The 71,742-nt window shown below is 40.4% G+C and overlaps 1 protein-coding gene across 1 annotated transcript; it reads left to right on the top strand.

Moving 5' to 3' along the window:
• Positions 1-42,803: 42,803 nt before the first annotated feature.
• Positions 42,804-71,003, top strand: tbx21 (T-box transcription factor 21). The gene is made up of 6 exons (XM_084740899.1): positions 42,804-43,669; positions 63,446-63,600; positions 66,419-66,540; positions 66,844-67,002; positions 68,110-68,171; positions 68,476-71,003. The coding sequence occupies exons 1-6, from the start codon at positions 43,119-43,121 to the stop codon at positions 69,290-69,292; spliced, it is 1,866 nt and encodes a 621-aa protein (XP_084597025.1). The 5' UTR covers positions 42,804-43,118; the 3' UTR covers positions 69,293-71,003.
• Positions 71,004-71,742: the final 739 nt, after the last annotated feature.

Below are 71,742 nucleotides of genomic sequence, written 5' to 3'. Positions count from 1 at the left end.
ATGTCTATGTACAACAGTTATTTCAGTTAAAACAGTATAAAGTATAAAATCACCATATTTTTCTGACAAGGCCCCATTCCATTTAGCACAGCAGAGTTCAGAGTTTGTCTTTTCCTGGAAAACTATTGAAAACTGTTGACGACTCATCCTGCGCTCAGAGGCGTACATTAAATTAGCACCCAATGAAACGTTGTCTCGCTTATGACACAGCGGCGCATAGAAGAAGAACGCACCCGTTCACCGGAAATGACTGGAGTGTTTCTTAACTTGACAACTTTATTCACTGTTTTAGGTGAAACTGGGTCAAAGAGATCAAAGGAGAAAATGTTTTCTAGTTTCCTCTCTGATGTCCTCCAACTGCTTCGCCTCAACTCTCAGTTATATAATTACAGAGTTTCCTCACTTTGGTAGGTAAAGTAGCAAACAATCGCCAGACTCAGCAGCCTCCCAGTGAACACAAGCAAATGGATGAACGCAGCCTTCAAAGCTGACAGGGAATAAAGCACCAAGGTCATTTATGGAGCTTCCAAATAGGACATTTTTACTTGTTTCTTAAGTAACTGCTCATTGGTGTTAGCTCTGTCAAAACCCTTTTACACTGGATAAAAAAAACACTAACATCTGACTTTTTTTCTTCAATGGGAAAGGACACAATCAGCACTCACTCCCAGGTCAAATGACTGTGCAATAGACATTAGTATTAATCATCTCCAGCTCTGATTGGCAGTGATGTAAACGCTCAGGTGAACAAGCCATCTTCATCCCTTTTCATCCACATGTGCCTCTTGTCTTGCTTTGACTCGATGCGTCAGCCCAGTACAGTGTCATTTGCACCTACTTGAAGGTGTGTATTTACTGATGATGCGCTCAACTTTAGTTGCCATAAAACAGTGCGAAAACATTTTATTCCCTTTAAATTCTTCCCCATTGTTTTGTTATCTAAAATCTATTATGATGCAGCAAAATTGGTTAAAGTTGGGTTTTCATCAGCAGTAAATTAACACGACTCCTATCATCTTAAAGTGAACATGAAACAGTGAAATAAAGCAGTTACCTGGAAGTACAAACAATGACACAGGAGAGAAACTAAAATTCAAAACACAGAGATTCAGTTAGGAGCTACAAAAGTACTTTAGTGAGAGCTGAGCCCACAGAGACTTTTAAAAACTCAGCTTCCCTGTGCACATAAAAAAATTAATAAGTAAGTAAATAAATAAAACAGAATGGGAAACTCCTCTACTTGAAATGTGAAAAGGGTCAATTTCCTACTTTTAGCAGATTTAACCACATTGAAAATATCCACATATACACACAGAACTGTATTATAGTGGACTATGAGTAGATTTTAAGTAACCGTCTATGGTCATGGTGTGTGGACACCCAGACAATACACCCTTATTGATTGTAGTCCGCAGTAATCTCCAGCCTCTACTCTTCCGGTCTCAGGCTTCCCACCAGATGTTGACATCTGGGTGCAGGGATTCACTCCCATTCAGGCACAAGAGCAGTAGTGAGGTCCAACACTGATGTTGAGTGATGAGGCCTGCCTCAGTTTAGTAGGTCCATATTGGATGAGTTGGATTCCCCATCTCACAATTTACTTCTAATGCCAACATTCAGTGTGACTGAATGCACTCAGTAGAGCGCAGATGTCCATCAGCCAACAGATGGTGAAGCACCTGCTGCAATCCACCACAACTGCCAGATTCAACCGGCCAAGTTTTCAATAAAGTGTTTTTGTGTGGTCTAGTCTCAGGTTTCTTTTTGATGCATAAAATAGTGAAACGGAATTGTAACTGAGAGTTCACGTAATGTTATAGACTTAAAGAGGAAACCATAAACCGGATGATCATTTCTTTTAAAATTTTTTGTTAGAACACACACACCACACAAAACAAAAAGTTGAATTTCACTCAGTTGTCCCTCCAGGCTTCCTTACAGTCAAGATGGCGGTGAAGATAACAAAAACAGGGATTTATTCATTTATTCTATGTAAACTTGGTTTTTAGCCAAGCAGTTGTTGATGACTTGCAGTCCGTACAGCCGTCAGCAGTCAGTATGAAACAGAAAAGTCAGTCAAAGAGGTTTTTCAAAAATATTGAATCAGCTGAATAATGAGAGGTCCTTTAGTGTACTGTGTAATCTCTATATTATATATTATAATTTCTCTTATAATGAACTCTTTCTAATTCTAAAAACATTGAATTAGACGTAATCAGCGTTTACAGAATGGTCCGATGTCAAAGTTCTTGTCTGATGATATTGTCTGGCTAACAGTCGGCATTTCAGTTCATCGCAAAGGTGTTGGATGATGTAGCAAAAACGCAAGCAAGGAGACGAAAACGAAGCAAAAACATAATAACGAGGTAGCAAGATAAAACAGAGAGGGACACACAAACGTGGAGGAAAGGTAAAGTTCTGTTTGCACAGAGACAGCCAGTAGAAATACTCTTAAGAGGACAACTTTTTACTTTTATACTTTCAGAGCCTGTACTTTTTCACTTTTACTCGAGTAAAGAAGTTGGATCAGCACTTCTACTTTTAGTCTTTTTCATGTAACTGTACTACACTTCTACTTGAGTAAAGAATGTGCATCCATACACCCTATCAATGATCTGATCTTGTTCAAAACAAAAAACAAAAACCCAGATGATGCAAACTGCCAATATTGTATTTTCTTGCTTGGTGAATAAAAGTAGTGGAGTGGTGTGTGTGTGTATAATGTTTATGGTAAGTAAACTGTACACATAAGTACATCCATTCTGCTGAGCACATGTGTGTCTGTATGTGTCCCCAGTTGTGTGGGATGTGTGAATAAATAAATAAATCTTAATTTTTTCATGTGACCTCTCCAGGACCACACAGATCGGCCTCCCCACTAACATCAGGGGTGACACAGAGGTGAGCCGCCATCTCCATGAATCATTCATTTCATTTTCATGTATAACTGTCTAATTTTGCATTAGTGTTGCACCGTAAAGCCAAAGACATCCTCTGGAATCCTGTATGAAAAATTTAACCTCATGCAATACAGTGCAAACATTCATATTAGCATGTTCTTATCCATAACACATTATCCATTATGGATGTTAGAAGGTAACTACAGTTGGTATTAGGATGGAGCTTTTCTAAGAGGTGCCGGTTTTCACTGTCGGCGCCGCCTTTTACTTTAATATTTGATCAAGAACAGGCAGTTGCTGACGTATCACAAGGGTCTTCAGCAGGGTATGGCTCTCAGATGCCTGACACACAGAACCTGTGAGTTCATCTTTGTCCCACTGACATGGAAGAAATGACCTTTCTGAAGGCAGGGTGGGTTAGTATCCTCCCCGCTGAGAGATCGTTCCGGCTAAAAGAAGAGATCTTCAGAGCTTTGTGATCATTTTTGTATTGTTGAAAAAAGGTTTTCCAGGTAAGTATCACTTAAATTACAATACCAGTGCCCTTAAAGTGATATGGATACCAATGGAGTACTTTATTTGATACCTTTTCCCAAAGGTTCTTGTTTTTGAGGAACGTTTGCAATGATTGTCTGCAAGAATAAACATATAAATAGTTTTTTGGGGTTTTTTTGGGTCTGGGTATTTAAAAGGAGCAAATTCAGGAATTGTTTAACTAGGGAAGTTTTGATACAACTTGGGTTAGTTTAATCAGTACCTTAAACATACTGAGTACTAATTCCAAGCCCCACTGGAGACTAAAAATATTTAGGTATTAATTCAATATATGGTCAAAAGTATGTGATTTGTCATTTTAAAACAGTTGAGCATCAACAAAGGGTGTTTCTTGGATTTGAGGACATTCAACCTCTCCGGTGGATCGTCCCCCAGAATTTTTTTTATTTTATTTATGCCCTCTGGCAAAGTACTGTACATGTTGTAATCACTGAAAAATTGTAATGTGTACCTTAGAAGTATCATTTACTTTCGAAACTAATTGCAACTACTATGTTAGATCCAACACCACTAGAGGAAGTTTTTAATACCACTGTATGATCTGACTGTTCTCCTTTTCTGTCTGGTACTGGTATTAATGATTATTAATTATAGAATCTCTGAGATCAATATGAGAATATCTCCAGAGCAGTCCGCTGGAAACAGATCACTCGTTCTCCTGTTCAGACACACTCGATACAAACGGTTCCAAATCATCTTTGAGGCAAACAAATGGAGGCAGGTGCTTGAGAATCTGCCAAATCAACCATATGGCCCCTAAGGTGGAAGTAACAGGAGTGAGTGCACAGAAGCTCTCATTTCCTTTGCACAGTGAAACATTCAGCTCAGCAGACTCCATCCAAGCTCTGGGTTCTGCTAACAGATGTGACAAAGGTGTTGTAGCCCGGAGCAGCCCACTTGACCTCGGCTGCTTTGGGTGAGAACGTCGACGTCTTCTTCGAAAAGTGTTGATCCTGTTTCAACACTTGCAGCTTTATTGTCAGTTACAATATGGAGCTGAGCATCACTGTGGCGAGGAGTGAGGCTGCACCGGCCTCCACTCTGTGACAGCAGAGAGATGGAGATATGTCGGTCTGTAAACGCATCAACTCACTGATTGGTGGGCATATTGCTCGACTCGGGGAGTTTTCATCATTAGGCTGCACTGCATGGCAAACGGGTGCTGTGGCCCCTTTTTTTTTTTCCTTACAGGCGGCAGTATCACAGCTCTGATCTGTCACCCTTCGCTTGCCTTAATGTGTGAAAGCAAGACGTGTTGCGCCTATTAGCACTTCTTGGCAAGGCTGGCATGCTGATCCCTCATCCCCGGGGAGCCCGGCAATATGGTGCCGCATGGTGACCGCCCGCCAGCCCCGGCTCCCGCTGTCACAACACATCACGCATCCCCAACAACCACCGCCTCCACCTCCTCCTCCACCACACCTCCATCACCGAGGCTGGATGAGTGACAGGAGGGCCCAGCAGCCAGAGCCAGGGGTCCTCTGGGTGGAATAACAACAAAAACTTTTACAGAGAGGCGGGTAGCTCGCTGTTTTTTAATTAAGAACGTAGCAGTCATGTTTGGTTCGATGGAGAGTCTGGCTAAAATTAAGTTAGATGAGGGACTGCTGCTGAGATCACACACACACACCAGATAAGTTTCTGCATATACATCCATCAACGCCTCCATTCACTTGTCTGCATCCACAGACTCACCGAGTTTGCAACAGAGCCTGACCGATACTTGTCACTTTTTCCTTTATTTTTATAAGAAATTGTTCAGATTTTATCAGCAGTGTGCAAAGCTGTCATCAAAGTAAACCATAGGTACAAAAAAAAGCAAAAAAAAAAAACTGTTGCACACCTGTGCGTAGGAGGAAACTGTGGGTCGACAATAAAAAGCAAAAATATTCTGGCACGCTGTCTTCTGCACTTGCAATCAAAGTTTAAAATTTAATAGAGACTTTTTGCCCTTTAAGAATCTGAAATGTAAAAGACATCTTGCCTTGTTTTCTCATGTTATGTTGACGACATAATTCATTATTTCAGTTTCAGTTTCAGTTTTGATGTCTGCAGTATTAATCTACAATGTTGAAAAAAAGCTTGTGACTTGTACTTTATATGCTGTTGAATTTGCACCATCAGGAAAACCTTTTTTACACTTAACACTTTTATAGAACATGATGGATAACAATTTTAGCTTTACATGCTGCATTTGATGTTCATTTGATCCTTTCTCTGGATTCATGTTCCATATATACCGATACACATTTTGTTCTATTTGTGTTTTTATATGTAGTCATTTATAATTATTTTATATCCTGGTGAAAGTTTACCGTTTCAGTGTCTGTATTACATAACACGTGTTTGATAAGCACATTATTAAGAGATTATTGCAAAAAAAAGGTGTATTCTGTATAAAGAAGATTTGCTGATATATCGATATTGGATTGTTTTTATTCCCTAATATCTGAAATATTTGAAAATGTGACTTTACTGAGTGTCTTTGAACTTCATGCAACAATTCCTCCAGTCTTTTTTTTTTACAGAGGAGGACAGAGGACTGATTGAGAACTGAACATTATGATGTCTTGGTGAAGTTGACCTTTGACCTTTTGGATATAAATTGTCATCACCTCATCGTTTTATCCTATTAGATATTCCCAGAGGAAAGGAAAAGTTCAAAATAAATCTCAACTTTGTCTAACATGTGTCTCCTTTAACTTTGACCATTTTCTCAGACTTTGCCTCGTGTCAGCCCGAGACTAATTTAAGCCCAAGTGAAGATCTTAAAGTGTTCTTTTTTCATTTCACTGCACTGATCTTAAGTGTTTTGTTTGCTGTTTTTGCTGTTAGGTTTATTTGTTTGTCCATTTGTTCCTGCCTTTCTTGTGAGCAATTTATTGATAGATTAATTGATTTAAAGACAAAAAATTTCCACCCAATGAAGCATTTTTTTCCATGAAAGGTCATGATAATGAATATGGTATTATATAATTCTTCATTTTAAGATTGTAATCTTGCTAAAATCTGATAATGTTCATCTGGAACTAATGGAATACCGTTATCTTTTTTTCTATCCCGATTACATTATCCCATCACATGTAATCTGTTACTCCCCAAACCCAGTGTTTTAGACTACATCTTTCAATGGATAAAAATGTTTTTGATGAAAAACATGTTCATGTTCCTCAAATTTAAAAGACAAAATGTGTGTATTAGCTCTTGTACTAAAACATTTCAGATGATGCTCTGTCATAAAGAGCAAAGACAGGAGAGGCAGAGGCAGAAGTTCAGCGGAGGATTAGTTTCAGATCTGTAAATGGTCAAAGAACTGCGTGCCTAGTCTGATGGCTGGTGCTAATGTGGTTAATATACATCCTCTGCACAACTACATGATTCACGCATCTGCCACTGTTTACTGTTCATCGCATGTTCATGGTTTCCATTTCAATCCCACTGAAAGGTTTAACTGCACAACAAATGTCAACAATTAACCTGGTTACAGGTGACTCAGATAAATGAATGCAGTGACATTAATTCTGTGTCATTATCAGACTAATTAACCACCAGAAAGAGACTTATTTCTCTGTTAGTATCCAACTAAAGACACCCCCTCACCAAGTGCACTCTTTGAAGACTGAGCCATTCATAACCAAATTACAGCAGAGGTGGACACCTACAGTATAATGAACCGAGAGGCCTGATTGTGGGATGATGGAAAAACTGTGAAGAATTAAACAGAGCAGCTGCAAATGGCCAAACTGGAAACATAGGAAACACATAACAGGATATTAATGATGTGCACATGTCATAGTTTCCAGTCTATGTTCATAACAACACGGATGTTGATGAGTATGCTGCCCTGATCTGGATCTGATGATGAAGAGCGATCTCTGTCTCGCAGTCGGTGAAGATATGGTCGACTCTGTGAGTCATCCGGCTTCCACTGACTAAGTTTGAGTATTGCAGACCACAAGCGCATACATGTGAGCTATGTGGTGGGTGGGATCCCCCCACAGTGACTGTGTTTTTGTGGTGACTAGATGCTTTACGGTAAAAGGAAATCAGCCTATATTTGATGCTGAACACTGGTAGCTTGTAATTATTTAATTTTGTCAGTGGAAGCGGGACTAACAAAATTTTATATACACCTATTTTATTACTGAATTTCATGCCAATTTATGTTGAGTGTGTAAATTGTAAAATATATTTCTTCTTTTTAACCTGGTGCATCTCATTTGTCATGACCCAAGAGCCAGGATGTGAGAAACTGGGGGCTCGTCTTTCCCAGATTTTTGTTAGTTTAATGGCTGATCAAGTTTTGTTTGGCACATGTCTGTTGTGACTGTTGCTTTGTTTGGTGTGCGCCAAATGTCTGATGATGCGCCTTGCGATTAGGATTTTGTTGCCAGTGTCTGTAGTTTTTCTCTGAAGAGAGTTTAAGTGATGTGTTTACACCAGGTCTATTCAATTACTTTTTTTTTTTTTAGAAGGGCCAGATTTGAGAAAGGTAAAGTGCCAAGAGGCTGGATATTTACATTTCCTGCATCTCACCTGTAAAGTTAGGGATTTAGATGTGTTTAGCAATGCTCCTTTTAATTTTTTTCCCACTTTCATTAGCTTTTACAGTTGGAAAATAAACATTTTGTCAAAAAGACAGGAAAAAACAGTGCACCTTTGTGCAATATTTCTTCGATTAGACACTTATTCAAATAGAGGCTTAGAGTCCATTTTGTTCAGATTTAAAGCTGTAATATGCAACATTTCTTCATTAAAATGTCTAAAAATACTAGACCAATGTTAGATATTTTCTTGTGCTGTATACTTACATTATCCTCACTGTTTCAAAATATGTTCAAAAGCAGATAAATCAGAGAATGAGAGAAGATTACTGTGCATTTCCTGCTGGTTGCTAAAACTTCCGGGAAAACACAGGATACGTCAGAGAGAGAGAGAGAGAGAGAGTCTATATGACCAGACAAAATATAAGTAAAAGTATGACCTCATTCATGACAGTGATTTCTGCCAAGTCAGATTTCCATCAGCTATATGGTGGTTGTTTTAAAGTGAAGATAACGTGATCTTACGCTACATCAAGACGCCATCAAGCTACGTCTTCTGGTATTGTTTTAATGTAATAGAGACCATTGTAGCTGAACTTGTGCTTTTAAGTCACACAAATCAAACATGATTAATATGATGTGATGGCTCCGGCTGGACTGAGGCCTAAAGAAAAGAAGAAGAAGACGGAGAAGTGGTAGTTTTGAACCCTTTACTGCTTCCACATGACAAGATTGCTGACATTCGTGGTGCCATATTTAGCTCAGTACAAGCTCTATCTATGAAATCTGTTATCATGACAAAATCTGAGGTCTGCATCGGCAACATTTTCACGCTTCAGCATCACAAGCAGCACTTCAGCGTCTCGGCCACAAAGCCACGATGTTTACTGTGTACGTGGTGCTTTGCACACAGCCATGTAATATAAAGGTCAGGTTAATGGAGGGGCTTGCTACAGAGCATGACAGCATCAACGCACACCTTTACATGCCTGTCTTAACCATACGTGCCCACATTAAATCTATATCCGCCACGCATATATGTGCCGTTGTATGAGTTAACGCCACAGGTTAAAGCTGCAGAGTGCTGATGTGACACTATAGCTTTCAGCCATGAGTGTGACGCCTGTGAGGTGCCTGTTGTACACAGCTATCACCGCTGATCCTCTCTGCCACCCCGCTGGTGCCCACTGGGCATCCTCCGGCGCCGTGATGCATCGTAGCCCGAGCACCAGCGACGGACGGGTTCTGACCTGAAATTAAATTAAAATTCCATATGCCAGAGGTGATGCCTGGACAGTAAAGGATATTTAATCCCTACACTGAAGGCAGGGAGGCGACTGAGGTTGTAGGGGGTGGGTGAGGGGGTCTAAGGGAGAAATCAGGGTAAGAGGAGGTGGAAGTGGGTGGGGTCACAGGGGTTTGTCTGCTGATCTGTCACAGCTCCACGCCTGGCTGGCCATGCTCACATTAACACTGACAAGACAAAGAGGTGACACATCCCGGCCTGCAGCGGCCCGGGTATATGGACACGTTCATGCACATGCACATGCAGGAATTTACTCACATTCACATGCGCCCACATGCATTTACACCGTCTCAATTCTCTGATTCCAGCATCTTAAATGTGAATATTTTCTGGTTTCTTTACTCCTCTCTGACAGTAAACTGAATATTTTGGGGCAGTGGACAAAACAAGACATCTGAGGACATCATGTTTGGCTCTGGGAAACACTGATCAACATCTTTCACCATTTTAATTGAAAAAATATCCAATCAATTAATTGACTATGAAAATAATCATTAGTTGCACTTAACAAGACAAACTTCAACAAAGGCTTATTGAATATTAATTAAAGCATCACAGCAGGTAATCCAAACCTTGTTTAAAACTTTTTGCACCTGCACACTAAACCTGCAAAAATCTTAGAAAGAGAAAGAGAAATTTAGATTGCAGTATTTATATAAAGTTTAGGTACATTTCACATGAGAACATGTAATAACAACAAATTTACCAAAATATAATATGTATTTAAACTGCTTGTACAAGTGTCGTGGACAGCAAAATGTGTTTTAGGCACCTGAAAGAAAGCCTAGCTAAACTAAAAAAAAAAAGAAAACAAAATCAATATCAGTGTATGTGTATGCTATATTTAGGTTTTCACTGCTTTACCTTCCAGTCAGACAGTCTATTCCAACGTGAAAAAGCTGTTATGTGAAAGCGCTCTCTCTCCAAACCAACCAAACTCCATTGGCAAAAACAGTAAATTCACCTCTCAGTATACAAGAGTTGCTGAGCTACCGCTGCCTTCAATTTTTAGTTTGTTTGTGTTATGGTGTGTCTTCTGTGAATCTGAGGTAACCTTTTAAAACACCAAGGTCACACAATAACACAAACAAACTAACCAATCAAGGCAGAAGTTCACAAGTAACTCCTGTGTTCTGCAAGGTAAAATTGGTGATTTCAGCAATGAAGTCTGGTCAAGTCAGATTTAGCTTGTATAATGGCAGTTACCATAAAAGGGCTGTCTGATGGCAAAATAAAGCAGTGAAAATACTCCAAATATAGTGTACAATTTAACTGATTTAGATTTTTTTTAATGTGGGCCTTTTTTTAGGTTGTTAAAATATGTTTTGCTGCTGATCCATCGTTTAGCATCTGTGGTACACCTCTCTGCTTCTCCAAACCAGAGCATGCTAACTGCCATCTCCTGAAAGAAAACACTCTATATTAATATTGAATTACATTATTTATTTATTTTTTTAACACACAATCCATTTGTCTGTTGAGTGAAGCCTTAAGCTACCTGAACTGCTGGTGTCCCCATGATTGAGACTATTATGCAAACATAACCACAAAAGAACACTCAAATTTACAAGCTCAAAAGCCTTTTTAAAAGGACCGTGCACAAACACACACATGTACCTATGAAGGGTGGATCACACACAAAGGCACACATTATGGTTCGCAAACAGTTTGGCTGACAGATGAGGGGTGGCAGAAAGCGATGCCAAAGCAGATTGAACTTTGGGACATCTCTGCTTTGGACAGCTTCAACAAGCAGAGGGCACGCGGCGGTCACCGGGGGCAAGGCTCCGGTCAATGGGGGCTGGCACAACATCCCGAGGAGGGTGTCGCGCAGGGAGGTGGAGGAGGGGAGGGGGAGGTGAGGATGGGTGTGGGTGGGGGGTGGGGTGTGCTGGGGTGCACGAGGCGTTGTGGTGTCACCGTAATGTCAGCCCGTGTCAAGTGCAATCATCGTTAGCTGTAATTTTCTGAGCAATTAGAGTGCTTATATTGAGAACGCTCGCCAGCTGACAAACACGCGGACTAGCTGAAGGAGTTCCTCACAGCTACACTGGACACACACACACACACACACACACACACACACACACACAGTCATTGAACAACAGCCAGCTCTCAACACTTTCCTGCACTTGGACTCACATGCTGTCTGTTTTTTTTCCCCCATTGACATCAACTGTATTCAAATTTAAAATCTGTCATAGAACACCTCAACTACATTTATATTGTAATTTTTGTGTAATTGACTCTTATGTCCCGCCCCTTTTTGGAACTTTAGTCAACTTTCTCCTTTCCTGTTTCCTGTCCTTTGATATAACGTGTTAGACTCATCTATGTTAAAAAAAAAATTAAAGTTAGTTAAAATATGTTGTTGGAGGACTTGTAAAAGTAAGAGTATATATATTTATACAAACTGTCACATCTTTACTTAGGTAATTTTTGCAAAACCCTAAGTAGCTAGCTAAACTACATCAATCCATAGCAAAATGCTAGTAAGCTTGTGTTTTGTTCTGTAACAACAGAAGAAGAAGAAGAAGAAGACTGCAGCTGCTTCCTCACCTGCCTGGGCCACCATGCTGACAAGTTTAGTTAAACTAAATTTGTTATAAATTAGAAAACATTATCAGTCCCCTTTAAATTTTGCTAAACTGTTTCAAACAACAGCCTCATTAATAAACTGATAAACCAACCAATTAACTAAAGGACAATGTGTTACTAAATAACATAACATACTGAAAAAAATTAGGTGTTACTTGTAAAAAAAAAAAAAAAGTAAAAAGAAAGAAAAAAATGGACATAAAGTGGACATGTATTACAGTTCAGTGCTGCTGGCGCGTGACAGGGACATGATTTGGAGAGGCCACCTCGATCTGACACAGATAAAAGAGGGGCATGTGGTCCCAGTCCTCTCACTCACAAACTGGGTGATGACTGACTGACCCCCCCATCATCACTCAACACACACACACACAAACACACACATGCACCTGCAGTACGTGTGAACAGACATATCAGCAGATGCAAACACAAAAGCATGTGCAGAATTTGTGCACAAAATGACAGTTAATACTCTCTGACCAAACATCGGATCAAAGAATTCATGGTGTAAATCAGCCTTTTGTAAAATGTTTCCCTCAGATTTAAGAATTTAAGCATGAAATAAAAGATGAACCTGAAAAAGTGACACAGCTACTAAAGATGAAATTTAAAAAGAATTACAGGGAAAGTATGATTATTTTTTTCCAGTGATTATTTGTTATAAAAGTCAGTTGACTGTACAACATAATGCTAAGTAACAACTAAATAATCAGTACACAGGCCTTCAGGGCAGGTGTAAATCAAAAAATGTCACTGATATCGGTCAGGTAACGCAGCTTCTGTAGCGTCATTATCTAGCAAACAACACACAAACAACAAATTGGGCTCTTTTCCTGCTCCTCTTTTCTCAGTTTTCTTCCTTAAGTGCCTGAGGCTTGGACCGTTTCATTGAGAAATAAATGTGAAAATAGAAATCTCTCTCTTGACATCTGTCAGTCAGTCTAACAATCTGGACAGGGGCTGTCTGTGATGCGCATTTACGCATCACTTGCCAGTGCGCACAGTGTGCACAGGTGCAGGTCAGGTGCACAAGTATATTTCTTTATTTCTTCTTCTCATTCTGTGCTGTGTGCAGTTACACACAACTAATCATCCTGGTGAATTGTGGGAACCTAAATTTGTATGCTGATGCATTATTTATACGTGTGCATGTGTGTGTGTGCATCACCAAAGGCTTCCTGTGGATTAAAACAGATACATTTCAGTCTCACTCTCTGTCTTGCTCTCACTTTCTCTCTGTCTCACTCTCACACACGCACACACACCACCTTCTTCTGAGACATTCAGAAAGCTTTAACATCTCCAACCACATGGACGTCCTCCCATGTCACCCACTGTTTTACTGACACATGTCTATCTGGGACGAGTCGCTGCCCACATCCTGTCTGCTCACGTTGGCTGGTCCCTCGTCACCAACAGCCACCCAAACACCAGCATCTGTCTCCACCGACCTCAGATAGCAAGGGAGATCAGGATATGACACCAGGAGAGCGAACTGTGATACAGTTGTGGTTTTACAACAACAGAGGCGGGCAGTACTCCAAAGAACAAGCAGCAGCTACAGACACAGTGGGTCAAACATCTATCGAGTGTGTGTGCATCAACAGCAAGAGCTTCTCATAAACTTAAATTTAGCAACAATTTTTAGGTTTCTCTACTGTCGGGCTGGGTATCTCACACAGAAAAGATCAGTCTGCCAAAAGTTGGCTTTGAACGTGCGGTGAGATTCATAACATTTAAACTTTGTTAAGTCTTCTGTCAAAAGTTGCATAATCTTGCATAGAAAGAAAATTCAAAATCAAATATTTAACAAGAATATTTTGTTTTGTTTTTCCGTCTTTACTGTTGCCCTTAAAAATTATATGCAAATTGTCGGGGGTGAGAGGTAGGCAGACAGAAGACAAGAGACAGAGAGAGACACACCGGACAAAGACAGGGGGAGATAAACACAGACAGAGAGGAAGATTCAGGGCTGCTCCTCTCCTCCTCCTCCTCCCCCCTACATCATGTTTAGGTGGCGGGTGTATAAATACCCCACTTCCCCCCAGGGCCAACTCAGCCCAGCAGGACCCTCTCTGCCCCCCTGCTCAGACCACCCCCTCTCTCCTCTCCTCCTTGTCCAGCTCCCCTCTTACCCCCCCACCCCACCCCCTCGCTCACCTCCCTCTTACATCGTCTAATTAGGATCTTGGGCCTCGTTAGGGCCGGCAGCCCCGGGGGCCCGCTGATACAAAAGCTGATTCTATCTGACGTAACAAGTCAATGCCAAGGGGACAGATGCTAATTTTAATTAATTAAATGGAAGGGTCAGCTCGTGACAAACAAGGGCCAGAGGGAGGGTCGCTCGCCGGTGTGTGCTTGGACCAACCAGACCCCCCCACCCCCTGCTCCTCTGGAGGGGCAGATCAGCCCGGTTGCTGGTTTTATCGCTGTTGTTCATCTCGCAACGCAGCTCAACCCCGCGCTCCCAGATGAGAACTTTACAGGCAAGTCATGGCTGGTAGGCAGGAGGTGATTGGAGGGGGGAAGAAACAAGTTGGCATACCACCTTGTTAGCACAAATTATCACTCACATACAGCAACCCTTATTTAAGGGCGGCATTTTTTAAAAGAACGATGCTTCACCTCGCTACAATCTGCCATCAGTGAAGCAAACCGATGCAGAAATCCAACACAAAGTACTGCAAAGTTACGCCAGAGCTGCTGACAAGATGGAATAAGTCAGTATTTTAGTCTAATATTACAGCAAAGGAAGCTGTGACTACTAAAGATCATCTGCTTAATCATTTAAGAGCCAGATGAGAACTTGTGATAGTGGTAATACTTAGCATATAGCCTACAAAATATAAAACAGAGTAAGAACTTAAACATATGACACAATCTGAGACTTCTTGAAAGGTCAGGATAAATTATATATCTAAATGGGTGAATAATTTTGTTCTCATACAAACAAAAGGTCTAATAGATGTTTGCTGTTGTCACACAATAGGCACCTGTAGCAGCATATCCACATTTAATTACTGTGTGTGCGTGTGTGTGTGTGTGTGTGTGTGCGCACGCAGTGTTCAGTACTCAGGGTCAGCCTGGGAAAAACATATCCTCAGTTAGCTCCATAACAAAAAGTAAATAGAATAAAATTCCACAATTTTTCACAAATTGGATTAGTGTTAGAGAGAGGTTCTATATTTTATTAGGCTACAATCATGATAAGAATAGTCAGATTAAATAACAACATGCTCATGAAGTGTTCTGCACAGAAACGTTGTTTTCATTCATTCATTCAATTAATTTTCATAAGGTTAAGTTTAAACTAATTATGTAATTTTCACAAGATGTAAACGATACTGCGACTGTCCATTTAAAAAGCATAACGTTGGCCTAATGAAGCTAAAACTGTGACAGGATGAACAGAGCGCATCATGAAGGGACGGCCTACAAGTGGTTCAGGCCGCCCCTCTAAAGGTGAACCTTGCAATTTACGATGCACATAGCGCTGAGGAGGCTCTGGGAAATGGATTTCTGAATGTTTGTGATGAATTTAGAGAGAATTTATACTGTTTATTTTATTTATACTGGGTACTACTACATTTTGAACTGCTTTAGGGAAGCCAACAGTTGTAAAACTCTATTTTATTCTATTGCATGCCAGGCAGCATGACCCAGTAAAAACAGGCCTGTTTGAGTCACAACCGTAAATCAGGAAAGGCTGCCTTTGAAAGTCGCTTTTTGTTTTTATTTTGTCTTGTTTTTTTGATTATTTGTTCAGGAAATCCACTTTACAACAACTGGATCTATTCTAGACACCAAGGTGATCTCAGAAACCCGAAAATATTTGATACACAGTTATTTAAAACACAGGAAAACAGAACATCCTCATATTAGAGAAGCTGGAGCCAATGATACACTGATTATCAGAAACACTGGCAATAAATATTATGGTTGACTGACTGCTGCTTTAAATCATCTCGCCTAACTGTTTCAGGTCTAGTTTTCATACGTCATTGTACAGGCTACAGCTGATACAGCTTTTATGATACTAGTGTTGCTATGATACCTAAGTTTCAGTACTGAAATGACAACTTACTTTGAGAAAAATAAACATGTTTTTCTGCGAAACATATTTCCTCATCTTAAAGAACCGGTGTGTAGGATTTAGCAGCATCTAAGCACCCTCTCTCGTAAGTGTGCAGGAGAAACTACGGTGGCTGCAAGACTCAGAAAGAATGTGAAAGGTCCTCTACAGACCCAGTGTTTGGTTTGTCTCCTACAACTCCCAAGTCCTGCAAGGTAAAATGACTGTTTTTGTCCATGGAGGTGGCTGTAAAGAACAAAACAGAACAAAAACAGGTAATTTTTGCCATTTAGACCAAGTTTTCTAATAGTTTTGAATGTTTATTTTCATCCAGATCTTAAACTTAATATCATACAAACTATAAACTTGATATCATATATACATTTTTACTATTTCAAGCCATGTTTTTGGAGGTTTTAAGAGGAAAACCAACTCCCAAATCAACGAATATGCAAGCTAAGAATCTGCTTCTGTTACCTGTCCAACAACATTAGATAGAAAGTGGAAAATATTTCCAGTAGTTGAATATTTTGGAACAAGAAGCATCTACATTAGAATACAATTAGAATTCAAGGCATTTTCTAAATGATAAAACATCCTATGCTTTGCTAAGGCTACATGCTACCTTTGTCACCATTAGTCGCCCTGAGTGTGAGGAGGATCTGCGGTAGCAACCACAGGTGACTTCTCATTAGTATGGACCAAACCAACATTGACAATAAAACCACAAGTCTGTCATTGTTCACTGGCTACTGATGTCTGATAAAACCATCAGCTTTGACTTCAGCAGAAGTGGTAGATGAGTGGATGATAATGGTTTATTTGACTGAGTGTGCAGAAGATTTTGCTGACGGTGATGAACACTGAAATAAACCGCTACAGTTTTCTCTAAATATTAAGAACCCCCCTCCTCCTCCCTTTTCTCTCTCTTTCTCTCTTCCCACTGACCTAGTTTTGGCATTTGATCCTGACTGGAAGATCAACCCCTAGAGGGTGCACAGTGTCAGCCTTGTACCATGTCAATTCCCACACAAAGGGCACCCTTTGTCACTTCATATTTTCAAGGCTCCAAAACCCTGGCTTTTTCATTGTTGTTTGTGGCAGGGGTCACTTCCTGGTGGTGGCCCTGCCTCCCTGTTGTTCTTCCCTGTGGTGCACCTGCTGCCGCTGTTGACCATCACACAACAGGGAGCCAAATGTCTCCGTTCACAGATTAGAGATCTGTATTTGATCCGAACCGTCTACAATGATTTTTATTTTAAAAAATATATAATATATGATTATATCATGACAAGAAATAAGAGAGAAAAGAGAGATGTCTGCCTTCTCTCCAGTATAAAAAGAATTTTAAGACACCGTTTTGCTAACATTCTCTTAAAATTTCACTTTGACTACGAATATAAATGATCGTGTAATGTTTTCAGCCGAAATAATGCTGTTGAAGTAAAGTCTAACTTCTTACTTTCCTAGCAGTATGACGTTTTAACAATTTAACGTAGCTTTGTTTTTATCAGAGTTGGTAAAAGGGTGCTGTCACAGGTGTTTTAGCTGTGTGATAACTATGTCCCCATTTGGACACCCGTGTCTCCTCCTTGTAAACAAGCAGCAACTGGTTTTGAGGTGGAAGTGTCTGACTATAGGTGATAGTAGCAAACAGCATCTGGATGAGCGTGTTATTCCTGTAATCCATTCATCCTTGAGTCCAAGTGGATTCCTGGGCACGATGCCATGGTGAACTTGACCTTTGACCGCCAAGTGATAACTGAGTCAATAGCTAAAACTACAAATATTAGATCCACGTTCTAATGAAGCAGAATTACCCTTTAACTCCCTCTAGAAAGTGTAGAAAGTTTTGTTATAACTACTTTCCCGACAATCCCTCCCTCTCATCCATCTCCTCATGGCCTATGACTCAGAGACACGGGGCATTTTAACAGGGTGTCCTTGATGAGGCCGAGCACAAATTACCCAAAGTGCCATCTTTGCCATCGCCACTTACTATTTGACAGCAGGAGAGTGAGGGCCGCTCCTGGCAGGAAGTGAGCCCAGAACCTGGCGTTATTGGTGCCCAACACCGGCCGACCGTCACGGCCAGCACTCCGCCGGGGGTCAGCAGCCATCACACACGGCGGCCTAATGCTGCTGATGAGAGAGAGCCCGCCTCGCAGGCCTGCACACCCCTGAGGTGTGGCCACTCAGCGTCAGGCTAACCTGAGCTGACAGACCGTCCACCACTCACACAGGCGTGCACGCACTCACACAAGCACCGATTCATAAAAATACACACATGAACACACACACACAAATTCATAAAAATACCCATGGCCACATAAAACATCTTCTTACACACAAGAACACACAGTCACACACACACACACACACACACACACACACACACACACACACACACACACACACACACAAGCTACAGTGCAATGTTTAAAAAGACTAAAGCGACATATTAATGATATCACTTTTATAAGGGACATGTTGATATACGTTGACAGGGCTGGAAGGGTTATTTTAAAAATGTGTTCCAATACAATTACTGGTTAAAAAAACGCTGTCAGTAACTTAATCCAAGTATCACAATATCAAAATAATGTAACTTGATTACTTTCCATTAATTTTAGATTGCCTCTACCATTAGAACCACAAATGGTAGGTGTCAGTGCAGCTAATGTTGGCAGCTAGTCTGTGTAGCTAATGGTAGCATTTGATCTGTGTGGCTAATGTTAGCAGTTGATCTGTGTAGATAACTTTGGCAGTTTGTTTATGTAACTGAAGTTGGCATTTGGTCTGTGTAACTAACGTTAGCATTTGGTCTGTGTAGCTAAAGTTAGCATTTGGTCTGTGTGGCTAATGTTAGCAGTTGGTCTGCTCCTCTATTGTTATATGTTATATGTCATGCTAATAATCCCTGTTTTTACTAAATGTAATTGTAACCTGATTGTGTCTTATTTTTTTGTAACTGTAACGGAATACAGTTAATACTTCTTTTTTAGTATCCTAATTACATGATCCCATTTCATGTAATCCAGTACTCCCTAAGCCTGTACATGCAGGTATGATGTTTACCATGTCCATCATCTTAATTTAGCCTGTTAGCATGCTAAAATTTGGAATCAAAGTTATTCTAAAGCAGAAGTCAGGGCATCACCAAAGTCAGGGGGTTTCAACCTCTTCCCTCCATATCACAACAATCCGAGATACTTCTGTCTCAAACAGGGCGGCAGACCAAATGACATTGCTATATCCCTGCAGCCACACCGCTAGCATGGCTATAAGCAGTTCTATAAAGTTGATAAATTAACAAAGAAATATCCAAAAATGTCAGATTTTTCATTTGCTTTCATCTGTTGTCTTACTCACTAATCACATCACCAATAAAATGCACTAGACATTGACACAAGTTATGAAAAGGACAAAAATCTGAAGGGATGTGACAGTTTTCACACCCAGCATGTTCATATGAGCATCATAGTGTGGTATGATACCAAATTAGAAACATAGAGCGGAAACTCTGTGGGTCAAATGTATCTCTAGTGAAGTGTATTTGTTGTGTGCAAATTACAGTGGATGATTTAGATACAGCAGTTGTCTTCTTTAGGATAAACTTCACCAGGAGAAACCTTTTTGTTTTATGAATTCCTGCTAAAATCCAAACAGATAATCCCTCATAAACCCCACAGCAGGCTGGGATTCACCCGCTTTGCTCAAGGGCACTTGCAGGCGGCGGTGGTGGTGGAGGGCCGAGATGTAACACCAGGCGCATAATGTTCTCTGAAGTTTAAAATGTCACTTCAAAATGTCACATCAGATCTCGCCATCTGACTCATTAGCAAGCATCCATGTTCCACATGAAAAAACTCAAGTCTGAAACTGAAATTTTGGCGGCGGCGACATCATTGGTGGCGTTTCCACCATGTTGCCTTCTCACATGCCCGAACAGCAGGTCATTTCAGTCAACCAGTTCAAGTAGAGTCAGTTTATTTAGGTGAAGTACAGAATCGTGTTTGGTTTCTAGGCTGAGATGTTGTCTCTCCCCACAAGCAAACACTAAAGATCATCAGATTAGGAGAAACCACATTAAATACAGAACTGTGAAATCTGCTGTGTGTGGGCTTACGGATAAAAGTAATATGGACACATCTAAACCAAACAATCCACCTGATAATCAGCAGCAAGTACAGACCTCACAGCAGCAGGCAATTATTTACTCACACATATTCAGCTCACAAGAATCCACAGCCTGAAAGTAGTGTTGATAAGCAGCAGATGACTGTCAGTATACAGTACTTGTTAATATGGTGTATATGAGTGTAATTTAAGTGTAACCCATTGAGCAGATGCTCAAGTTTACTACAGATGCAATCATACGAAGTGGAAAGTAAAGTAAGTTCACACAGCGTTTGAGAAGAAAAATAAATGCAACTTATCTTTTGTGTGACAACACCTATGATGTTTACATGTCAGACAGGAGAACACTACAGGAGAAGTCTGCAAGTCACCTGCCAAAGTCCCGCCTCTTTTTGGTACATAGTCCAATAAAAATTGAGCAAGCTTGGTATCCAGCAGAACCTCAGTAAAATGTCTCTTTTCCCATTTCCTGTTGTTAGATATGCCAGGTGCTAGACTCGTCTATGTCGAAAAGAAAAACAAATTCTGATGATGTTTAAAAGATGTTGCTGGGGGAGCGTCACTCGGGAATCACTTGCGTTTCACTGCTTCTGCTTATGTTTAACACAACTTTTTTTAAAATTTGAGTTGTATTAAAGGTATAAAAATGTTGCAGAGAGATGACAGAAAATGAGGGTTGTGGGCTGGAGGGCCAGTCAGGTCACAAGCAACAAAGATCCCTGGCCAGGCTCAGGCCAGGGATATTTCAATTACAGGGTCAGCGTCCCAAACCGCTAGACCATCAGGGCATCCTACACATGTCAGCAGTGGCTCGCGCCAGGGATGCCAGCCAAAAAGCGGGAAAAGTCTTGAAAATTTTCCAAGCCCTTCCAAAGTCCTTCTGACACTACTGTCAGCGACACAAATTACGTCAGTGTGATGATCAGCATCTTTCCATGACATGGGTTTGGATGAGTGACAATCATCTGTTGATGTATTGATATCAAACTCCTCTTTCAAGAAACTTATCTCTCTAATCACCCTACTGAAAACCTGATCTGTCAGCCAGCCAGCATTTCCAACTCACATGCACCAAATCTCTGCCCGTTGATTTAAGAGGCTTCATGGAGAGGCAACATCTGTCTTCTATGACCAAAATATTAGCTATGTCTCATTATTTTCATCATTGATTAATCGGTTATTTTCTCACTTAATTGATTGGTAGTTTGGTTCATAAAATGTCCAAGATGACGTCTTCAAATGTCTTATATTGTCCACAGCTTAAAAATGTTCAGTTTACTCTCAGAGTAAAATATTCACTTTTTTTTTTTTATATATATTTTTTTCTTTAAAAAATGACTAAAAATTATTAATTAATCTTGCCACAGTTTTGTTAGTTGAAAAATAAGTTTGGACGTTCGTGATCTGTCTGTGTGCCCCACATCTTTGGACCTATTTTTCCAAGTCTTTACAGTAACAATTATCTTATTTATTGATTAATATGTTGATCATTTTCTAGAAAATGTCAGACAATGGTGATAAATGTTAATCACTGTTGTAAAGAAGTAAAGAAACCAGAAAATATTTACATTCAAGAAGCTGAAAGAAGAAGAAGCTCATAGACTTTGGACATTTCTTTCTTAAAAAAAGGACTCAAAACACTAAAATTGATTATCGAAATAGATGCAGATTTATTTAATAGTAAATTATAATAGATTAATCATTGCAGCTGTAAGTGTTTTAGTTTGAGGCCATAATAATGAATTGACAGCTCTGTGTGCACTGTGCAGTATGGTGTATTATTCTTTAGTTTTAAATTGTAATTCTACTAATAATCCCCATTTTTACTAAAAGTATCTTTTTTGTAGCTGAAACTGTAATGGTGTACAGTTACCTTTTTTGTATGCAGAATATGTAATCTTGTTACATGTAATCTATTATGACCCGAGCCTGGCTGTGCAGATTATAACACGTTATTGGTTTATTTTTATTTTTCTATAAAGATTTATTGGGAAAAAATGGTGCTGGGGCTTTTGGGGTGGGCTGCAGGGTGGTGGATGTGGGTTGGGGGTGAAAGGAAACACCGTGGTGTTGATCTCCTGGAATGCGGCATGCCAGAAAGCTGGCTCGACTGGCACCAAACCAAATGCCTTCAGCCCTCCTCCCCTCCCAACACCACCACCAACACCACTCTCACTCTCCCTGTTTTCTCTCCCTCTCATGAGTGTCATGTCCCCAGTCCAACTCCCCCGTTTCTCTCCTCTCTTCACTCCCCCTCCCTCTCTCTCTCTCTTCCACAACCCATGAAACAGGAGAGCCGCCATCTCCGCTTCCTCCGACAGGATCAGCGATCACTCTGTCCAGGCCTCCGGACAGACGGCATTCCTTCCCCCTGCTGCTGCTGCTGTTGCTGGCCGGCTGTTGCAGCGGTCATCCAGAATAGATTTCTGACGTCTGCCCGGTTACTAGAATACACCGACATCCCGAGAATCAAAGGAACACAGAGGATAGACACATGCGCACTCACAGGAGCATCATTTAAACACTCAGAGACAAACGTCAATTTGAGAAATTCTGATACCTACGATATGTTGCTGTAACACCAAAACAGAGCTGACAAAGTTCAAACCATCATGACAACATCACATTGAGTGGAAGCCATCAAACAGTCATGTCAGGCGTGCAAACTGAGTGCCAGGGAGGGGGGACTGTGGTCCAAATTGTGACCACAAATTGACCTCATATGCTAATTGCACATCAATACCATCAATAAAACAGCAACACAAACATTGAACCTGCAAAACTGAGGTCCTCCACAGCTGATACATGGATTGTTGTAAACTACACTGTACAAGAAAAGGATACCAAAATCCATGTTTCAGTTCGTTCAATTTTTGAGAAACACAATTGGTCAGACATTTGGTTGATCAATCCACCACTTCAGCTCAAGCTGAAATATCTCAACAACTATTGGATGGATTGTTATGAAATTTGGTACAAGTATCCATGGTGCCCAGGGTGTAAATCCTCACCCTTTGACATTTAGCGCCACTTGCAGGCCATAAATTTTGTACAAATATTTAGGGTTTCCAGATAAAGTAGCTGACTTTTCTTGTCGCAGCATCTTGTCTGTGGCATTTGTGGTTTTGAATTAAATATCTTGACAAACACTGGACAAATTCATGATCCCCAGAGGATGAATCCAACTGACTTTGTAATTGCTCAACTTTCATTCAAAGAATGTGTACTTTATTTATCCCTCCTGCACACAGGGGCCTAAGCATACAAATGCACAAGCCAGACATACATGTGCATCAGTGAAGAGATGTCAGAGACGGGGCTGCTGCATGAAATATCGGGCAGAATCAGGTACTCCAAGGAGTTAAAGGTTTGGTGCTTTGCTCAAAGGTACCTCAGCAGTGCCCAGGAGGTTAACTGGCACCTCAAGCTACCAATCCGTCTGCACAAGATAGCAAATGGTACATCTTCATTCACCTTTCATTTATGTTAACAAGTGTGTGCATGTTTCTCTAACATTTTTCTCACCAATAACGAATAAGGAATCATAATAATTATAAAGCCTAATAAATCTCAATAAACCTGCAAAATTCAAATGTGACGGGATCAGTGCTGTCATTAACAGATCAATCAGCAGCACAGCTGGAGCAGCTGAAGTGTTTGTGTCTGCATGTTTATTAGGATCCAGAAAAAACAAGGATTTAACAACAATAATCCACAGTAGTGTTAGCAGGACAGAGGAGCTAGGGTGGGAGGAGGAGGTGAGGATGAAGAGAAAAAGGAGAAGGAGATGGAAGGACTCGACTGCATCCATGAGGTTTCCCAGACTGCCCTTGAAGCTGCACCTCAATCCAGCTCAAGTGGGTGCTGGAGCTTCGCAGCAGGATGGGTCAGCTTGTCTCTCTTCTCAGCGGCACCATCTCTCTGCCCAGCTCCTCACTCCTCTTCTTTACTCCTGCCAATCAGCTCCATCTTCAGGAGCTTCAGACAGTGGAGCTGCATAATAATGTTGATTGTGAAATAAATGATAAAACACAAGTAATTTCAAGGTGCTTTGGCGTAAAATATAACCAGTTACATGCTATATCTGCATGACTTTTACAGTTTATTTATTTTATTACTGTTTGCAGGTGTTAACATAATATAAAAAATTTTTTACACATGAAACCTGCGCTTTCATTTCTAGAACCAGGAGATCTGTCTATACCTATTTCTTAAAGGTGATGAGAACTGACATTCTGATTGGTTTATTGTGCATTTGGCCTAAACTCACCCATGATTTAATCAAGGCACTTGTGCACAGCTGATAGGGGTATCCTGCTGTGCACCAGGAGGGCAGGGGGCAGGACATGGCATGATACCCCTGTGCAAGATGCCACAAGACTGCAAAGGTGGATTTGGACTCTCCTTGAATGAATTAGAACCACTGCACCATGTGCTTTGAACCTGCACTTCAATTTCTGCCCTATTCTTCCAATAGAACCCCATAAATCTAACATACTGGACCTTTAAATGTGTCACATTGCATTGTGGGATTGTTAGAAACCGGTGTGTATGTAGACACTACTTTTTAATTCCAACGTGGGAATCTTTAAGGGCAAAACTATATATTGTGCATAAAGTTCCCACTCAGAATTTGGTCATTCAGATGAAATGATGCGGGGTCAATATAGTGAACTATATAGTAAATATAGACAGTCTTTGCAAAGAAGAAGAGATGCATGAAAAGAAGAAAAGATGTTCTTGTTTTTATGAACAAACTTTTAAATGGCTCTGGAGGAAACGGGGGAGGGGTTTGGCGGCGGATGGCACGGTTGTCACTTTTGCTGCCGTCCATGTGCATGATTCATGTTGACTGAAGCCCTGCGTTTGTCAGGGGAGGTGTCTGCAGTAAAAGTGCCACAGCCCTCCAGATTGACACTCATTAGTGCGGGGCTCCAAGGCAGAGGGGGGCCCGCAGGGGGCAAGAGGGCAGCAAGGAGGGCGAGAGGCCACATCCCACTAAAAATAAATGATTTCTAATGATTGATACAGATAGCAGTGGACTGATAGGGCCAGATGAATCAGAGGACTGAGGTGGTGGCGGTGGCAGGCAAGACCTCTGGTTGGCAAGTTGTTGTCAGCTGAAACGCCGCTTAAAGCCAGAATGTCCAGCTAAACGTGTCTGATCTGGACCCCAACACACACATACATATAGGCTACACCACCTCAGTACCACTACACCTCCTCCTCCTCCTCCTCCTCCTCCTCCTCCTCCTCCTCCTCCTCCTCTTCCTCCTGCACTTGTTGTGTTTGACCACCCCTAGCAGTGCCCCTCTGCCTCCTGCCACTCAAATACACACACTCGCATTACACACATTGCACACAAATGCCAGTGCTCGCCCAGGAGCGAGTGAAACAAACAGGGGCTACCCACACACACACACACACACACACACACACACACATCGGTCTTAGCTTCTTGTTCTTTAACCCCTCTGCACTTTCCGTGGCTTCACATACCCCAGAACATCGTGTCCATCACTGTGTTTGTGCATTAAATCCGCGGCTCAGGTCATTCATCGCACATGTCTCGAGCTGCCAATCATTCAATCAATCCCGGCTTCATTACAGTGATTGTAATATCGAGGCCCCCAGCATCAAGCTCGCAGGATGTTAAGGAGCAAGGGGGCAGGATTATTTTAACACAACGTTCAGATCAGATTTTCTTCAAAAGTAATTTTCTGCTGCACCTTCTCAGGCGGTGTTCTTCAAAGACCGAGTTAGGATGCAAGAATGGTCAAAAGTTTGAAGTGCACCTTGGACTGGGAGATAATAAATATATAAGTCTCTGATTTTATCTGTTTTCTCGATTAATTGATAGCGTTGGCGTGACCCGCTGTCATCTGAGTGTTTTTGAATTCCAATACCCAGATGACCATGTAAATGCATTTTTCTCTACAGTTTTGAGACTGTTTGTGTCTGTACACAAATGAAAATCAAAGGGCTTAGAAATGACAGTGGAATAAGTGTGGGAGAGGAACAAAGGCCATGAAGGCCACATTCATTACCATGACCCAAATAACAGAGGGGACTTTAGACTTGAATTGAATTAAACTAAATAGACTTCCAACTTGGATTTTAACACCAATGACTCATGACTTACTTGGACTTGAGCCTTTTGACTTGAAATTACTTGATACCTTCCCTTAAGCCCCCAATATTTAAAAGACTGTAATTTAAAAAGTGCAAATCCATGAATTTCCCTTCAGGTCCTGAATCAGCTAACATCAACACGTTCTTTCAACACATTCTCAGTAAGTCAATCAAGGAAAAACCTGCCATATATTTACTGAAATAAATCCTAAAATGACCATGAAATGTTATCAGAGAAGCTGAAATACTCGTTTTTCTGAAAATGTTTCACCCCCCCTGTGAAATTTCTATTCTAGGCTTGAGCAACTGTTTTTGTTCGCCCATTTCACGTTTATTAGAATTCAAATTAATGCTGATTATTTGCTGAATAAGTAAGTATCTGTTTTTGAGTCATAAAAAAATCCCCAGTTATATTTATAACAGTTAAATTGAGCAATATGCTAATGGAGTCTGTCTGAACTCCAACTCCAGAGTGTGTATTTTCAGAGCAGTGGGGCTTTTGTTTTCAATATAACTAACTTAGCTTTACATCAACAATTACAAACAGCTGATTCAGCTTTCGGTGCAGGACTCGTGGTCACTTGTTAATGTCAACTTACAATGTTGCACCTGCCTTGCACTCTTGCAATGTTCCTGCAGCCTGCCTGAGCTTCCTCAAGTTTGGGGAAACAACTTGGATTTCAACCTATCTAATGTACAGTCTATGGCTCCAACTCGCTATTTGGACTGCAGGACTCATTTTGCAGACAAAATTGCTGCATATTGCTTTTTTTTTTTTTGCTACCAGGATTACTGAAGGAAATTTTAGTAGGTCTGCTAAAGTGTCATTCAGCTACTTTGGTCCAGAATGAAATTGATGTCCACAAAGTTTTCTACAGACATCCATCCACAAAGTAGAGAATGAAGCTGTTGCTGTGACACACTAGTGAGATGTAGAAGAGGACCGCCTGGTTGAGTGAGAGTGGGTCAGTGAAAACTCATCAGGTCTCCCTCTCTGACAGACCACTGTCAGCTCTTTCAGCAGGGTTGGATCGCAGTGACCCCGGCCCCTCCAGTCCCCCCTGAGCCAAACTCAGCTGTCCACAAGAGGAAAACAAAAATGATGATGGAGGTTTAAGAACACTGGGTGCATCGTTACGTCATCTTTTCTCTGCTTCTCCCCTCTTGGGTGAAGCACTCTCTTCCAGCAGTGTTTCTTCGTGGCAGTGACTAAATATAACAAGGACCTGGCAGAGGTGTCAGAGGTAGAGAGTGGAAAAATGGGCCAAGGCAAGGAAATATGTGGGTCAATGTGACTGCAAGGACGACAAGTGGCCACTTTGATAATCTGAAGCTAAAATGTGGCAGCTCACCCTTTTAATCAGGGTCAGGTTGACAGAGGTACGGCAAAAAGCTTTTGGCTGCAGAAAAAGCACTTTTTTCCTTTCAGGAAATGTGAATTCACCTAATATTTCACTGCCAGAGTTTAGCATCTCATATTTCTGCTGGTTTCTCATGAACATCCTCCAAATTCCAACAGTTCAGTTACAGTAACTTCAAGGATGATAAAGCCATTTCTCAAGCGTCAGTAAGGGATTAGGAGGGCAGAGTGATACAACAGAAACCATGTGGGTGCCCTGAACCTGTATAAGAGTCGATCGATGATTAAACAAACAGACGGTGCCTTTGACTGGATAGGTGACACGAACCCACGGAAATCCTTGGCTGAGTCGACAGCACCTGACACCTGGTCCAGCGGGATTTATTGTCTGATAATTAGGCATTAGAAGAAGTGTCTATTCAGAGAGGCAGCTGATGTACAGCTGGATAAACAAAGACAACAGAGCTTGTTACTGAAGGGAAAACACACTGTACTTCTCCGTGCTCTAAATAACTTAATTAAGTTAGCTGAGCATCATAAAATAAACAACATTACCTGCTTTGGATGGTGGTCAGCATGCCACCGGTTTGGAGACCACAGCTAAGCAATGTACTGCTGTGGACAGGGTCAGCAGCAAAACATCTTTTACCCACCTAAAAACAGTTGAAGTGTACACTATAGTCAAATTATTTTCACCACTTTACCTTGCCTTTACTTTGTCTGCAACCATTACTCTAAAAAGAGGCATTTTTGGCTAAAAAATGAAAGAACAAAAGAAGAAGAAGCTGCTATTAAACTATTAAAGTATCTCTATTTTCATTTGAGACTTTAGCATCCATAGCTAGTCAAGGGAGTCTCAAGACACTGACAAAATTTAGAGGAAAAGGCCCTGAATATGGGAAATGGTAAAATGGACTGCATTTGTGTAGCCCCTGAAAATTAAAATGTTTCAAAATGAACTAATGTTATTCAGTACCATATCATTTTTTGTCGAAGCCCACAGCAAACCAATGGAGAGGGGCGAAAGAGCTGCAGGTTGTAGACCTCTGCTCCAAACCAACCAGACTCCATTTGCAAAATCAGCTATTCTACCTCGCAGAACACAAGACCAGCTGATCTACAGTTTCCTCATTCGGTTAGTTCGTTTTTGTAATTGGTGAATTCAAACTAACACTTTAAAAGACAGAAGTCACACAAAGTCACACAACAACACAAACAAACATCAGCTCCTGTGTTCTGCAAGGTAAAATACCGCTTTCGCAAAAGGAGTCATGATTGTGCCAGAGAGAGTGATATTCTATACTCTTGTATAATGGCAGTTGCCCACTGGAAAAGGCTGTTTGATGGCAATGTAAAGCAGTGAAAGTATCCTAAGAAAACTTAAACTACACTTTAAAAAGGAAGAAAGGTCCATCTAAATTACTTAAAAAGAGAAGAAAGGTCCATTAAGTGGCTAAAACACATTTTGCTACTGACCCTGTCCAGTGCAGGACATCGCTCAGCTTCCATGCTGGTAATCCTGTCTGCTTCCCCAAATTCGGGGCGTGTCACCCAGAATCTACTGTAGGTAATACTACCCATAAATTCTTCAAATAACCCTACTTCAAATAATCTGAACTACCCCTCTAACCTGCTTTCTTTCATAAACACACCACATTTACACTGATTCACCAAATGCTTACATTAGGTTGAGTTCTGCACAAAATCATGGACACAGTCGGTCCCGCCTCCATATTCTCTGTCTTACTCACATGAAAACATACGATCAGAACCTGGCAACAGGCCAAGTACATACTCTCAGCCACTGGCCAATCGAAACACAACTGCACAACCACAACCACTCATTCACAATTTCAGTCTTAATCACAAAATGTCTCCATGAGGCAAGTAACCCCGAGTTCCATAATGCTCTCTGTCCTTCTATAGGCTTCATACGTGTCTGTAATTAAATCCCCAACAGTAGCTGCAGGTCCCCCTGCACCAGCTGACCCTGACAGTAGCACTTAGTATAGCAGGGTCAGCTTGAACCTGACAAGGGCGATGATTTCTTAATGTAGTCAGAGGGCACGGCCAGCGGACGGCGGCTGAGGTGGGGCGTCTGTCTGCATATGAGGTGGGTGTAGGGTAGGGGCGAGGGGTGCTGGGAGGTATGGTGCCTGTAGGGGAAGCCTGGCGATGTTTTGGAGGGTGGGTGGGGGGGTTGATCTGCGTTCATGGAGCAGGGCAGTGGAATGTATGTAAGTGCACAGCTGCCCTGTTTTGTCATAGCTGTGCACTGTGCTGTCTGTCTGAGTAACATAAAGCTGCCAGTGTTGTGTGTTCATGTGCAGGACCTCCCATGGATCAGCGGGCCCCAGATGCACAGCCCAGCATGAATGTACCTACATTAGAGCACCAGTTAATACAGCTATGGCTGGGCTTGAAAGCAACACCGGCCATCAGTCAAATCCAAGTTTATTTAAGTTGTGGCTCACAAGTCAAATCTATTATGTGCTTACAGTGAAACCTATATATACTTTCCCTGTGCACCTCTTTTTTCTGTAATATAATTTAGTTTCAAATTATCACAGTAATGAAGGAAAACTTTACAGATTTTACACATAACGGTCCATTTTCTCATCATGGTGGGCTTTCAGACTACAGATTTACTACAGAAAGTGGTATTCACAACCTCCCAAAGTGGAGATTTTCTGAAAGCAAAAGAAAAAGAATGAGTTCTTGAGTTTTTACGTGTTTGTTTACCTATCCAGGATGCTCATTTTTTGGTGGGTGGTAGGTTAAAGACAACCTATGCCGGATTTTCCCGAGTAACAATGCGTAGAATCATGCAGAAATAATCCCTCTCAGTCAAAACCTGCGACCCACCAGAAGTGTGGAGTGGTGCTTGTATTCTGAAAGACCCTGCCCTCCACCCATACGTTATTTTGCTGTGCTCAGGACACTTTACCAACCCAAAATGCCAATATTTGACATCCTGTGAATGAAACTGAACAATCAACTATCTTTATGATGGCTTTACAAACAGCAACTAACAAATTCTACTTATTACAACTTTAATATATTCTGTTTTTAGTTGAGTTTTTCTTGGAATTTTCATAAAATGTCTAAGGAAAATGTTGATATTCCCAGTGGCCTCATCTTTTAATTATGTCTTTGCATTTAATGCATTACATTACCCACTCGCTCCATCCATTTTCTCCCACTTATCTGGGGTCGGGTCACGGTGGCAGCAAGCTAAGCAAGGTATTTGTATACCCAGAAATGCTTTCCAGCTCCTCCTGGGGATCCTGAGGCATTCCCAGGCCAGATTGGACATGTCGTTCCTCCAGGGTCTAACCCGGGTCTCCTCCCGATTGGACGTGCCTGGAAAACCTCCAGAGGAAATCTAATCAAATGCCCGAACCACCTCAGTTGGTTCCTCTCGGCACGAAGGAGCAGCAGATCTCCTCCGAGCTCCCTCCGGATATCTGAGCTCTAAGGCTAAGCCCAGCCACCCGTCACAGGAAACTCATTTTGGACACTTGTATCCATCTCATTCTGTCAGTCACTAACCAAAGATTGTGACCACGAGTGAGTCACTTATGAATGAGACCCTGAGATAGTTAAACTCCATCTCTTCACTTGACCACCAATTTACCAGGCAGGGAGGGTCTAATGAAAAGGTTGCATTATGCTAAGTGTAGGATCCTGTGTTTTTGGAGCTTGATCCATATCAGGAACTAACATTTAGGACACCTCCTCCTCTGCTGCTTTCACTTTGACCATTTATAGTTGTGAATTCTCCAACTTATCATTCTAAATCACTGGACAACCCCAAAACTTTAACATTATACCTCATCTATTACTAGAGGGAGCAAAAGTGCATACATTCTTTACTCAAGTAGAAGAACAAATACTTGTATAAAAGTATAAGAGTAAAAAGTAGCCCATTAAAGCACATTTCTACCACCTGTTTCTGTGCAAAATGAACTGAATCTCACCTTTTCTCTGCAGTCAGGACTCCCTTGACTGTTTAATCTTGTTACGTTTGTCGTGGCACTGATTGCAACACCAAGAAATTGGAAAAGGTCAAAATTCCCCTCAAAGGCATTAAAACTAAAGTTACAAGCCTGTTTTCAAAATGTAAGGAGTAGAAAGTGCAGATATTTGTGTTAAAATGTAGGGAGAAAAAGTAAAAATCTATTATTATATTTATTTTGCATTATGAATTTGCATCATGAAAGTACAGGTACTTTGGAAAACATTTGGAAAAGCTGATATACTCTAAATGGTTTTTCTGAGAAATTTGTGAGCTGACAGAAACATTATTGCTGGCTTCCTTTCAGTCAGTTTAAAATTAGCTAATCAGACTTTCAGGAAAACTTAGAGATTAACTTAAATGCCTGAAAGTCATAGTGAGAGTTCTGACACATGCCCCAGTCTGTGATCAGTGTGTTGCACCCACAGTCCCATGAGTCAGACGTGTGCAAACCCAGAAAATGTAGCTGATGTAACTCTGGGACAGTAGTGCATCAATCACAGATTAGTTTTCGCTTCAGCTTTAACGCTGAATATGGTTGACTGAACGATGACCTCGAGATGATATCACAAAAAAAACATTTTGCAGACTTGGAAAGTGACAGAAGTAACATTATACAAGAGAGAACTGCCTGTCTAACAGCTGCAAAGAGTTTCCTGTGAGACAATCAATCGAGATATGTCGATCACTGGTGTCAAAAACAGCATTAAAGGGAAAGTTCAGATGTTTCACTGAGGAACTACTTTATTTCTGCAGGAGAATCTACTGGAACTACTTTCTTTTCTACAAAAGAAAAAGTAGTTCCTACATTAAAAACTGCACACAACAAGGTCTGTGGAGTAACTGGGCCATGATTTTTGGAAAATTTATTTTTTTTGGTGCTTTGAACACCAAAAGCCATGTAGTCCTATTATACTAGAGAAAAGGTTGGCATCTCTGCAGAAAATATCTCCAAAACTATGCAACTCACACCAAAACAATCTAGATGGATAAATAGCACCACAGGCTAGGCGAAAAATATGTATTTTTGATTCTGGGGTGAACTCTCCCTTTAAGGAAGTCAGTTGAAACTAATTTGTTAGTCTCACAAGTCTGTATTTAGTTTAAAAATTGACCGTTTTGAGCAACAAAAATCAAGAACACTTGTGATACCTTGCAGAACACAGGAGTTTCTGGTCTACTGCTGCAAAATAAAGCAGTAAAAATATTCCAAATATAGTGTAGATTTATTTTTTAGATGTGCCCTTTTTGCTGCTGTCCCTGCCCACAGCTTTCATGCTCTTCTTCCTGTCTATTTCTCCAAAGTTTGGGACATGCTGATCGCCATCTACTGTAGGTAATACAGCGACAATCAATAAGTGCCTCCCATTTCTCTCCACAGAATCTGTTCTAGGAAACAAAGTGTTAACCTTGAAAACCAAGCTAATCAAAAGGATATCGGGTTGTGGCAGGTTTTAGGCGTTTGATATTTTCAGACTGAGAGGTCACGGTGGAGTGTCAGCGCCTGAGAGCTGCTGCTTGTTGCCTTAAGCCTACCCTCGCCCTCTCTGTGTTTATAGGGGTTAGCGAGGGTTCATAGGCCAACAAGAGAGTGCACACTGTCCCATTACTCTCCCACCACAACACTCCCCTCTCTTAAACAAGCTCAGAGAGAAAGTGGCAAATGTCTGGGGGTGTCACACCACAACATGTGCCAGTGGAGACGTCTATGACCTCCACTGAGGATCAGGGAGGTGGAGATTTTTATTCACATTTTACAAAATACTCCAGAGGGAAATAACCAAGTACAAGTACTTTGTTACCGACTTGACATAAAAGACATAACAAAGCATAACAAGACAAAAATGAGATAAAAGATGTAACTATACGAAGCAGACAGAGGGAGACTCAACCGTGGAGAAAAGGTGAGGTTCATTTAGCTTTGCACAGAAACATCTGGAAGAAATGTCCCTCAGAGGACAACTTTTTACTGTTATACACTGAGTACATTTCAGAGCCTACACTTTTTCACTTCTACTTGAGTAAAGAAGTTGAATCACTACTTCCACTTTCACTCTTCTTCTTTGTTTTTTACATATCTGTACTTGAAAGAATGTGTTTACCACCTCTGAAATACCCCCAAAAAGCTCACATATGAAAATAAAGCTGCAGAGCCTTACTTGAACTTGCATAAAAATCTAACACGTGCATCCTGTTTACATGTTTTTTTCAGTAAACGCCGATGAGCGAGGAACACTTTCCGAAAGCTTAATGTTCTTTACGTTGGATTGTCATCTGAGACCTGAGAGTACAGCTGCAGGTCTAGTGTTGCCCCTCGTTGGCTGGGGACGTCTGACAGGACAGAAACCCACCCAGCATTGATTACCAGCTAATTATAGGCTAAGGAAGTGGCAGCTTGTTTGTTTCTGGGTTGCTGAGGAATACATTTGCACTTCGCAGAGGGTTCAGGAGCTATCGAGTGTGAATTCCGCTGAGCAATAAGTGCTATCTTCTCTATCTCGCTCTCACAACATATCTCCATTCTCTCTTTCCTCACTTAATTCCACCACCCTCTGTTTTCACAGCCTCGGTGGGTGGTGCCTCCTGAAGCCCTCTTTCACACCCCGTGCGGAGATTTGAATAAACATATGTTGCGTTAATTATGAACCGGTGCCACGGAGCGCCTCAGACAGGAAGGCGTTCGTCAGGAGCCACTTTGGAGAGTCTTGAGCTCCGGTTAAGTCGGGCTAATGAGAAACGTTTACACGGTGATTATGAGGGACGTCCTCACTCCTGCTCCGTTCTCACAGCGTCCAAACACCTGCTCCCAGCGCTGCTTTCGCACACACGAACCAGAGCCAGGCTTCATCACATTTTTACCATCGTCTTCAATAAACTTGTCAACACCTCAGCACAGGGTAGAGGCAGAAGTACCCCTCATGATTTAGTCTTTATAGCATATGTTGGGTTTACAGTGTAACAGAACAAGACTGTGGAGAACAAGGGAGCAACAACTGGGTATTTTAGACAAAACAAGGAATAAATTATACTTTTAAGTATTTCTGTAACATTACCTCCCTTCTAAATCCTCTTCCATGACAGTATGGACCCATTTTTGTCTTTTTTTTTTTTTTTTTTTTTTTTTTTGAGGGGGACAAGGGTCTTTAGGGGACGATAGCAGGTCAACATTAATCAAATTGTTTTTATCATCTGAAAGCTGGGAAGTTGATGATTAATTTGATTTTCCAGTCAAAAATCCAAAAAAAAAAGGTGTAACAGTATTGTGTTTTCCATTAAAGTTTTGAAAGTTTAGAGCAGTAGTTTTCAAACTGGTTTCTGGGGACCAACAGAATGCCTTTTAGGAGCTCCTCAGCAAAAGGAGGAATCTAAGAATATTTTAACATTTCTTATTTTTTATGCAAGTTGTAACAACAAGGGAAGAAATAGGGTCAACCATTTTGATTGATTAGTAATTTATAGAGATCCTAGTTTTATCATTGACTGATCATTGACTTTATCATCCTCAAACAAAAATTAAATGAATAAAAACTACTAAGAGTCAATTCTTTAAGACAAAATGCTCTCAAATGGGGGGACGATGGTCTTATGTAGGACTATTCATGAGGTTCCTGATATGGAAACATTTGGTAACCCCTGGTTTAGAGGGTATAAGGGATTAGGACATTATGATTGAAGTATATGATGGGGAATCCGATGCTCATTGCAGCAGGTTTTGGGCTGATACCATTTATTGCACAGATGTTGCACTGCACACAGAATTCCACTTTTCAGCAGCTGAACAGCGAGCACTTCTGTTCTTGGAATGGCTCAGAGACCCCGTTATTGTCAATACATAGGAAAGCCATCTGTCCTCTGAATGTCCCGGGTCTCTAGTTTGTGGTTGTGAAGTTTCATTAAGCTGTGATTATCCAAGAGGTCACTACAGGTCATTTCATACAGTGAGGTTGAGCTTCAAAGCTTCAAATTCTTCAGAAAATGGTCTAACTACAATGAAATGGCTACATTACATATGAATACAGTTGGGGTCACTGAATCTATACAAGAATCTCAGCTTTCTAGTCAAATGTGACAGTAAGGTTCACAAGATAAAATAATTGAGAACATCTGCATGATGACATCAGATTTTTAAGTCCTTGTGCATCACAGTTGGGAGCAACTTCTTCAACTATGATCTCAGGACTGCTGAGTCTTTTCCCCTCGTAAGCAAGTGATAAACCTCTCGTTCAGCGCGACGGTAACGTCATATCTTTTAATTAGTCTGCTTGCTACAAGCGCCAAACTGGTGTTCAAGTGTAATGAATGCCACAGCTCAGCCTGTGCATTGGGTTTGATTTGTGAACTCAGTGTCAGGCATGCCATGCCCACCCACATCGGCGCAATGTCAAGACACAGATATTTATGGCCGTGGGGTTATGCACCCAAAAGGCACGGTTGACTTAAAACATCAGCAGGGAAGATAGCAGAAAAAATGCACAAAAACACTGCAGGAATTAATATTATTTTGAAGTTAGAAAGTGGTTTCATCTCAGACACTTGTGGCTGAAATACAGTATATAGGAAGTGCATATTAACAACAGGCATATATGAGTTTGACATAGTGAACATTGTGGTCATGAGTTAGAGCAACATGTAGCCTCCTCAGGTTTCACATGGGGGTTGGTGGGCCTTTCCAGTGCAGATTCAGCGCGAACAAGCTGTAAACTAAGTGGTGTCAACCTCAAAACTTTAAACCTGCCTTAAAGGTCCAGTCCTCAGACAAACTCATGTGCACAAAGTCTCATCCAAACACACCTGAAGGAGAAAGTCTTCGTGCAGAACTGTGAGCCCAAGAAAAACGAGAGCTAGAGTCGTTTCAGAAAGTCTCCAAAAACAACATTTGGTTATGTTCCCATGACTAAGACCTCTAGCGGCTGTAGAACGATGACTCTTGTCCATGATGTCCACAGGGGCATAGGTTTTGTTTCAGCACTGAGGGGGCACCTATTAGGCAGGGCTTCCCTCAGGAAATTCTGAGAATTAAACACTTTATTTCCTGCATTTCTGAGATTTTTTTATGCACTATTTGTGCCTTTTCTGCATCAATTTATAGCAGGAATGTTTGTATTCATGTAAAGGAAAACACAAAACAGGCACCATGGTACTCGCAGAATGCAGACCTCCACAGAGGCAAAATGCCCTATTTTGCAATGCTAACGAAAGTGAAAAATAATTTGTTTATCCGCTCCGTGTTTTGGATATGCTCCAAGATTCCTCCTTGGCCCATGCTGCACAGTTCCATGAACATCAGGCCAGTAGTTTTTCCTTAATCCTGCTGACGAACAGATAGCACTGAAGAGCTAACCTCCTTAGCACTCTGGGAAAAGGTTCTTCAAAGTCCTATGCTACTTTCATTTTTTACTGGTGGGGGATCAAATGCATTAGTTCTAAATATCGAATAATACCGAAAGAGCTATGCCTATGGATGGATCAACAAAAATTTGAGGTTTAACTCTGTAGACTGTTGTTTCTTTACCGTTTCCAACCAACACTCAGTGCTGGTTTGAATTGGTCATCATTGTAATCATGATGACAAAGTTCCCGTAGCCTTAAACCTGCAATAACATGGTTTTATTTGGTCTTTGGGCTACTTTGGGCAAAAACAAATTGTAAACACAGCATTCACATATTTTAAGTTGATTTGTGAGCAAACACTTGCTTATTTGCACATCCAATAGACTTGGACCAACATTCAACAAGTCCAGTATTCACTCTCTTTTAGCTCCATTTTTGGTCTCCACCAACTCCTGAGGGAAATATCTGGCTCTTTAGCTGCTACATGTTCCACTGTGTTCATCAGCTAGTATCTAACTGTGTCTGTCTGCTGTTTGTACTGAGCGAGTAGCGCACAGTGGGTTAAAGCAGTTATGTGAAATCGGAGAAATTCTACATCTATTTACACTCATTTTTATTTGAAGTGAATTGAGCGCTGCATTTATATGACACTGGAGTAATTTGACTCTGGAGTTTAAGACAGAATTGCTTGATGGTTGCTTGGAGATACAGGCAGAGGGCTGCAGGGTCTCTGCAGATAGAGCCACCACCTCACACATCTAGTGAGTCACAAGTGATTATTGTCCATACATTCTTTTTTGTTTTTAGCAAAATGTCGCATATTATGCCTTTAAGGATTCACATGAAGGCTTTAGGGAACCAAAGCACTTTGGTCACAGTCAGGGAAAGATTGTGGCTTTAATTATGTTATGTTGTAAATCACTGCTGACTTTTTCTGTATTAAACTACATCATGATCTTTCCCTGATCTTAACCAAGTGCTACCAGTGCTTAAATAAAGAAAAAGATGTTTAATAATTTTGCAGTATTCCATGTAGTGTGCAAGACTTTTTTTTTAAATTAAATACGGTTGGTTTGATATCCTCCATTATGTTTACATTTCTTTTCTAATTTGGTGCATATAAACTTAATTTGGTGGGGACAGTGTTGTGGGTGTGCACACAAAAAGTGTCTGAGGTGGTATTAAAAAAATGCAAAAAGCAGCAGGCTCGAGAGAGAAGTTTGAACTCTGCCCTTTCTCTCACATCCACACCTGGACACCACTTCCTGAATTGGGGCGATCTTGTGTAATTTTAGGCTTCTGAAAGTGACAAAAAAAAATGTCCCCAGTTTGAGGAGGTTTCAGATATTGTTTGACCATCTGACATTCTCTTCATCTGAAGCATGCCGAACCCTTTAAAGTCTGCCAGGAATTCATTACAGACCAAATAAACTCATTTTTGGATTCCAGTTACATTTTACACCAGCTAATGATTTCAAGGTGTAATTCCCACAATCTGATACTCATCACCACCTCTTCCGTTTGACAAAGTATCATCTATTTTAATTGAGTGGTCGGGGTGATACTGTTAATGAAGACATGTTAAGACATCCGCTGATGTGCCCGTCTATCACGTCTAAATCTGTCGGCCCACAGACGCTGTGCACGAGCCAACCGCACTGGCTTTTACTACATTCTTTTGCAGCCGTCAAGATTTTACATCAGTGTCCAGTTGCAGCTCAGCTCTGCCTCTCATGTCTGCGAGTTGAATTCACTCTTCATAACTTCTGCTCACCCAGAGTGACTTATGTGCAACTCAGGCAGCAGCAGAACAGTTTGACATGTGAGAAATCACAAGATAATCACAAATGTGTCAGGTAGGGAAGCACAATATCAAATTTTTTGATGGATTGCTGATGCTGATATATGCATTTATTATTTTCACATACTTGCAGAGAACATCAAGTCTCTCTTGAAGTGGAATTAACATATTATTATGCTTGCTCTGGTCCACAAATAAAGTCCTACAAGTTTTATAGAGTTTTTAGTCCTTTTCTTCCTCTCCATGCACCTTGGAAACCCCCATTTGCTTCTGCAGTATTCATGTGTGTTTTTGCCCTGCCTTTAAAAGAAAACTGGCGTTGCAAGTTTTGCAGAAATGCATGCCCCTTTCCTTTAAAACTTTCCTTAAAAAATGGAATTCTTCTTATGGTTTGGTCTGCTACACACTGTAAAGTGCTAGAAACAGGCTGTGATAATGAGAAGGGAAAAAAAATGTGAAAATTTGACAGAAATCGGAGCAATACAGGATAGTGGGAAAACTAAGTATGGATTATTGTAGAGTCTTGTAGGGGGGCCAGAGGGGAGGTCCAAACTCCCCTCTTGCCCCTGCCACTACTGCCCCTGGATGCTTCACAAGGGTGCATTTATATCAAGCTTCATCCTAGTCAGAAGCACCGCATTTCCTGCGTGTTTTGGCCTCATGCATACGAGCGCCAGCTGACCTGCTAATAACACATTCAGGAGCAAATGAAAGCTGATTGTGCTTCACAAGGTGATGGCCTGAGGTCCCCCGCCGGAAGCAGGAGGGTGAAAGAGGGAGGTGGGGTGGCAGGGGTTAGAGGAAGTGGTGGCTCCAGCCGGAGGGGGGAGGTGGGGGGTGGAGTGGACACGCCTGGCTGGCTGTGGCGTCCATGTTGTCGCTCACACTGAGGCCCTCTCGCCGCCCGTGTCAACACTGATGACTTCAGCATGTGCCCTTATGAGCTCACCTTGCTAGGAGAGACGCAAGAAGTGGGATTAGAGTAGTGACAGTGTCAGGGGGGATAACTGTGTCATATCTGCACCCGGGGGGGGGTTCATCTATTAATGTGTGTGTGGTCACACACATGCAGCTGCTAATACCTCAGGGTCATCTCTTTCACCTGTGTTTATGAAGCAGGTTCTCAGTCCAGGCCGGCTGACCTGTGACGGCCAAACGAGCCACTAAAAGGTCTTAAAGAGCGGAGGACGCCGCTGTATGACGAACGACTTTCTGTTTCATCCAGGGTGGAATGAAATGATGTGTGTGCGACAGCAACGGGGCACTCTGACAACCACAGGAGACGTTTGTGAAAGTTAATTTTGCATATTTGACTGGTACTGAAACAATATACCTGAGGGTTTCAGAGATGCTCTGCTGCTACAAATGCGACATTTTAACATTAAAACCTATCAAAACACGTTAATATTAAAGGCCTGTTTCAGACATGAGCTGGGAGTAAAAACCTTTCAAGCCTTAAAGGAAATTTCTGGTGTTTTTTGGTCTTTTCATGTCTGTTACTTATGACCTCCGATAAAGAAACAGTCCTTCACTTAAAGAGACACTTCACCCCAAAATAAAAAAAGAAATACACATTTTTTGTCTGTAACTTTATTTGTCCATCTAGAAGGTTTTTGGTGTGAGCTGCAGAGTTTGGCCTTCTGAGATGTGTCCCTCCTCTCCAATGTCAAAGCACCAAAAGATAAATTTAAAAAAACTCAACAGCAATGTCTCTTTCCAGAAATTATGACACATTTACTCAAAATAATCGAGAGACCTTGTTGTGAGCAGTTTCATTGTAGGAACTACTTTCTTTCTACCAAACTACACCCACCAACAGTATCACAGTGCAGAAGGAAGCGTGCATCTACTCATAAATGCAAGGCTCGTGCTCTCAGTGGCTGGAAACGTTGGCACCACCTGCTAGCTAGTGTGGTGGTACAGTTGGCAAGTGTAGTTCAGTAGAGAGAAAATAGTTCCTGCATAAAACTGCCAACTACAAGGTCTGCGGATAAGCTTGAATAACTGGGTCATGATTTATGGAAAGAGACACTACTGTTAAGTTTTTCAAATGTATTTTTGGTGCTTTGAGCATCACAAGCTGAGTGGCATCATATTGGAGAGAAAGGAGACATCTCTACGGCCTGTATCTCCAAAATGCTGCCACTCAGAACTCACTCTAGATGGATAAATGGCACTGCAGGTAAGAGGAATAATATGTGTTTTTCATTTCAGGGTGAACTGTTCCTTTAACTAAGCAGCTGCAGTCCATTTAAAAATACTAGATTTTTATTTTAAGCACTTTTATAAGATTAAAAGAAGTACTAGATGTCAACGTTTGCAAATGTAGAAATTTAAAACTCCCCATATATGTTTAATGTTATCATGATAAGTATTTTTGATTTGAGGGTGAACTGTCCTTTAAATATTTTTTTGTTTAGATGCCTTTACTGAATTCTTGTACTTACAGTACAAACTGGTATGAATATCTGCATAACTTCTTAAAAGCTGGTTGACATTACTAAGTAAAAGAAGGAAAAGAAAATTTAATTTTCATCATTTTAGAAAACTTAATTTGAGTTCCGTTTCCCAAAGAGATATTGTTGAATCACATGTATTCTATTTTGGATTAATTTTCATTTTTTATGTGCTAACAACTGAAATAGCCTGTAATATTGAGTGGCTTTATTGGAACAGGGTTCCCAAACTTCTTCATGTCAAAGATCCTCCGCCATAGATGCACATTTGACCACAAGCCCCTTATTTGAGAAGATTTTGTCTGAGGAATCTCTTCCAAGTATTCTTTGTTTTTTTCAATTTTTTCTCTGACATTAAAAAAATCTTCATGATCAATCAGTGATCAAACTATGATCATTATAAATTACAATCAATAAAGGCAGTCAACTCTGTTTGTATTTCCTCTACTCCTTTTTGTTCCAACTTCCAAAACTGTGATGAAAGTTAAAATATTTTATTCCTCTTTCTGCCAGGGACCCCCTAAAAGCACTGAAGGACTCTTGTTGGTCTCTGGACCCCAGTTTGAAAACCATTATGCTACTCGGTCAAAGGCTTATTAAGAAACTCAAAAATACGAAAAACAAAACCAAGAAAGAAAGAAAGAAGTTTGTTCAAGCGTTTCATGATTCGAATAGAAAATGAAAAACAATCGGTTTGATGATTCAACCAGGAAACTGGTTGTGAGCAGAGAAACTGATTGATTTAAAAAAAAAAAAAAAGCTCTGAAAGGAAACCCGACCTTTGATTTTATTTTATTTTATTTTATTGACTAAATGACAATAAATTGCTCTTGAATAAGCTTTAATTTGAGAAAAAAGTGTTTTTAAGTCGGGTTATAAATTACAGCCAATTACCGACAAAAAACAGTCGAAATTAATCAATCGTCTTAAAATTTACGGTAGGACGCAAAAATAAGAAAAAGAAAACTATTAACCCAACGCGCAGTAGTATTATTCTTATTGTTAAATTAATATACAATGAATCTAAAATGAATTATTGATGCTTTTTCATAATTACATTATTATTCGTTGTTTTTTACCTAATTAATGATGTTTTAATGAACTGATTTATCTTCAGTGTTAATTCAGTTGCAGCTCACTTCACTATTCATGAAAAAAAAACGTTTTTCTATCGCCTATAGAAAATATATAATAATAACATTAATTATTCATGGTCGCTGATTCACGAAAATGCACAAAATATTCCTAATTACGCGTTTGTGGTATTCAAGTAAAATTTTACAGCAGTTATTTTGTATTTTTAAATTTAAAACATTTCTGTAATCTAAATATTTTCCTTCTAAAACGTATTAAAGTGATTACAGTGCTGTATTTCCTTTTCTTCTCAAAGGGCAGTGTGTGTGTGTGTGTGTGTGTGTGTGTGTGTGTGTGTGTGTGTGTGTGTGTAATTTGTGTTGAGTTACTCCGTGGTGATGAGGGGACGTCTCTCTCTCATATCTGGAGCCTATCACGTCCTGCCTCTGCATCAGACACACCTCCAAAATATGACCACTTACAAAATGTATACTGTATATCACAGGATAGAAAAGTGAGCATGTGTTTGAGTCACTGGCAGCGACTCCACACGTCAAAAAAGACAAGACAATCACCTGCTCGGCTAATTAAAAAGTTTATATGAAAATAGTCAAATGAGAGCGTGTGAGGGATGTTTTTTTGTCTTTAATTTTCGGCTCTGACCGACCGATTTGTGAAGTTTGTCATGTCAGCCCGCTGTGAGTGATAGCTGAGGATAACTGTGCTTTTTTGTGCTTATTATTTTTTTTTATTAATGTACATGCTCTTATTGAACTGGACGCAAGAGCGGAGCCTTATGACATTACGCACAGAGCGGGAGCGGGGCTGCAAATGGGCGGCATAGGTGGCAACCTCTACCTCAGCATGTTGAATGGGACTGAAACGCAAACTTTCGGGAAGAACGCCGACATCAGCAGTCACCTCCACCGCGGCGGCAAGGACCTTGCCGAGTTCAAAATGGGGATTCAGGACGCGAGGTTTTACTACCCGGACCCTGTTCAGAGCGGCCAGGACGCGCTGGCTCTGCCGTACCACTCGGAGCAGGCGGTGGGAGGGTACGGAGCGCAGCCGGGCAGGTTTTACGCACAGACCCTCAGCAGCTGCCCGTACGGCGGCGTGCGGTCGCCGCCGAGAAGCGGAGCCGCGCAGGGTTACATCCCGACGGCAGGAGACGGGTTTCCCACAGCCGCCAAAGACTTGTACTCTCCCTCTCCGGAGAATTACCCCGCGAGCTTTCAGCACGGGCCCTACCAGCGGCCGCCTCTCTACCCTCTACCTGGGCTACAGGTGTGCGGGAAGACGCAGGCGCTGCTCAATAACTACCCGCTGTGGGCCAAGTTCCACAAGTTCCAAACCGAGATGATTATCACCAAACAGGGCAGGTAAGTCTGACAACTCTCACTTACTTTCACACACTATGATAAGACCTGTGAGTTAAGCAGGTGGCCCACTTATGTGGTCAGACTTTGGCAGGAAAAAAAAAGTGAAGAATTTGCAAATTACGCAAACTTTCACACGCTTTCTAATCAGTCTTGCCTTGATGATGATCAGATACCAGCAGCTTCCTAAAAATTAGCGTAAAGTCACATTTCTCAGAAGTAAATGACACTTTAAAAGCCTTGTCATGCTGCCTCGAGGTGATCATCGATTAGAAGTCAGAGTTCACTCATCTTTTAGCTCCTGTTTACTACAGGACATCACCAGCACATCACCGGTCAGGTGACCGAAGTGTTGGCAGGTATGACTTTTTAGGAGAACGACTTCTGAGAGTGACTTCTAATCCACATGTTTAGCCAAATATAAAAAGTCGATTTTATGTTTGCAAAATTTAGCAGAGTCATAATTAGAATATGAGCAGAATTCGAGGCAAACGCAGTATTAACATGCAGTAATTCATTTAAAACGCATGTCAAGCGTGGTAAAAACAATCTGAACTCTTTTTTATTAAGTCCTTTCTTTCAGCAGTGTTTTTACGCTCATTTTATTGTTTAATTTTGTACAAAAAAGCAAAATTTGCTTTTGGCAAAACTCGTCCAGGAGCCAGAGACACGGTGAAGTGCAGTATATTTGCAGGCAGAGCTGGAAAACATTTTGACACCTCCTGCTTGACCTCTAGTCACAGGGGCCTCAGGAATTTATCCCCCCAAACGAAGCGTAATCAATTAAAATTCACATCTTTTGCAACGATAATGTTGCAGTTTATTATCACTTCTTATTCCCTAGAGGGAATAATTCTCTGTACTAATCGCTAAATTATTCTTCCCAAATGTATTTCATTTTTTTCTTGTCAAAAATCTGGAAAATACTCTCCTCTCTTGTGGGATTTTTATATTAAAATGCTCCATAAAATCAAATAAGTGACAAATCAAGCCGTTTTAGAAGCCTTATCTCTGCCCAGGAGAGGCGATAAAGTGCGAAACTCTTTTTTGATAATTGAACCTCAACGTGATATCTCGAGTAGGCGGCTGTGAGACTGAAACGCGTTTGTTTTCTGGGGCTCCTGACCTGCATGAGAGGAGGAGAGACGGCGCTGCCGGGCCCCTCTGATGGGTCACCGAGCATTAAGACGCAGCCACGTCGATGAGCATTAATTCACTAATGCGCGACACTTGTGTTTGACAGAAGGTTTCAGGCCAGAGGTTTCTCATGGCGCGGATCTGCGCACACAAAACAAGTGCGCTGTCACATAATAGGACACTGATATTTTCCAGTGACTTCACTCTGCTTCTCTGCTGAGGCTGCACTTGAATTTAAATTAGAAATAATCTCATGCTAATTATTGAAACGTCTAGTTATTGCTGTCGTTTCGATTTTACATTATCTGTGTGTTTTTGTAGTTTTAAAAAGGGACGTTTCACAGTTTTAGAGCAAGAATTTCCGTTTGCCAGCTGCAGGTTACAGTCTTGTAAATTATTCCCCTTTGACCTGCAAGGTTTCTTCACTTTCTGGTTGACTACTGGAGCTACACCTGCTGTCACAGCTATTTTGACTGCAGTTAAATTGAATGTCTGAAGTCAGAAAAGCTTCTTTGAAGTAGTTTCTCGACATTTATTTCTTCTAAACTTGAGCAAAAAGTTGCAAAGTGTTCTGTTTCAGTGCTTCACTTTATTTTGTCAACAATATTGTGAAGATTTTTTTTTTTTTTTTTTTTTTTTTTGACATTTTAGGGTGTGTGAGTATAACTTTTTGTGAAAGCAGAGGAAGTTTCAGGTAGTTTGTGTCTCATATGCATTGTGTTTCTTTCCTATATGTCTTGCAGTGTGTGTGTGTGTGTGTGTGTGTGTGTGTGTGTGTGGCTTCTGTCATTTGAAATTATGAATCCTGCAGCTTGCACTCTTGAAAGACACTGTGGTGTAGCGCTGCAACTAGTGGTTATTTTCATCACAGATTAAGCTGTCAGTCATTTCCTCAATTAATCGATGAGTTGTTTGGTCCATAAATTGTCAGAAAATGGTGAAATATGTCCCCAAAGTCCAAGGTGATGTCCTCAACTGTCTTGTTTTGTCCACAACCCAAAAATATTCAGTTTACTGTCAGAGAGGAGTAAAGAAACCAGAAAATATTCACATTTAAGAAGCTGAAATCAGAGAATTTGGACGTTTTTACCTTAAAAATGCCTCAAAATGAATTTTTGATAATCAAAATGGTTATTGATTCATTTAATAGTTGATAACAAATTGATTAATCAACTGAGCGCACAGTGCTCTGTTTCAATGCTGCTGGGTCAACAAGAGTTATGAGGACTATTTAAGAAAATTTAAAGTTCATTAGAGATTTAATTGTGTGTGTGGAAGTTTCTGGTAGTTTGTGGCACAAATGCATTGTACTTCTTTATTATTTTTCTTGGAGTGTGTGTGTGCGAGTCCTGCACATTGCTTTCTAAAAAACACACACATTTTTGTGTAGGGCTGCAAATAATGATTATTTTAATTGTCGATTAATCTATTGATCATTTTCTCGATTGAGTGATTAGCTGTTTAGTCCACAAAATGTCAGAAAATGGTGAAAAATGTTGATCTGTGTTGGAGTGACGTCCTCAAATATCTTGTAATGTCCACAACGCAAAGATTTTCAGTTTACTGTCAGACAGGAGTAAAGAAAACAGAAACTATTCGCATTTACGAAGGTGAAATCAGAGAATTTGGGACATGTTTTCTTAAAAAGAGGATTCAAAATGATACATTGGCCATTAAAAATTGTTAGCGATTAATTTAGTTGCTGACAACTCATCAATTTATTGATTAGTTTCAATGCTTCTGCTTCAACAAATGTTATGTGGACTATTTGGGAAATTTCTAAGTTTACTTTTTTTTTTTTTTTTTTTTTGAACAGGTTTTTGTATTTCTTTTCCAATTTCCAATGTGTGTGTGTGTGTGTGTGTGTGTGTGTGTGTGTGTATGTGTGTGTGTCTTTTGTGTCATTTGACAAAACCAGTCCTGGCAGATAGAAACACACACTGTGCACAGTACCTCTTATTCATTCGGTAAAACATACCTGATATATATAATCTTATTTTTAAACACATTATTTATTTATTTATTTATTTATTTATTTATTTATTTATTTATTTACTTACTTACTTACTTACTTACTTAGCAGGGACTGTGTACACTTATTAACATTGAAGTTTAAAAAGTAAGGGATAATGCAGGTCACATCGGGGTCCTGAATCATCCAGAAGAGGTTTATTTCACAATAATGGCCTGCTCCCAGTACATTATCAAGTTTATTGCACGGCTACTTACCAAACAATCAGTAATTTGACACAAAATATTCATTTAAAAATTCTTTTATTGGTTTTAAAATTGTATTGCTCCTCCGGAGTCTATGATCAGAACTGTGTCCATTACAATGGTCTGTTCTTCATAGGAACAGTCTGTTATACAGAAACAACAGACCTTAGAATGCTGCAATTGACCAATCAGAATCAAGCATTTAACAAAGCCATGTAATAATTCAAATGTAAATGTGGTGGAGCTCGTCCCTCAGCAGGTTCTAACACATTAATGTCTAATGTTGTCTGTACAGCTTCAACAAGTCATTCAAAACAACACACCGCAAGTGAAAAACAGACATAAACATGTCACAAAAGTACAGAGATTAAAAAAAAAAAAACAATGAAACCATAAAGTCAGAGCCAAAGATGAGTTGGCAAGATTACTCATAGTTGCAGGCTTGGTTTGCCTTGTGCCGTGACTTAAAGGTAGAGTCAGTAGGATTTTTCCGAGCTGTGCACGAACGCATCAGGAAGTCAAATACCAACATGCTGGGTTGGTGAAACGTCCCGAGCAGCAAAACGAGAGAGAGCATAAATGAATACAGACAGAGGGCTGCAGGATCTCTGCAGATACAGAAACCACCACACACCTCTAGTGGGTCGTTAGTGATGATCGAAAGGTATTATGTAATATGTTGATGATGTTTTAGGAAAATTTTGCAGATTATACCTTTAAATGTGCGTTAAAAGTAGACCAATACTATCTGCCTGATATTGGCCTATCAGTTGTATGAGCCTATACTGGTATCGGCCCATTAGCTGTCCAATATGAGCAGATATGGAAACTTTTTTCTAACAGAACAAAATGCAGATTATTTTTATTTCTTAGCTTTATAGGCAGCACTCTGTGTAGATTTGATACTTTATTCTTAATTCTGTTTAAATATATACATATATTTTGTTATATTTGGGTGTTTTTTTATTGTTGTTAATGATTATTAAGAATATCATTGCTTCATTTTAGACAATAATGTTTACTGTTAAAGCCTCCATTATGAATTTTTGTCAACACTTTTAAGGTATCACTGCAAAGATGTGTTAATGTATAAAGGCTGATATTTTGATTTTAGGATTTTTCACTCCCGAACTCAGTATCTGCTCCAGAAATCCAGTATCAGTCAGGCTCTAGTTTAAAGGTGAGGTGATTAGTGCACATTAATTCATCTGCCCCCACAGCGAACAAAAGGAAACACTCAAAAACACAAAGAAACTTGCTAGACTTTCTGCACAAAAGTGTAAACAACCCTAACCCGCAGTAACAAAAGGATCGGTGAAATCGGTGCAGAGGTGTTATCCTTCCACATGAGACAAAAAGCAAATTTTCATGTCGTGCAAAAACCACAAACCTCATGCTACAAAAATTTCCAAACCTGATGATGGAAATGTTCTCACCCTTTTTTATCTTAACACCTTCCTTCACATGCAGAAGTATCCAGCGCAATACTTGATGGAGACATTTTTTAAAAAACAGCAAAAACTCCCCCACAAGGTTCTGGAAGAGTTGAGCAAAGAAACTGCACCCCCTAAAAAAAGGTAGAATTTTTCAATATCAGAGGCAAAATCCTTCTTAAATTTTCATCTTGGGTTCAGGCTTCCACAATAATTTCGCTGTGATTTTAGAGAGAAAGTCAGAGACTCTGCAATGTTAATCAAAAAACTGTGGTATCTACAAGAGAAAGGGCGAAAGAAACTCAAGAGGAAAGTATAGAGAAGGGTCAAACACCCCTGAGCCTTTAGATGGCCACGCTGCTGAGGTGAGGCACCTTTGAAGTGCAGGAAGTAAAAGACTAGATTCTCTCTTTTTTTTCTCTTCTTTCTTCAGCCTGCACTAGACGCTGGGTGTACAGCCTGACAGATCTCTTAGAAGTTTGGCTCATGTACCACACCTGGGCTTTGAAATCTAGAGACATTTTCATGGCCTGTAGCGAATTCATCTGCACTTCTCATGAGCTAAATTCAGACCACCACACTAGAAGTTGATGTCATTTCAGGCTCCTGCTCAGTCTGATTCTTTAAGGCAAAGTTCACGAGACTGCACACAGCGGGGCGTCGAGGTTGACATAAACACATTTTTATGTCAGCCAAGAGGTCAAATGAAGATAAAGAGAAAAGAGAAAAGGAAAAACAAAAGCAGAAACAGGCATTTTCGATGCAAAATAATGGGATTTTCTGATACAGTGAAAAAAGAATAAAGTGACTAAGATTGAAAAGAGAAAGTGAAGCTGTTTTCCTCATTCATTTGTTTGACCAATCCTACACCTGGGAGTTTAGAGATGAGTCAAGAGGACAGACTTTTCCCTGCCATGGTTTCCAAGAAGAGGCACATTCATTTAAGGGGACTTTTTTTTTTTTTTTTTTGGGAAATAACAAGTTAATATTGACAGGGGTGGAACTAGTCATTTTAGGGCCTCCACACCCCCTGTTCTTCCCCTATTTCAACCCTTGAACAAATAATAAAATAAAAATACACTTTTTATTTGTGGTGGAGCACTACCGGAACTACTTTAGAATCTACCAGAACTACTTTCTTTTCTACTCGAAAGAAAGTAGTTCCTACATGAAACTGCTCACAATAAGGTCTGTGGATTATCTTGAGTAACCGGGTCATGATTTTTGGAAAGAGACACTAGTTTTGAGTTTTTAAGCTTTGAGCACCACAACCCGAGTGCCATTTTTAATCCCATTATATTAGAGAGAACAGACCTCTCTACAGCTGATATCTCCAAAACTCTGCAACTCACGCCAAAAAAATCTAAATGCATAAACAGCACTACAGGCCAGGAGAAAAATATATATTTTGGATTTTGGTGTGAACTGTCCCTTTAAGCAGTTTCACCGCCTGAAGAAAGAAGCTCTTCTGTAGTCTGATGTTACGGACACTTCTGTATCTCTTGTCAGAGCAGCAGCATGGTGAACAGGCTGTGATATTGTCCGTGTTATTGTCTTTCAGTAGTCTCCCGCTTCTTCCTTTTTTCATCACTGCAGGTGGGTAACATTGTGTCATTTTTCTGTCCACTGAGCTACATCGTCCTGAATCATTTCTGTAGTAATTAAACGCTGCAGAACACAGGAGTTGCTGATCTGCTGTTACCTCGATCAGTTAGTTCGTGGTATTGTGTGACGTTAGTGAATCCGAACTGACCTTTTAAAACACCAAAGTCACGAAACAACACAAACGAGGCAGCGGCAGACCAGAAACTCCTGTGTTCAGTGAGGTAAAATTATGTTTTAGTCCAGTTGCCTTTGAGGGAATGAGTTTTGGCTCATATAACGGCGGTTTAACCATATGTTTATGATGCATTTCACGGGGCCCTTGGTAGCTTGGGGCCTGAGGCAGTTACCAACCTTTGCCTTATGGTAAGTTCCCACCTGAATATTATTCAATATTTAGTATAAATAATCCAATATGCCTGTACTCAGATTATAAATTTAAGCTTTTGGCTAGAAGCTGCATAGACAATTAAGGACGTTCGGACCAACTGTACTTGACCAGTACAGTGCAGTGTAGTACACTGTGTGTTGTTCTAAGAAGGAGATAAGAATGACTAAGTTCTTAACATACAAACACCTTTCAGGGAAATAATGCAGAGGTGAACTTCAGACTCAGAGGAATCATGCTCATGTGATCTCTCTGCTCCACTGACTCCAAACTGTATCAGTCTGATGTCTGGTAGTTTTTCAGAGAGGAAACAATCTTTTGATATGTTTTGTTCCCAAGAATAGTACTACTATAGCTACTCACAGCAGAGTAATGCTATGAGTATTAAGTTCCCTTATTGCAGAAAACCATAATTATCATGGTAATTGTCAACGTATATGGGGAGTTTTAAGTTTCTATTTGTATAAAGTGACATCTGGTCTTTTACAACATAAATTAGCGGTTTTATTCTTGCTTGCTGCTTAGTTAAAAGGAAAGTTCACCTGTTCTTATATATATATGTGTATTTTTCTTCCTATCTGCAGTGCTATTTATCCATCTAGAAAGTTTTGGTGTGAGTTGCAGAGTTTTTGAGATGTCGGCCATAAAGATGTCTGCCTTCTCTCCAATATAATAGAACTAGATGGCACTCAACTCGTGGTGCCAGAAAGATTTAAGGCAAAGTCAGCTTCAACTTTATTGTCGATTCTTCCATACGTATATGACATATAGAGGATTAAAATGCCATTTCAGACCACAGGTGTGAAAATACAGATACTCAAACCACAACATGCAGTTGTAAAAAAAGTAACAAAACACACAAAAAAGAAACAAAATCCAAGAAAAATTATAAGAATTTAAGCAGGGGGACAATAACAACACACACATAAAAAAACGCAAATAAAAACTGTAAAACTAAGAAGATAAAGAACAAGAACCGTGATGATGAACTGCAGTGGATAATTAGTGAAAATAAAATAAACAGTATAAATACAGATATACGGATGTGAAAAACACAGTTGACAAACTCCAAAAATCATGACCCGGTTACTCAAGATAATACACAGACCTCGTTGTGAGCAGTTTCATGCAGGAACTACTTTCTTTCTATATATAGGTATAAAGAAAGTAAGCAGCTGATATCTTCAAAACTCGCACCATAACAATCTAGATGGATAAATAGCACTGCAGGCCAGAGGGTAAATATGAATTTTTGTTCAGGGGTGAACTGCCCCTTTAAGTCCTGCAAAGTAAAGGATCATCTACATTTATATTCATTGATTAACAAAGTTTCTTTCCAAAGTAGGCATGTCTAATTTTGGAAATTACTGCTTCACATTACCAAGGAAATTAGAGTGGGTGTCTCCTCTGTCGACGCCATAATACAAAGCAATAAAGTGATGTTAAACATGTCAATAATCGCGTCAAATTACAAATTCAAGAATGAAATTTATTATCAGTAACACTGCAAGATGTTTGTGGAGGAATGTTTGGAAGTTTTGTGTATTAATTCTCTTCCTGTCTCTCTTTGCCTGAAAGCAGAAGTGGGACTATTTCAAGGTTTTGACAGTATGACTTGTCACTTCCTGTTCAGCTGTTTATGTGTGCATATGCAGCTTTTCGCAGAAACACCTAGTGCCAATATTTGCAGGGTGCTTCCTCTTACCTCTTCTAATAACTGAGCGGTGAAGTCCGCAGCTTTTTGAACCACAGGTCAGTCCTCCACTGGCCTCAAAGACGTTATTTTTCACCAGTGTCTCTCTATAATTGGTTTGCAAGAGGGTTATTAAAAACTTTGAGGCTGAGAGGACGGAAAAATATACAGTTAAGTTGTCGTATGGTTAATTAGATACCTGATAGAAACCTGTTTTCTCACATATGAGGTTTTTTTTTTTTTTACTGTTTTTACAACTCTCATGAAAAAAACAGAACAAGTAATGAATTGTTCCTACTAACAAGAGATGTGTGTGTATCAAAGCCTGATATATCTAATTGGGTTTATGATTTATATTTAGGTAGTATGATTTTACCTTTGGCAGTGATTAAGTAATATAACACACTACTAAAAAATTTTTGGTAATATTATTAGATTTACTGTGTTAAGGTATTGTAGAAATTAGTTCTTCTGTATGTGTGTGAGAGAGTCATTAACCACTCCGGCGTATGACAGAACTGCAGGATTTATTGTTAGCTGCCACATAGCTAACCAGGTGGACACCATGAACAAAACGCGTCTTCCTGACTCCCGAACTGCTAGTATAACAAGCATTCTGATTGGCTGACTGTAAAACAGAACTACAAGTACGGTAGCTTGCAAGGGACAAACAGAACAAACACTTGGCCAGACGATCTACAGGTATTAAGAAATGCAACTGACATTTTACTAATGTTTAGTATAAACCAGCATGAAAATGACAGTCACCAAAATGAAAGACTGTGTCCTGAAAAGACACATTACAAACACTAACAAAAAGTAGGCCACCATTTGCATTTTGAAACATTAACCCGCTAACTTAATGAACTACACTCAGTCGTGCACTGTAGGCATGATGGGAAATGCGGGCTGCTGCTACTCGCTAAAATAGTTTAACCTACATTTCAAACTGGAGCAGAGAGCAGCGTGCTCTGCTTCACCAAAGCTGTAAAATCTAGACAAAAGAAATGCAGATCTTTTCACTGGGCATCAACCTACCATTTATACAAAAGCATAAATAAATGCTTCAGCATGTGGTTACACCCCTGAGACATGGCTGAGACGCAAGCAACAAGATACCATAAATGTTGTAATACAGGGGCATTTGCTGGGATACCGCTATGGAACATTCATCTCTTCCATTTTATAATGCCTGTAGTCACACTTCTGTATTTATTTTGGTTAAAGTAATAGTAATATAACACATTCACTCCACACAGAAAGTAAAATTGTAAATTAACTTTCAAATTTAAGTAATAAGTAACATGTGATGTAACCTCACCATTCCTTTGGGTGACATGTTCCTTTATTTCTAACCCCAGTGCCCAAAAAGTTGGGACGTTGTGAAAAACCTAAATAAAAACAGAATGCAATGATACAAATCCCTTTCGAATTATATACAAGTGAATACAGTACAAAGACGAGATATTTAAACTAATTAACTTTATTGTGTTTTTGTCACATTTAACTTAGATGCCTGCAACATATTCCAAAAAAAGGTTGTGACAGGATCGTGTTTACCATTGTGTTACAGCACCTTTTCTTTTAACACTCAGTAAGTGTTTGGGAACTAATCGTAGAAGTTTCGAAAGTGAAATTCTCCCTCGTCCTGCCTTGATATATGACTCCGTTGACGTATTTTGCGCTTCATAATGCCACCACACATTTTCAGTAAGAGACAGGTCTGCAGGAAGGCCAGTTTAGTGCCTGAACTCTGTTGTTGGAACTCATGTGTCTTTGCATCGTCTTGCTGAAATAAGCAGGGATGTCTCTGAAAAAGACGTCGTCTGGATGGCAGTATGTGTTGCTCCAAAAAGAAAGATTTGCAAATCATTGCATTCCATTTTTATTTGCCTTTTACACAGCATTTTTGGGGTGTTAAAGGAACCCACACACTCTGGTGTTTATTTTGACTCAATCCCTGCTGCTGGAAATACCCACTAGAGAAGCAAATGTGCATTAATCCGCCACTGAAATTAGTCCCCAACGAATTCACTGTTTCCTTTTCCTTGAGTAACATTTCCTAAAAACTACTGTGCCAATTTGTTTTAGGAAATTATTCAGCCTTTTTAAAAGAAATAAAATGATATATTTGCGACCTAGTTTAAAGATGTACATCTTCACTACAGGAATAAATGGTAGAGTATCAAGAAACACATTTTGGGTTTTGGTCTTTTCAAAGAATTTGTTGACAGTAAGAAAATATAGAATAACAGCAGCAGCCTCATTTATGAGGTATGAAGCATGAAATTAACAGTATCAGATGTCACGCTGCACTACAAAATTGAAATTTCGACATGTCTCAGTCACTGAATTCCTGTGCAGTAAGTCAATAGAGTGCAGGAGTGTGTGTGTTAAAGAGTGCTTGTGTCCGGCAGCAGCTGTAGACTGGCATGTTTTCGTCACAGATGATCAGGCGTACGCACGGTGACAAAAACTGGACCTGAACTCCTGTCCGGATGAATCAGCCAGTGCACTCATGTAGAAAAGTCCTCTCCCTGGTGAATATCCAGTTCCTCTTCTCGTCTCGAGCTTCTGCCTCGCATCCCCAGGACAAGCCCTCCACCCCCTCCCTTCACTCCACCCTCTGCTCTTTCCTTTTCCCTTTCTCTAACCTCCATTTCCCCCCCGCGGTTTCCCCTCCTGCGCCCTCTGTCTACCCAAACCCAACCCCTTCCTCTCTCCCCAACATCCACACAGTTTATTTTGATTTTTTTAAATGTCACCACCAGCGGTACTGTCTCTGTATTACTGGCTGGTTCACCACACTCATCTGTTTCTATGGTATTTATCTGAACAAAGACTACAGTTATGAGTATTCATGTGCGTATATACACCTGGATGAGGCTGAGGGAGCGCCAGCCTCGTGTCATTACCGTCAAGTTTCCACTGAATCACACTGGCACGCTGGCAGGTTGGTTAGGGAGTGTGTCTGGTGGCTGTTAGAGCTGCAGGTTTGATTCCCAATGGTGTCCAAACAGGCCCATGCATTTATGTAAGAAGAGCTGGGAACAGTTGCAACACGTTTAACTCAGAGACCAACCAGATCTTTATATATCAAACTCTGCTAATTACCCATACTATATAAAGATGGTTACATATGGCATTTATTTGAAGTAGAGATGTTCCAGTACCATTTTTTCCTTCCAAATACCAATTCAGACACGTGAATTTTGCATATCAGATGAGTACCAGTGGTATATCAGTGTGTCAGTGTGAAAAAAAATTAATAACATAGAACATAATTTTGCAATCCAGGGCAAAAGAAAAAAAATGGGGTACAGGATGCTGCTGGCAGGTAGCAGGGGAATAAATAAATTACGTGATTGGTGCATAGACTCGCACACTTACTGATAGGTATTTATTTAATAATATTTATCAAATAACAGCCACTGACTTCTCTATTTTCAGTCTGAAATGCAACAAACTTTCATTAAAAGGATAGTTCAGATTATTTGAAGTGAGGTTGTATGAAATACTTATCCATGGTGATGTATTAGTTACAGTGGATGACGGTCGGGACATCCCCAGTTAGGAGACGCAGAGGGTACCAGTGCTAAAGCTTAGCAATGCACTGCTGTGGACAGGGTCAGCAGCACCTCTACTCCATATTTAGAATGTTTTCAGTGCTTTACTTTGTCGTCAAACCGCCTTTTCCAATGAGAAACCGTTCTCTCCAAACCAACCAAACTCCATGGGTGAAATCAGTAATTTAACCCCACAGAACACAGGAGCTGTTGGTCTCCCGCTGCCTCGATCTGTTAGTTTGTTTGCGCTGTTGTGTGACTTTGGTGTTTCAAAAGGCTAGTTCAGATTCACTGAAGTCACACAAAACCACAAACAAACTGACAGATCAAGGCAGCGGTGGACCAGCAAGTCCCATGCTCTGTGAGATAAAAATTACTTATTTCACCCATTGAGTTTGGTTGGATTGGAGAAAGTGAATCTTGGCTTATATAATGCCAGTTTCATATTAGAAGAGCAGTGAAAATCTTAGAAATATAATTTATATTTAAAATAAATGATTTCTCTGAGTGAAAGTTTTTTTATGTAGCAAAAAAGAACCTTTTGCTGCTGACGCTGTCCACAGAAGTTTCTTGCTTTGCTTCTGTGCTGGTGCTCCTCTCTGCTTTACTGCAGGTAAAACACTGACTATGCATAAGTACCTCATACAACCCCAAAATCCTTCTATTTACCTCGCAATGACCTGTGTATAATGAAAAATACTGTTGTGTCGTCATGTAACTTAGGTGTAAACAAAACAAAAGTTTTTTTCAATAAATACAGCAGCAGATGTTAAATGTGTCTTCTGTCTTCCTGGCAGGGAGAGGGTTTAACTGAGCGTGCGCAGCATGAGTATCATCGCTCTATAACACTAGTTTGCAAAGTCTGCTGCAGTCCAGCGGGCAGAGCTGGCCTCTTTGTGGTCCTAACGGCACAAACAAAAAACCTGTGTGTGTCAAACTGTAGTCAGAAAGCAGCACAGCTACTGTACACCTCATGACCACACCACCACACTGACAATACCAGCACGCTAACATGTGTGTTGCGTTTTTCATCCTCCCTCAGTGAACTCTGTACATACAGCCAGAGCGCCGCCCCAACATGCAAATACCCCTCTGTGTTGTGTTTTCTATGGTTTCCCCCTCTGCCAAGTTCTGATTTCCTATAAAAGGCTCTATATCAGTGAATCGACAATATCAGTGGAGCAACCACTCATCGACTTTCTAGATTACTCTCACACAGTGTAGGTGGGTTGATCCATTCATATGCTGAACAGCCGAGTTTCTGTTTTCACTTGTATTAAACAGTGCAGTGGAAGAAGAGCCCTTTCACCTGTTCTTTGCGAGCCACTAAAGAGCTGCTGCCACGATTCTGTTTCACCGAGAACTATGATTGATTGTTAAACTGGACTCGCCATGTAGCCAGAAAGACCCAACTGGGACCGCTCATGGCAGGGTTTTGTCTTACCACTGAAGGGTAAGAAGTCTGCGTGTGTGTGTGTGTGTGTGCTCAGTCCACAAGCATAAAGAGCCGTCATTTAAACACACAATCCAGCATTTGAACGTTGGCGCACACACATTTGTGAAAAGTCTGACTTGTGGAGTTTTTTTGTGACACGCACACTAAAAACACTGGGCTAAAAATTCACCCGCTGTGGAGTCAGTGTGGCACTTACACAGCGCAGGGTTAACTTGACCCAGTGTCGGTGTTATTTTTATGTTACAGTGAGGTAACTGGACCAAAACAAGCCCTCTGTTTTTCGAATTTTCTGCCAGGTAAAATTAATGTCAAGGTCAACAGGACAGTGTATGAGGGATTGAGTCAAAATATATTTAAGTGTAAGTGTACCAACTGCATTATCCTTTATAACCTGTGCCAAGCTCAAGGCCTGCGGGATGAATCTGGCCTGCACCTCATTTTGTGTGGCCTGTAAGAGCTTGCAAAGAATTTGCACAAGACAATTCTGTGCTGCATGACAAAAGTGCGGTATCCATAAACTACATGTCCCAGAATGCATCCCAATAGTGTACACTGGATAATGTTTCAGTATCATAAAGATGTTTCCGTCAGTGGCTGTAGCCACTAATGTTAACAGTGGCATTTCATTTTTAAGCAAATATACATTTTGTGTTTTGTTCGTGTAGTGACGTCACTGGAGGTGGGATGGTAGAGTGTGCGCCTCACGTGCCGAGGCTGTTGGTCCTCTGCAGCGGCCGAGGGTTCGATTGCGGCCCCTTGCTGCATGCCATCCTCTCGCTGTCTCTCCACTTTCCTTTCTTTTCTACAGCTGTGCTCTCCAAACAAAGGCATAAAAGTGGAAAAAAAAATTAACCGGCTTACCCAACAAGTGGTGGAGTGGCCTGTCTGGCTAGTTCAAGAAAAGAAAAGAAAAGAAACTGACATGTTTCAGTGTGGTGGTCTTCATCAGGGCCTGTGTACTTTTCTTCTTCAAAGCCATAAAAGCCTGAAAACAATACTTAAAAAAGAAACTTGCTTGTAGCCCCCCTAAAGTGCAACAGCCCTTATTGTTACTTTGATTTTATTATTTATGTTGCTTTGTATAATTATTATTTTTTATTTATTATATAGTAATGCACTTACATGTCTGCTTGCAGTTATTTTTCATAGACTTCTGCTTTCTTCTGCTTGCACTGGCAAAATGTAATATGATAACAAGTACACTTATATAATTATGTAAATTTACAATTGGTCCTTTAAGTGCAACCATGATGTGGCCTGGGATGCAACTGATGTCTCAATACAAGGCGCCAGCTTTCACTTTCCTAGAGCCGTGACTCCACTTGCAGAAATAAAGTACAAATTGATCGATTATAACGGCACGTGTTCTGACTAATTGGCCCGATACTGATCAGCCACAGTGATGAATGAAATGCTGCATTAAGTTCTTGATGCTCACATCTTTAGTTAATGCTTCATCGCTGGACTCATCTGTCTTGCTGCCGCTGTTTTTGTCACTTAAGTCAATAATGAACCGTTTTACAATAAGGATTCTCCCGCTGTCCAAACACAAAGAGGCTACGCAACTGCGTCTACTGTGCGACGTAACCCTTCGCAACACATCACTACCGCCCCCTGGTGGTGTGGCATACTAACATCCATAAGTCTATCAAAAAAAGAAACCATGTTGGCTCCAACAGCAGGTGAAAAAACTGATTTGTGCCCAAATCTGACAGCTAACTTTATGTCACTGCGTTGGGAAATATACTTTTAATTGTCCCTTTTTGCTGTACGAACACATGCATGTAGACAGATCTGGGCAACCTGCACACAAAAATGCTCAGCGACAATAACGTTGCCCTCCAGGTGTCCCACTAGCCTGCTAACATCATGTCTTTACACACCTCACTTGTTTTTACACCACTAAATGACCAAACTGCTTCAGGGAGGACAACCTGAATTTAAATGAGACAAATTTCCATCCAGAGGAGGTTGATGTTGTTGCAGTTTATCTACATGCACCACTGACTGATGTTCTATTTTACTATAAGTTTGAGTCTTGTGCTTGATCAAGAACACTGTGTTATAGTGTATTTATAGCTGTGATCAAATACTGTAAACTTAAGATCTTATCTGTTTGTTCCACCCACACCAAAACGTTTTAGACAAGAAATAAGAGGGTGTTTCTGAAAAGGAAGTCGTGCACTAATGACTAATTTAAGCCATGCACTTCATAAAACAGTGAATACTTACTTATAAACATTTTCATTTCTTTTGTATTGAATAAAAAGGAATTCATCATGCTTTTTATTGAAGTTGAATTTAATAAGATGTGCTGCAGACATACAGCAGGCAGGATGTGTAGTTTAAAATAAAACAGTTTTCGTATTGAACCAATCAAAGAGATGGAGGACATTGCTCATTACAAATGCTCCATAGCCTGAGGTGCTGTTTAAAACAGCTGGGCCAAATGTCAAACATGTTACCCTGATTTATTAACACCAACTACATACTGTTGACCTCATATAGACCCAGACTGCAGCACAGACTCATATATGAACACATAGCATGGATGAGAATTAAATGAATGAATCGATCCTCATTCAGCGGTTCACTCATCGGCCATAAGACACGTGGAGAGTATTTTTACTTAAAGAAATTGTTTTCATTTTGCTGATTTGATAAGTGTGCTTGTTTCTGTTTCAAGAGTTACATGAGATGTTTGATACTTTCTGTCCATTAAATATGAAGCTACAACCAGGAGACCATTAGCTTAGCTTAGCATAATGACAGGAAGCAGGGAGAAATCACTAGTCTGGTTCTGTCTGAGTGCACAACCCCCCATAAACCCACCATTTTTTGTTTTCACGCTTCAGTTTTTGATGCTGGGAGGCAGATTTGATAGATAAAGGGATGTAATGTTGGTAGGTCAGTTGATCGACCAGTGTTGTCCAGACTGGAATATGTCAATCTCACAGCCTATTTGATTTTATATATATTTATGGTCAACCGCAGGATAAATCCTGCTGACAAACACCAGCAGCAGATTGACATTTTTAACATTTTGTTAAATATCTCAACAAATACTTGATGTATGCTATGAAATTTGGTACAAAACTGAATTGTTTTTCACAGAATTAAACAAATGTGGTGATCGATATTTGAATTTGCCCAATTTATGACCAAATTCCTGCAAAAGACAATTCACATCAGCCTCAGTTGCATTTTGTGTTTGGTGCTGATTTGTGAATGTTAGCATGCTAAGATGCTAAACAGAGATGGTGAACATTGTAAACATTTCACCTGCTAAATGCATGTTAGCATTGTCTTTGTGGTCACTATGCATTGTGAGCATGGACACACAAAGAGTAGGGTTGTTTAAAAAAAACTTAAATTCCATCCGAAAGCTGCACCGTTCCATTATGCAAGGGGGTACTGCTGCAACAGAGACCTTTTTCCAGTTACCACTGCTAACTGTGCTGCAGCTGCCATTAGCAAGTTAGCTCAGTTAGCAGTCCGTTGGGATACAGCCTCTGACATCAAGGGAGGCTGGTTTACAGGGAATACAGCACCTGAGGGGATTTAACATTACAGCAGCTCTGACTGGACTCTGACTCCCTACAGGAAAAGTTCAAAATAAGATCTTGTATTTGTCTTGCCGGTGTCTCAGACATTAATGAGCTCACATTTTGTCATACTTCTTAAATTCAGCTCCTGAGAAATGTCTCGACTCAGCCCGAGGTTAATTTCAGCCCAGTGAAGCTCAATTTTGTCTCACTGCACTGACCATAAATCTGTCTTAATTAATCAGCTCCTGAAATAACAGTGAGATCTATAAAATAAAACTCAGTTATCTTAACTAAAGAAACCTCTGAGACACCTCCGAGCTCAGCAAAAGATCTTCTCTTTTGTTTTGCTCCTTTTTTCTCCTGAAGGTGGGGTGTTAGGAGAAAAATGAAAATTTCAATAGGTTCAAAATAAGAATCTCATTCATTTCTCATAAGGCAAAGAAAGGATGATTGTGAGAAACAAAATTTTCACATTGTCCAAAATTGGAGTTGGAAGTCATTTATTCCCTGTTACAAAGAGTTTCAGAGTTGTGTGAGGTTATACAGTGTCTCCTGCTGGTTGTTCCGACACATTCAGAGTCATTAACCTTTTTAAAAGGCAGCTCACTTCATGCCCCAAAAACATGTATTGCAATAATTATATTAATATCACAAACGTGCATCAACTCTTTGACTATTGGCTTGAACTGACAACTGGTTGACTAGGAAAATCTTAAGTCGACGGCAGCCTAATAAAGAGAAACCTGGATAAGGCATTGCTGCTCAGTCTTGCTTTCAGTTTTGCCTCATGGCCACTTGTGGTATTGCAGAAAAAATAAAAATTCCCCTGTGGCATAAAAAAGCATTTTCCCCCATAAACCACTTCTGTAAAATGGTTGACAAAACACCTTGAACTGCAATTACTGACTTTTTTTTCAGGAATATTTGATTCCTGGAGGTTTTATATTTGTGTAACTTGGAGAAAAGCAATTTAAAAATCTGTGACCCGTGAACCCAGGAACTAGAAAACATTTTTGCGGTATGCGACAGACAAACAATAGGTGCCATCTTTGAGTCCACTATTCAGCTCTTATAATATACCCACGGTTAGCATGCTGATGTTTGCATTTAGCTGTGCCTTTGTGCATTCCTCTTGATTGAATGTCAAAATATTACAAGATAATGCAACTCAAAGCTATATTACAGCTTGTGTGGGATGAAAAAGCATCAAAACAATGTGGGAATTGTGCGACTGACTGGCCTAGAAAATGGAAACATTAATGTGTTTGCTGTTCTTTTGTTCTGTATAATGTGAGATGGCAGGGATAAGTGCTCCTCTGTCAAAACTACATGCACTATACATCCATTGACGGTCACAAGTGTCTGTCTCTCTTGATGTGTTTGTGGTTTTGTGTATGTGGTGTCCATGTCTTATTTTTGTGTACATCTTCCTCTCCTCGGTGTAACCGTCCCCGGGCCGCGGCGCCTGGGGACGCCCTGACCTCCTGGTTACCTCGTCTCACTGAAGCCCTCTGCGATCAAACTGAGTTCAGCATGTAAAGCTCAAGCAATCAGGAGCAGCTCCCGGGGCATCTTTTATTAACACAGCATTAAATATTCACCTACATCCACTCGTCCCCCCAACACGTCTGCCTTCCCCCGCCACCTCTCGTCCATTACTCCTCATTCTTCAGCTGCTAAAGCGAAGGCAAAGGCCTCACTTCCATACATTATTGCCCTGAAAGAGCACTTGTACCCTCATTCTTGTCACTTGATTTAATATTATGTATGATTTCTTTTTCACTATCGTATTTTGAAAGGACTTTTCTCAGAAACATGCTTGTGTTTGACAGTGATCACAGCTGAAAAGATCCATTAGCTGTACAAATGAAGTTCAATGATTTATCAGCTGTGTTTGTTGTTGTTGGACGTGGTTTTGTCACTGTTACTGTTTTACCACTGTGGATCACGTTGCTCCTCTGATCCCCAAGCAGAAAAGTCTGCCAGATTATTTTTGTGATTAATCATTTATTCTCTAAAATTGTGAAAATGCTCGTCACAATTTTAAAGAGCCCAAATGCTTCAAATATTTTTTTTGTCCAACCAACAAAAAACCCCAAAGACTCTTCATTCACTGCAAAGGAAAAGCAGAAAACATTCAACCAGCAAATGTTTGATTTTTGCTTGAAAAATGACTGAAACAATTTTCAAATTTTCTTTCGATTGACTAATCGATTGCAGCTCTTAAGTCAACAGTCTAGAGTCTGTCAGACCTTGTGTAGTGTCTTACTTTGAATATTAAAGTGCACATTAACACCAGATAAGTCTTGCAAGTTTACTTCCTTTTTAAGATCAAAAACCACAGGACTGTGAAAAAAAAAAAAAACTGCCAGACTGACATTAGTATGACGCAAGCAGCGCTGATGCTGCTAATAAAACCGATAACTGATGTGTTGGATTTACATTAAAGCAAGAATTGACAAGAATCAATAGTACTGGATTTTACATAATTTTTTATCATTCAATGAAATGATTTTATGGCGCGTTTTAAGGTCCAATGTGTAAGATTTATTTGGATTTATTGCCAGAATATGGAAGAAATTAAATATAATATTGTAATCACCTGAAAATAAGAAGTTTTTCATTTAAATGCAGAATTCCAAACAAGTATATGCAAACAATAGGATTATCAAACAATGACGATTATTGATTATATGATTATAATGATTAATCTTTTTTTTCATCTGTGTGTTTATCTAGGAGGATGTTCCCCTTCCTGAGCTTCAACATCACTGTTCTGGATCCGACTGTCCACTATAATGTCTACGTGGACGTTGTTCTGGCTGATCAGCACCACTGGAGGTACCAGGGCGGCAAGTGGGTCCAGTGTGGGAAAGCGGAGGGAAACATGCCAGGTACATTTCAGATCATAACACATAATAAAACAAAAAGAACTGATTTAAAACCTTCTTTTTCTTCATTATCAGTGGAAACATTTCCATTTATAGAGAACACAATTTCTATTCACTTTAGAACTTAAGTGCAATTTTGAGTTACTGCACTTTACTTTAGTAATTCCATTTAATACTTCTCTATATTTATACTCCACTACATTCACTGTAAAGCTTTGGTAAGTTTTATTTTCATATTATTAATACAAAAATTAATCAACAAATCAATTGTGATTTATTGATATACATATCCAGCAGTATGTAGCTAAATTAAGATGCACTTTTACTTGATGCAACATTAAAATGACATTAATGCATCAATAATTATAATCCAATAATATAATATAATGTGTAGTATTTTAAATGGGCCATCCTGCATGAGTACAATGATTACTTTTGGTAACTTATTTATTTTTCTTTTGCACTTTTTTCAAATTTTGAATGCATGACATGTAAAAGAGCAGTTCGATAAAAAGTGTCTCCTACTCACCATCTGCAGGTTTTTTTCTTCAAGTTAATGTCCCTTGATTTGAAACAAATGCCTACTTGAGAATGCAGGTTGCAGTTTCCTAAGATCAAACCACTTGGAATTTAAAGTTTAAAGTTTTTGGTCTCCCCTCCTGCTGTTTGGAGCTGTCAACATGCAAAGTTGCACAGTTTGTTTCTTAATCTTTGTACAGAAAACTTCAACCAAACTTTATAATTCCTTTGTAAATCAGACACTTACCCCCAGCAGACAATAAAAAACACATGCTCACATTTCTTCGTGGGCTTTCAATAGCAAAGTAGATGATCAAAGACGTGCTGATGAGCATAAAGCGTGGTCAGTCAGTGAGCCAGAGACGTGGCTTTAGCTCAGTGCAGCATGGAAGATCTCGAGGAAGTGGTTTATTTAGCAATATTGTAGCAAACCTACATGCATACAGTAGGGAAACCAAGATGTGCATCATGATGCACAAGTAGTCTGAGAGGTTTCTGTGGACATTTTGATGTTGCTATTGCCTGAAATCAGGAGCTTCACACACATTCTGCACAGAGTGAGACAACAATAGAGAAAGTTATATTGGCTCAAATTCTGTATAAGTTTAAGGATGCAGCTTAAGAACTTCTCTACTGTTGGTTTATCCCAAACTTTATTAGCTTCAACAAAAGTTTATAGCCATATTTTTAGCCATATAGCCATAAATTCACAGGACATTGTTGTCTTTGCTTTTTTAAAACTTGTATTTCATTTTCATTTCAGTGTGGAGATTTTAATATATAACAACATGTCAGTTCTACCTGATCAACTTTCCAGCCATTCCTCGTATTTTCCAGTTATAAAGTCATAAAAATTCAAAGAAACCAAATGTATTAAAATGAGGAAAGTGTGCATGAAGTGTCAGAATCAATTATTAGAAAATTTACGGCTGTAAGTGGTTTAAACAAGTGTAAGATGGATTAAAGAACCCTATTTCATTACAGGACTGTACCTCTTTAGAAAGTTGAGCTTTTGGCCTCAAGTTGACTTAATTGTTGCTGTTTTATGAAGGACTGTCAGCTTTCAATTTCTAAAAGCTTCTTGCAATGATATTGGTATCGCTGGCTGATTAGCACCAAGTAATTGCAGTAAAAACGCCAATCTAGTTTTGAGATCATTTAGAAATGACAGAGTTTGTTCACCAGAGAGAAGTGACAAGCTTATTTTGGCTCATCTTGGTCACAAGCCTACAGTATTCTTTTCAATATTGTTTGTTTATATTAAAAAAATATTGTCTGATGTATTATTATCAGATTTTTATACTCTCAAATATCCAGGCTGCTTAACACTGAAAACCCTCTAGCTCACACTTTGGTGTTGGGCTGCTAAAAACAACATTCATATTGCAATTATTTTGACAGATGTTGCGATTGCGATATGATTCATGATTAGTGGGAATTATCATTTTTGTGTCACGGTTTTCATTTTCATTAATAAAAACAATTTAAATCAATCAATCAATAAAGAGCACTGATTTGTTTTTGTAGTTCTGTGTCGATCCATGTCCCTGTGCTCTCTTCTTCCTGTATTCAATCATTATTTCTTCCTGTTCACACCTCAGAAAAAAAAAAAAAAACAATAACAAGTCAACCAAAACGATGTATTGTGTGCAATTGATGACAGACTAACCACAATTATATAAATGAGAGAGAGAGTAAGGTGTTGTCGCACATGTGCCAGGTGTTGTGGAAAGGTGATTGCCGATGTGCTACAGTTGTGGAAACTGTGGTGAAACAACTGTACTCAATTAGATTTAATATTGCACTTATGTGGTGTTCTCACAGAAGGTTAGCAGGTCATTGTGGTGATGCTGTGAAAAATGATGGCACAGTGATTGTACCCAACAATAAGAATTGTCAAATGTGAAAGGAAAAAAAAAACACTGATACTGTTAGCAGAAAACAGATCCTCATTTTAACTAATACATATTTATAAGTAAAATATGATGAAAATGTGTTTTTTTCGCAGAACCTTCTCACCTTCCCACTTATTAAACTGAATCAACCACATAAAAGGGATTTTTTTTAAAACACTGGCAGCCAGAACATCAACAATCTCTAAAGCTGACTGATACTGCATGTTGAATATTCTGCAGTGTTTATCTTTTATTGTCCATGCTGCTCACGCTGTACTGTGGTTTTAGTTGCAAAGGATGCAGAGTTAGTTGCAAAAGTTTTTATGGTTGATTCCTTGGCATTATAGGCTAAGAAGCCTTTTTGAAATGTTATAAATGTGTCTCGCGGTGTGCTTTGTTGCTTACAGGGAACAGGATGTACATGCACCCTGACTCTCCAAACACAGGAGCTCACTGGATGAGACAAGAAGTGTCTTTCAGCAAACTCAAGCTCACCAACAACAAGGGCAGCACCAATAATGTGGCTCAGGTACCGTCCTTCCCTCCTATGATCCTCTAAAACACAGATATTGCCTCTGAAATATGACAAATCAAAATTAACTGCATTATTGGGTGTCACAGTGGAAAAGTGCTCTAAGATGCAAACAATGTGTCTGCAACACTCTCTGCCTGAATGCATCTTTCTCTGCTCTCACATTTCCTGTCTGATTCTCTACTGTTTTCTATCAAATAAAGGCAAAAAATGTGGGGAGAAAAAAATGCTCTCAAACAACATAATTGCACCAGATATTAACTGTCATTGTCCCTGTCCTGGTCTGTACGTCCTCTCCAGATGATCGTGCTCCAGTCGCTCCATAAGTACCAGCCTCGTCTTCACATCGTGGAGGTTAAGGAGGACGGCACCGAGGATCCCTTCCTTTCATCCAAAGCCCAGACCTTCATCTTCCCAGAGACTCAGTTCATCGCTGTCACCGCTTACCAGAACGCAGATGTAAGTCACTTAAAAAAAATCCATATCAGTTTAAGTGTGTGCTATATTTAGAATATTTTCTCCACTTTACTTTGCTGTCAGACAACCTTTTCCAACAGGAAACCACTGTTACAGAAGCTAAATATTCTTCTCTCCAATCCAGCCAAACTCCATAGGCAAAAAAAGATATTTTACCTCCCAGAACACGGGAGTTACTGGTCTACCGCTGTCTCAGTCAGTTATTTTGTTTGTGTTAAAGTGTGACTTTGGTGAATCCGAATGAGACCTTGAAAACACCAAAAGTCACAAAATACTACAAACAAACTAAGTGATTGATGCAGAAGTAGACCAGCAACTTCTGTATACTGGGAGGTTAAATTACTGATTTCACCAATGGAGTTTGGTTGGTTGTAAGAGAGCAATATTTGGCTTGTTTAATTGCAGTTTACCATAGAAAAAGACTATCTGACAGCAAGGTAAAGCACTGAAGATAGTCTAAATATAGTGCTACCCGCAGGGTAGGGTCAGCAGTTTAATTCATTTAAACACTTATTTATTGTAAACCTGCGCAATGAGGTCAAAGCACCACAACAAACCCCTCTTATAACTTCTGTAACACCATGTTAATGAGGTCTACAGTTCAATGATTCATGTCAGAGCCATGTTTCAGATAGAGGCTTTGCTTAATGCATGCATCCATCAAAAATTCACACATGCTAATTGACAGTACTTCAGTCTACTGTAAGTGTAAGCACAGCATTACTGTACAGGAGACAAGTTCAACCAAGAGTCACCTCACCTCAGCTGACCTGCTCAGTGCCCCACACTATGTGCCGTATATAGTATATCTTCAACAGCTGTTCAAATACATTGTGTGAGAGTTACTGTACTCCAAAACACTTGCCTTGTTTATATAATGTTTATTCCATCACTATGTACGGATACAGTGTCTGTGCCCACTCTCTGCTCCAAAATATGAATTTTTCCAGCAGCAAAGAGAAGAAAATTGCATATTATCCTCATTAATTATTAGTCAGTGGCCTCTTGTTTCTCTTGCGTGGTTGCTCACTCCTTCTCTTTTTCCTGTGCCTACATTCTCTCATTGCCCTCCTCCTATTCCTTACACAGATCACTCAGCTGAAAATAGACCATAACCCCTTCGCTAAAGGTTTCCGTGACAATTACGACACGTAAGTATATAGAGAAAAAAAGCTGCCGAAAAAACAACAGTTAATCTCCTTGTTTTAGAGAGAAATGTCTTTGTTTGAGCCTTGTATTTTTAACCATGCATAGTGAGACTTGTACTTACATGTGCTCATATCTTGCTTTTAATATATGAATAAATGTTATTACTACGCTGCTCAAACATGTTGCAGTGAGAGGGTGTGAGGGGCTGTGAGATGTTTGATAGATAGTTTGAGGTTTGAGCAGGAAATAACACCTTTTTTTTTTCTCTTCTCTTCTCACACTCTCTTCTCTTCCCCTCCTGCCTAGGCTGTACGCTCCTCCCGACTCTGATCGCCTCACCCCCTCCCCCACAGACAGCCAGCAGCTGCTGCCAGGGAGCTGCTACCCCCAGGGCTACCTCTCAGAGCAGTACATGAGCCCACTGCCGCAGAGTCGCTTCTATGGTCGTGAGCCCATTGGCATGGGCCAGCAGCACAAAGACCCCTCCTCCAGCCCCGGTCCTCACAGCCGCTGGTACCTGCCACCTCAGCAGGGTGTGGCGCCCAACAGGCTTGACTTCACTTCCTCATATGAGGGCGACTTCTCCGGAAACTTCTACAAGCCCTTCCCCCTGCAGACATCCACTCACCATGCCCTCAGCTACTACCCAGACCACCCGTTTGCATCCACCAGCGTGTCCGTATCAGGAGCCACCTCAGCGGGCTGGACCACCAGCCGGCCCACTCCTCAGTACCTCAGCCATCCGAGCAAGCCTGGCCCCAGTCTGGGCTGGTTTAGACCCATATCGTCCTCTTCGTCCTCCTCATCTTCCTCTACGTCGCCTGGCAACCCCCGGCTGCACCCTCCCTCGCTCCTCGAGCCTCTGCAGCCGCCGCTGCTGCAGGACAAACCCAAAGACACTGTGGAGACGGTGGGGGAGGACCCCTGGCTCGAACCTCCCTCTGTGAAATCGGCGGCCTCGGCCGACTCGGGCCTGTTCGAGGGCGGCGTGGGGGACAACAAGAAGAGGAGGGTGTCGCCGTACACGTCTAGCACTGAAAACTCCCCGCCCCCGCGCGGTGGAGATGTCTGCGAGAAGGACAGCAACAGTGATGCAGACTACTATGGTTATTACACCCACTGAAGACCTCACACATCAGCTCACAGTCGCCACAGTGTCTCCCAGCGTCTTCCCACACACCGCCCTCATGGACACGTAATGGTCTGTCCAGTCAGGTCGTGATAAAGTGCAGGGCCACATAACAGAACGTGCAGTCTCACATCAGTTCACAAAATCTACAAAAGCTGCATTTCCACCCAAAGTACCAGGAACCTTTAGTCCCAGGAACTACTTTTCAAGGATTAGGCAAATCACCCCACTGTCAAATGAAAAAGCAATGGCTGTTTCTGTGATTAACAATATCATTGTTTTTAGCCCATCTTCTTCTATAACTCCATAGTTCCACTCAAAGTACCCAAAACCTTCTCTTTACTATTTTTCAAGGAACTAAAAGGTTCCTTCAGCTCATTGCTGTCTGCATTTCCACTGTAGGCCTGCAAAAATTAGGCAAATTAGTTCTTGCAGTGGAAACGTGACTAAAAAAGTGTCAAAGCACACTGAACAAAAAACAAACTGATTAGCAGCTGATAGTATCTAAAACTGGAGGCTAAAATAAAATAATGCAAGTGCTTAACCAATCAGAAATGTTCAACACTGCAAGTCCCAAGCAGGGACTTTCTGGGGGGTAAAATAATGTCCCTGCAACTTAATTTAGACACTGGTCCCTGCGGAGGAAACGCAACAAGTTTCTCCAGTTGTTCCTGGTTCCTGGGAACAGTTCCTGTGGTGGAAACGCAGCTAAGGTCTCCTCTCTAAGTGTCAAATGATTACAGGAGGAACTTTCAAGGTTACTGTCAAAGTTAGTGTTGAACAGGAGTGGATGTGACTGGGACACTGCCCTAGAGTCACATAAACACCACACAGACAAACAGACCTGTGACTTTAGCCTTTGAAACATCTGGAGATTTGGGGGTAAAAAATGATCTGCATATCTGCCTGCTGACAGACGCCTGCAGGGATTGTCTGTTCTTACTGCGTCAAACACCCTCTCTGTCTCTTTTGCTCTGTCTTGTCTCCGTCTGTCTCGTCCATCTCACCCTCAGCCATTCTCACACACTCTCACAATATGCTCACGTTCATTTCCCCCCGATGATTCTGAGCAGAAATTTAAATTTCACACGCACTCCTCTCCGATATGTTTAGAGTGCAGCGCCCACCAGTGGCCACAGAGGAGCATTGCAGGCTGACAGAGAGAGGAGAGGCCAGAGTGAACTCATGTCAGGAGGTTAAGAGAGCTTAGCAAGCACATGTTCTGAAGCACGGCCGCTAATCTAACTAAACCCAGCGAGGACAATCTTTTCTGTGTGAGTGTGTGTGTGTGTGTGTGTGTGTGTGTGTTAAGTAAATCTGCAACCACAGCAGAAATAGCAACTGGAGACAATCCAACACATCTAACAGGTATGAAGAGAAATTAATGGAATCAATTCAGCAGCAAAAACACAAACAGTTTGGGATTATAAATAAATTAACAACGTGCTGCCCATCTTTGCAGAGTAAAGTCAACAAATATATTTCTGTTTGCGCTGTAATGTGATCATCTTCTAGCACTACATGTCCAAAACACACACAGTTAAAGGAACGATTCACCCCAAAAATCAAAAATACAGATTTTCCCTCTTCCCCGTGGTGCTGTTTATCCATCTAGATACTTTTCTCTCAAATATAATGAAACTAGCACTTGCCTTGTCGTGCTCAAAGTACCCAAAAATACAACAACGTTGTTTTGCAGAAATCATGATCTCTTGTGAGCAGTTTTACGTAGGAACTATTTTCTTTCCGTGGAACTAGGAACTAGGAATCGTGCATCTACTCATGGATGAGAGGTTACAGTTCAACCAAGGAGGATGACATAAATGTTTGCATGTTTGCACAACCCTTGGCAACTCACACCAAAACAATTTAAATTGATAAAGAGCACTACAGGTAAGAGGAACAATATGTATTTTTGATTATTAGGTGAACTGTTTTAAAATTTTGAATTTATTTTTGGTCTGCAAATAGAAATGAGTTCATTATGTATAATTCTACAGACTCATACACGTAAATACATAGGCTCTTACAAAAATTGGCAGGTGCTTCAATAACACAATCAACAAAACATCACAATAAAATAATGTAACATAAATTCTGCAGTTTGAAAAATGTACAGGCTGAAGCTACAGTTTATAACACCTACCCTTTTAATAACGCGTCATATTGCAAAAGTTAAAGTAAAACACCAAAGCACAAAACAAACAAAAAAAACAAACAAAAGACAATCTGACAAATTTTCATCCCTTTAGCATCAAAATTATGGATGATATGATAAAATCCCACAATGCACAAAGAGTCACATCTCATTAACAGATGTTTGAAGAGAGGGTCTTGTAGGAAAAAAAGAACCATATAACCTTTTTAGGGGCAAAATGATTGGTTGATCAGTTGATTAGATAACTGACAAAAAAATAATCAACAAGCAAAAATGACAAAGATTT

This window comes from Lutjanus erythropterus, chromosome 17 (genome assembly GCF_056507025.1).
Source record: "Lutjanus erythropterus isolate fLutEry1 chromosome 17, fLutEry1.hap2, whole genome shotgun sequence".
In the NCBI taxonomy this organism is placed as follows: Eukaryota; Metazoa; Chordata; class Actinopteri; order Lutjaniformes; family Lutjanidae; genus Lutjanus; species Lutjanus erythropterus.
The sequence above is the reverse complement of the archived record's forward strand: the minus strand, read 5'-3'. Positions and strand labels throughout refer to the sequence as shown.

Coding starts and splice junctions, on each gene's coding strand:
- tbx21 (XM_084740899.1), top strand. CDS start 43,119: ATGGGCGGCATAGGTGGCAACCTCTACCTCAGCATGTTGAATGGGACT. Junction 67,003..68,109: donor CCGCTTACCAGAACGCAGAT/GTAAGTCACTTA, acceptor TTCCTTACACAG/ATCACTCAGCTGAAAATAGA. Junction 68,172..68,475: donor TTCCGTGACAATTACGACAC/GTAAGTATATAG, acceptor CCTCCTGCCTAG/GCTGTACGCTCCTCCCGACT.